Below are 64,554 nucleotides of genomic sequence, written 5' to 3' on the forward strand. Positions count from 1 at the left end.
ATCAGCGTGTTATCAGGTCCTGGCTCTGCCACTCTCTGCGTGGCACTTCTCGGAGTCTGTTTCCTCCTCAGTAAAACGGAGTGAAATTGGTATTGGCCTCACATGACTGTCGTGAAAGATTCAGTGAGCCCTGTACAACTTTTCAGGTGTTTAGCACCGAGCTAGGCAGGAAGAAAATGCAGAGTAAACGTCAGCTATTACATTATGTATTATTTTATTCGTTATTATATTTCGTTTCGGCATCCCCTCTCCATGGGCTACTGTGATGGGATTTGGCACTTTTTAGAGAGCAGAGGGATGCGCAAGATGGCTTTGGGGAGCCCTCCCTTCCAAGAATTCCAGGACCATCCGTCCCCTTCCTCAGCCCCCCTCAACCCTCGCAGTGTCTGTATTCTCTCAGAAGTTAGTTTCCATCCTTGCACCCCAGGTGCCCTGGCTCCCTGCCTGTGGTCCCCACTGGTTGGATGCTGTTGCTATAGCAACAGCATTTTAAGAGCCTTCGGCCCCCTGTCTGAGGCGACAGGCATGGATGGAGGGAGGTGGGCTTATCAAATGCCTCCTGTATCCTCAGGCCCGTCTGGACTGCAAGGCAGGAGAGTGGAATGCAAGAAACAGAGCTAGCCTGGGGTGGGGGGCCAGCTCAGACCCCAGCCCCAAGTGTTGCCCAGCAGCACCCCACCTCGCTGTGTCACATGGGAAACACCTGAGCGGTTGATTATAAATGCAGATTCCAGCCATGCCCTGGCCCCAAGGGCCTGATTTTAATTATCTGGGCGGGACCCCCTAGGAGGCTGCCTTTGATCAGCTCTGCTCGTGGTCCTGAGGCAGGCAGGCCACAGACCACACTTGCCAAAATCTTAAGTCCTAGAAGATTCCTGAAAGCCAACTTGGGCACTGAGGTTTGTGTTGCTTTCCCTGCTGAGCTGTCTCTGGAAAAACTCGCCTTGTCCTCCACACCAGTCCCGCCTCCCTCTCCTTCCACAGATGAGCTAAGGGCCCCACCCTCTGTCTGGAGCCAGGAAAATTCCAGGGCCGGGCTGCCAGGGGCCACCTTGGTAACGTACCGGAGGTGGAGACAGGGGTTCACAGTTTCTCAGCATCAGGACATTCCGGGGAGGTGCTAGCAGGGGTTACTCTGGGCCATGTGAAAGGCCGGCTGTCTTCTAGATACTCTGAGAGCAGAGGTGCGAAGGCCTCCCCACCTTGACCCCCTGCTTCACGGGGATGTGGCTCCCCACTCTCACCCAGTCCCAACACCAGCAGAACCCCATGACGCTGTGCCTAAAGAGCGTCCTGGGGTCGCGGGAGTGGGCCCCATAGAGTCTGAGAAGACATGTGGGGAGGGGAAGCAGGTTCTCTCTGGAGGGCCAGGACAAGTGGGGTTCCTGGAAGGTGAGACAGAGGGCCCTCGCCGGTGGGAGGAGCAGAGCAGAGAGTGCATTCTTACTCCTTTGGGGTGCACTAACTGGCTCCTAGGAGATGATTCTCTTCGCGGAGGCCAACGGCCTAGAGAATAAACAGCCGGCTGTGCAGGGATTTGCCTGACAACAACACACCCTTTATTCCCTTTCCAGACTCCCCTCTACTCCTCCACCGGAGGATCCTGAGTTCACCGCCAGATAAACAGGCACTGGAATCCGTGTCTCAGATAAGAAGCCACTCCCGAGTCCCCCCGCTCGTGACAAGGGTGCCCCGTGGGCCCCCCGGGGAAGCTTGTGTACCCCTGAACTCCAGGTGGTTGCCTCTGAGACTTCTGGAAGGGTCTGTACCAATTACACTTTCCACGACAGGACCGGGGGTTATGCAGTCGGTCCCGGGGTCCCGGGCTCTACTGTGTCCTGCCCTGCCCTCCACACTCCCTACTTCTATGTGAGTCGGGTCTTCCTGGAGTTTCCTGGAGCTCAGAGCGGGTTCAGGCTCCTGCCCTCTCCTGGTGACACATACAGCAAGTGTCAGGAGCCACGTCCAGAGGGGCTCAGCCAGGGCTCCAGAACTGCCTCTTGTCGCTGGGCCCCTCCCCAGCCACCCCCTGGAGCCTGGTGTGAGTGGTGGGGGTCCTAGCTAGAGAGATGCAGGGGACTTGTCTGGGGTGAGTCCTCCAGAGACGTCTGTGAGTCTGTCCCCTCTGAGGAGAAGCTGCCTCCAGCGGGGTGGGGGGGTGTGACTCTGCCTGGGGAGTCACTGCCAGGAGACGAGAGGGGCAAGGAGAGGCTCCGAGGCAGGATCAAAGGGCTCCCGGGGACCTTTGCCTTCATCAGCCTCTACAGCCTGGCCAGCTTCCTGGGCCAGAAGGCCTTCCTGGAAACTTCCATTCTGCCCCTCTCGGGGGGCCCGAGGCCAATAGGAATTTGGCGGTCGATCCAGGCCCAGGGAGTCCCGGAGGGGTCCCCTGGAAGCGACCGCTGCATTCAGACCCCGACCCTCGGCCGCCGCCTTTCTTAGTTCTGGGTGTGCCGAGTGGGCGGCGGGCCCCGCTGGGCACGGACAGTGGGCCAGTGCCCTCTTCAGGAGGGTCTGGATCTCCTCGTGTCTCACCCGGGCCTCCTCCCACAGGGCCTGGCCGGGGCCCTCCTGGCTCAGAGAGGCCACCTGCAGCCCCATGGCCATGAGCTTCTCGGCAGGGAACTCGGATGCCAGTCGCCGCAGGTAGCGGTGGAGGAGGCGCTGGTCTCCGGGGCTGGCCCTTTGGGTCTTGCCCAGCCTGAGCTGCCTCATCAGGTCCTGACAGTCCACGTGAAACCAGGTTATCTGGGGGCGAGAAGAGAGGGATGTGGGGTTCAGGCTGGGAGCGGGGCCGTGGGGCTCCATGAGGACGGGATGTGCATCTCCGAGCAGAAAACACCGACTGCCGGGTTGAATTCTTAAGACGTTGCCAAGTCGATGCCCCGGCCTCCTCTGTGGGGTCATGAGAGTCTCTGCCACCAGCCAAGGCCACGGTTTCGCTCTCGCCCCTGAGGTCAACACACCTGCGACCAGCAAACAGCCCCCGGCCCCCTGGGGATCCTCAGGCATGACCTGGGGGCCAGCCAAGCCTCACCCCTCTCGGGGGGGGGGGGGGCGATCCAGAGCGGGGCATCCGGCTCCTCGGGTTGTCCTAACGACTGCATTCACCCCTCACGACTGGCGCAGAGGGAGGCGTCAGGTGTCGCACTGATGTTTATGGAGCACCTCCGGCTGGCCAGGCTCTGTGCATCTCACGCGCGATCCCACTGAACCGCACCCCGCAGCCCGTTTTACGGAGGACGAATCCGAGGCTCAGAGACAGGAAATCACTTGCCCCGGGTCACACTGCAGTTCAGTGTGGGATCTGAACTCAGATGTATCCAGTCTTTGACAGAGTATCTTGCAAGCACCTCCCTGCCCGGGCGACATCGGCCCAGGCAGGGCTGCGTCCCCGAGCAGTCGCTGGAGAGACCATCAGCCAACCCGGCCCGGGGGGAGGGGGGGGGGGCTCCTCCCTCAGCCCGGCCTCTGCCCCACTGTGGGATTCTGCGTGTCCCTATTTCACCCACAAAATGTCTACAGGCTGCAAAGGAGCCAACACGTTTCCCAGCAGCTCGTGAAAAACATAATCTTTCTCTCCATTAATTTAGAACCGACAGCGAGCTGTTAGCTGTGGGGATTGGAGAACCGTTTTCTCCAAGGAAACCATCTTTCCGCGGATTAAGGGAACTTGTCTTTAGATAAATGGCTTCATATTCGCGGAAGCACACGGAGCTCATGGCTGGGAAAGGGCTCCATAAATCTCTGTTAGCGGCGCGATTGTGTTATTATTATTTAGTGCCAAAGCCTCCGCACGCGCGCTCTCTGCCCGGGGCTGGGCCCAGCACAGGGCTGTCCTGTCTGTCTGTCTGTCTGGCACTTGATCTTCCAGGCTGAGCTGGACAGGGATGGGGGCAGCCTGCTGAACCCTTCGTTGTGCGGATGAAGATCCGGGGCCGGAGAGGAACCGGGTCAAACAGCGAGAGGGCCACGCGCAGTGGGATTCAAGGTCAGGGTGCCACCTCCCGTAGGATTCCCAGGCCTGGGTGGGGCTCTATCTTCCCACATGCCCCCAACCTTCCTGCTCCCTCCTCCCTCTTCCTCCATCCACTTGGTCACCGACAACAGACAAGCAGGTGAGGAGGCAACAGGAAAATTCCAGATCACGGTGAGCACCGTGAAGTGAGAAAAACAGGGGGGGACGAGAGGGAATGGGGGCCAGGAGGGGCCTCGGCGGGGAGGGGACATGTGAGCTGAGCACTGAAGAAAGTTAAGAAACCAGCCGGTCTTAAGGAAAAGCGTTCCCAACTGAGGGAAGGGCAAGTGAGAAGGCCCAGAGGTGCAGCAAGTGTGTTTTAAGGGGCTGAGATCAGCCGGAATCAGCACGTGAGGAGAGAAGGGGCCAGCTGCCCTTGACGCACGGGGCATTGCTACCACTCCTACTGCTGCTAATGATAATAATATTGGCGTTTATAATAATCATCCCAAATTTGAGTAAAGTCTGGGGTGGTTACTTACATTGAGTTTAATTCTCTCACTACCCAGCAAGAGCCAGATGATCTGCGTTTGAATCTCAGCTCGGCCATTTCCCAGCTGTGTGACCCTGGATGAGTTATTTGACCTCTCTGTGTTTCCTTGTGTGTGACTTGGGCATAATAATAGCACCTGCCTCAGAGGATGGGTGTGGCAATAAAATGACATGTGAAATGACAGACAGGGCCTGCCACATAGTAAGAGCTACAGAAGCCTTGGTTATTATTACTATTTTGATCGTTATTATTGACGAGGAGCTGAGGCCCAGGGCAGTGAAGACCATGGCTGCGGTCACACAGCCTTGGGGGGGCAGGAGCCGCCCCTGGCTCTAAGCCTCAGGTTCTGCCACTGCCTGGCTCTCTTCTGTCAGCTGGGAGCGGGATCCCCTGGCTGCCACCGTCCATATCCCTTGCCCGCTGCGCCTCAGAGGCAGAGAAAATGACCTGTCCTCCCAGCGCCCCAGGGGGACTTGAGCAGAGTCCCTCTCGCTTCCCCTCTGAAGCATCCTGACTTCTCCATCCTTTGTGTGCTGAGCCAGCCTGACAGCTGGGAGGCTGGGGTCAGGCTCTTCCCCTGCTCTGTCCTCAGGGGCGAGTCTGGGGATGCTGGGCCTGGACCGGAGCTGTGGGTTCTTGTCCCATCCAGGGTACAGCTCTCCCAGGCTGCTGCTGGTCCCCCTAGGCCTCAGTGCCCCCAGGAGAAAAGTGAGAGATTTGCTCAAATGGATTGGGGGGTGGGGTCTTAAGTCAAATCCTGCTTGACCATCGGCCCTCTGGGGAACCTTGTGCAAGGCACATTCCTCAGTTTCCTCATCTGCAGAATGGAAACAATGTTCGTGCCCCTCCCCCATAAAGATATGGTGAGATTAGGGGAGCCTGGCTGGTTCAGTCAGTAGGGCATGTGACTCCTGATCTCAGGGTTGTGAGTTTGAGTTCCACAGTGGGCATAGAGCCTACTTAAAAAAAAAAAAAGAATTGAAAAAAAGAGAAAGATATGGTGAGATCAAATCAGATAAGGTTTGTGAAGCACTTAGAAGAGTGTCCAACAGGGAGTTCACAGTCACGAATTCGGGCTACTCTCATAATAATCCTATCATCATCACACCTGATTGAACATGGGAACCTGTTACCATCCACACCCCCACCTTTGGAGAAGAACACAGAGCAGGAACGCATCTGTGTTCAAATTCCAGCTCTTCTTTTCTGCAGCTGTGTGGCCTTGGGCAAGGCCCTTCTCTTCTTAGGGCCTCAGCATCCTCATCTGTAAAATGGGACCACTCTGCCTTGCCACACTGGATTGCCCAGAGACGACGGATGCAAAGCAGCAGAGTTCGTCTTGCCTCCGACCCCAGCACTGCCCCCGATCCCCTCCCCCGGAGGAGCCCTGTCTTTTCCTCCCCACTGCTGGCCAAACTCTGGGCTCCTGGCCAGGACTAAGGCCTCTGTTCTGGGGGTGCTCAGAAAAGACTCCGGGCCCACCCTCCGCCAACTGTCCCCTCCTTCCCCAGCTCCCACCCACTGTGTAAGGCAAGGCGAGGCATGGAAAAGAGCACTACGATGGTGCCACGGGCTTCCCGTGTGACACTGGCTAAGTGTCAGTCCTTCTCTGATCCTGTTTCCCCAACTCTGCAACGGAAGTTTCTTAGGCTGGTCTGACCGCCTGAAGTTGTCTGCGGAGAGCTATGCGTAGAGAGGAAGTCTATGGCTTTGACTGGATTCTCGGAAATACCAGGTCCCCTTCCCCTAATCCCAATGTTTAAGAGGCAGATGATATCTGAGTGTCCTTTGAGAGCTGACTTCGAGGCTGCTGGGAGGCTGCCTGGTGTAATGGGACAAGCTGGGGTCCGAGATCGGCTGGGACTGACTTAAGGGGGTCACCTATCCTCTCCAACCTTGCTTCTCTTCTGGAAAATGCAGGTAACAATAGAATGAATCCTCCAGAGAGCCTCGTGCTGTGTGTGGGCTGCTCCCTGCCCCCTCCCCCCTCACTTCCCAGCTGGACGGGGCGGGGAGGGTCTGTGCGGGCGGCCACAGGCTCACCTTCTTGCAGAAGTGGTATAGACGGAGCAGGGTCTCCAGGTCCGTGCGCTGCCGCTCGGCCGCCATGTAGAAGTGGGTCAGCTTGGCCTGGAAGGCCCGCTGGGTGGAGGTGAAGGCCACCAGTTCCGGGAGCTCTGCTCCTCCGGCCGCAGCTCCCAGCTGAGCTGCCTGCTTGGACAGCTCCAGGCCCCGGCGGTACTGGGCCTGAGCGGGAGAGGAGAGGTGTCCATTCGGGTGCCATCTTAGCTGAGGCCTCCCTCAGAGGCCAGGAACCTCTGCCGCCCCACTGCTGAGTTGTCGGGCTTCCCAGACCTCTGTTGTGTCATCTACAAAATGGGCACCGGGCCTCCGCCTCAGCAGTTCACTTGCCTAGCTGGGACTCTGCTCGCTGTCACCTCCTTCGGGGAAACTTCCCTGACCCAGGGTCTGGGTTAGGGACTCCTGCCATGTGTCCCCACATTTCTCCCTTTCTGTTTCCTGTTTTTCTGGCACCCCAGCCCCCACTGGCCTGGGAGCTCCCTGAGGGCTGAATCACCCATGTCCTAGGCTCCCGTACGTCAAGGGTGCAAATTCCTTGCCCCTGACCTGTGAGGCTGACTTAATAGGTCTCTGGTGGGACCCTGGAGTCTGCATTTTATAAAATCTCCCAGGGATTCTGAGATAGGTCTTCGTTTGGATGTGGTGATCCAGGAAGGCTTCCTGGAGGAGACAGCATCTAAGCGGAACCCTTTCCGATCCATGCTGGTCTCCTCACTGTCTCTGGACGTTTCTTTGCACTCTCCCCCCTGCACACCTTTGCCCTAGCAGTGCCCCCCACCCCCGCCCCCCACGGCCCTCTCCATTTGCTCGGATCCTGCTCCTCAGTCTTTAGGAACGCACTGCGGCCTGGAGAAAGAAGTCCTCAAACTCCGCGTGGGCTTTCTCCACAGTCTCCAAGCTTCTGTCTTTGGGCGTCAGCATTTGCAGGCACCGGCTCCCCTCCTGCTCCATCCAGTTGCTGACCTGGGGCAGGGGAGGGAAGTGCGGACATGAGGGGTGCCTGGGAGACGTCCCTCGGCCAGCTCCCCGCTCCCTGGGAAGTGGGGATCGTGTCCTCACTGATTCAGTGGCGGGGCCTGCGCCCGTTGGCCTGGACCGAGACCCTCCCGGTTCTGGGCAGAAGGGACAGTTTGGGGAGGGTGGGTGCATTGTCATGTTCTTCAAGTAGCTGAAGGGGACAGGACTCTCCGAGTGGGACCCCAGGGGGCACCTGGCCCGGCCAGTGCCATGCACGAAGTAGGCCGTCCGTGCGCGCTTGTCTGAATGAAGTCTCACGGTGGCAAATTTGAGCTTACCCTAACCACTCAGCGCTGCTAATCAGAAAAGAGGCAGCCTGCAGAGTAATGAGCTCCTCATCCCCGGGGCTATGCAAACAGGAAATGCTGCCTTCTGTAGAGCAAGGTGCGTGGGCCCGCTGTGAACTAACTCACTGTGCGAACTGGGCAAGTCGCGTCCCCTTTCTGGGCCTTAGTTTATCCAGTGGCAAAATGGGGTAGGCGTGAGGATTCGATGAGGGACAGAGGGGATAAAATGGCCCTCGAACCCAGGAGCAGAAGTCCCCTTCTTACCCTGGGATGCCTTAAAGAGTATGTACTCACTCCCTTTACCCTCGAAAAGCCCATTCGTGGCAGGCACTCATATTATCCCCCCATCTGACAGATGAGGAGACTGAGGCAATGAATAGTTAAATAACTTGTCTGGGGTCCGGGTCAGTGCTGGAGCCAGGACTAGAACCCAGGCCGTCCGTGTGCCCCCCAGCCCCCAGCATGAAGGGCTGCACTGTTTCTAGACGCCGGCAGTCGGGTGAGGTGATGCCGGGGGTGGGCTCCAACATCAGATTCCCAGGTGTGTGACCACAGGCAGGTGACGCAATGTCTTCCGGCCTCAGTTTCCTCATCGATGAGTGGGAGCGATCCTAGCATCTTCCCCCATCCCTGGTAGGCGGTAAGGTTGGAAAATCATTGTATACGCAAAGGCTCTGGCCCGGGGCTCGGCAGGATGAGAACAGCTTTCGGGGTTATGTCTTCACCCGCGCGGCACTTCTGTAGTGCCGTGTCATACGCTGCGTCACAGGCCGCCCGCCTGGCTCTTGAAGAACGGCCAGCTTCGTGTCCTTACACCAGAGCAGAGTGCCTGGCTGGGGCAGGGCCTGGAGCAGGGCCTTCCCCCACCCAGAGGCCAGCCTCCCCTTTCACCTGGTGGATGGCAGCCTCCAGGCGGCCGAGGCGGACGCGGAGCTCCAGCGCCCCCAGGAGGTGGTTAGAGGCAGTGACCAGGACATGCAGCTGTTCATCCACGAGGCCGTACCAGGCGACAGCTTCGGCCAGATGGCTCCTGGGAGGTGGAAGAGGGTGCAAGAGGGCCCAAGATGCCCTCCCCACCAGTACGCCTGCCCCCCCCCCCAGCCCCCACCAGTTCCGTGGCTCCAGCCTGGGTATTCCAGCTGCCGACTTGCTGGGTGACCTTGGGCAGGTCCCTATACCTCTCTGGGTCTCAGACTCGGCCTTTCCTGGGACGGAGAAGGCCAGAGGACACAGTGGGAAACCGAAAGACCCTCCCCTTCCCTGGGAGATGCCCTGGGAATCCGAGTTGGACAGATCTGGGTTCAAATCTCAACACCCACCCTAAGCCAACTGAGTCAGGCTCTGAGTGCAGCCTGGACATTAGCACTTTCTAAAGCTTCTTAGATGGTTTCAGGGGGGCAGCAAGGGCTGAGAACCAGCCCTCACACTTTCAAAACTCTTGACGGTATCTGGCACCCACTGTTAGTGCTTATTATTCCTAATGTCATGATGGTGAGTGGCTGTAACCCGCCTTTCCACCACAGCCTCCATTTTACAGATGAGAAAACTGAGGTCCAGAGAGAGGAACTGACTCTCACGCATCGCATTCTGAATTGGAATCCAGTCTACAGCTTTTTTTGCACATAATTTAAAAAAAATAGTCAAAGCCCGCAAGACATAAATGAAAGGGAGCAGACGGGAGTCTGGCACGGCGACACTCCGGTGAGGGGAGGACTCTCCGGAATCCCACCCCACCCTCCTCTGCCCTACAGGGTCTTATTTCAGATGGAAAAGGGAAAAAAGGACACGGAAGGAAAGCCTGCCATCTTTGCTCTGGGCCTCCCCCATCTGACTGCAGCTTCCCGCAGATCACTGCCTCTCCAGGAAGGGGTGAAGGCCCAGGGTCGATGCATGGAAAATGCCAGCCAGCCTGGCAGACACCGGGAGGAAGGGGTGGGCAGGCGGGAGCTGCAGGGACCCCTCTGCAGAACAAGCGCCGCGGCTCATGTGGGACCACACCGCCCCCTGGTGGAGCTGCTGGTGGCCAACAGTCTGGGGAGGCCTATGGCCGACAGGGACAGTGAGGCGGGGTCACGCTGGGAAAGACAGTGCCGGGCTGCGTGACAAGCACCAGGACCCACTTCAGTGCGAATCTGTCCGTGGACGCAGCTCAGGGCGGTGTGTTCGAGATTCTGGGCCAGGCTGCCTGGGTTAAGTCCTGACCCCCACACATCTCAGCTGTGTGACCCTGGGAAAGTCACTTAACCTCTCTCCGAGCCTCAGACCCCTCCACTGTAAAATGAGGATAAGACAAGACTCCACCTAGTGGGAATTAGACATGTTAATATTTGCAAAGCCCTTAGCACAAGGCTATGCTCGTACTAAGCGCTATTTAGGTGTTAGTTAAATAAACAAGTTGTTCTTGGAAGCTTAGGCGAACTTAGTAATTGTGTTTGTTCTAACGGAGACAAAATATCTCCAATTACTGACTGATTTAATTACTGATTGGCACCCCCGCCCCTAACTTAAGAAAACCCGTAATTTCCAGGAATGTGTATTTGTTTTGTTTTGTTTTGTGGCTCTGAGACCATGGCCACGGCTGACGGTTCTCTCCGCCAGGCTGAGAAGCCCACCAGGGAAGGCTGGGTGGTGCAGGGGTTACTGCTCAGATGTCCTGGCTCATCTATCATTTCGCTGAGCCTCGGTTACCCATCAGCAAAATGAGGACGATGTGGCCCTCACAAGGTTCTTTTGAGGAATCAACGAGATGGACCCTTGAAGGGATTCAGCCCAGTGTCTTAGAAAGTCAGAGAAAGTGCTTGAGGGTGACTGGAAACGAGCAGGAGCTGTCCTCTGATGCCCACTTTGGGCTGAAGATGGCCGGGGCTGAAGGAGGGGCAGCAGAGAAGGGACCTTACCAAAGCCTCAGCCCAGGATACGGACCCTGCAAATGCCCCCATGCTGGACATCCTTAGGGCCCACCCTATGCGCTCCCAGCTCCCAGGCCAGTGGACAAAGCTTGGGGAGGAAAAACCTGGCTGTTCATACCTGACATCAGGGTTGAAGTCCAGCCTACTGGCTTCCTGCCGTAGCCTGGCCAGAGTGGCTCCCCCTTCCCGCTGGAGGCCCAGCAGCCCTGGGTCCCTCAGCACGGTCTCCATCAGCTCCTTGGACTTGCTCAGACACCTGGAGGCTTCCTGCCAGTGTAGGGAGGTGGCCTGAGGCCCCATCCCCACTCTCCTTCTACAGCCTTCCAGGGCTCCCCACACCCAGATCATGCCTGACTCCCCCAGTTCGGCATTCAAGGTCCTGCATCAAGTCTATCCTTTCTATCGCCAAAACATCTCCTCGAGCCACGCCTCCTCTTGTCACCATGGCAACCTCACGGGAGCAACCCCCACCAATCCAGGGTCTACACCTCTTGTTAGGACACTCACCCCTGCCTCTTCACTGGTTTCCCTGCTGCTCTCTGGCTCCCCCTGCAGTCTGTTCCCCACATGGCAGCTGGCAGGATCTCAAAGCGGCAATGTGTTCGCCCTGCTGCTTAAAATTCTCCAGGGCTTTTCCTGCTGGCTTAGAGTCGAATCCCAACCCAAGTCCTTGATACAACCTCTTCTGGTTTCTTCTCTTCTAGTTCTTCTCTTCTCTTGCCCCGCTCCCACCGCTCTGTTCTACATTGGCCTCCATGCTATTCTCGAACATACCAGAACAACCCCACCTCAGCACCCTGGTATGTATTTGTTCTCCAGGTGGAGCAGTCCCCCTCTGTTCCCATGGCCAGCTCCTTCTCATCTTCAACCGAAATGCCATCTCTTTAGGGAGGCCCTCCCTCCTTCCCCATTGTTCTCAATCTTATTTTCATGGCATTTGGCACAATTTGGAACTACGCACCCGTTTCTTTGCTCATTTTCTTAATGACTACTCCTACCTCTGCACCCTAAACCCTATGAGGGCAGGGACAGGACAGTGTGCCCCAGGCTGGGTCTCCAGGATATGACATATAGTGAGTGTCCAGTAAATATTAGTCAAGTGAGCGGATAAAAAAAAAACGGGATGATGACGCCCACCCCGGCTGCCCCCCTCCCTGAGCCCTTGGTCCACGGAATCTGGGGTATAGTGAGGCTTCCCCACCCCATGCTCCTGGCTCACCTGCACCCCTCCAGGGAGGTCGCTCTTCTCAAACTGCTTGATGGAAGCCTTTAGCAAGGAGGAGACCTGGTGCAGCTCAGCAAGGAAGGGGTCCAGCTTCTGCACGATGGAAAGCCAGAGTGGGAGTGTCAGCCCGGGCCAGTGAGGCCACCTGCCCACTCCAGGAGGACACAGGGAGGGCATTAGGCAGTGGTTCTCAGACTTCAGCTGCATCAGAATCACCTGGAGGTCTGGAGAAAATCCGGACTGCTGAGCCCCACTCCCGAGTCCCCGGTTTCATTCCTTTTGGGTGGGGCCCGAGAATGTGCACCTAACAAGTTCCCAAGTGATGCTGATGCTGCTGGTCCAGGGACCATACTTTGGGAACCACTGGTGCTGGGAATGAAAGAAGGAGGAGAAAGAAGGCCCCCAAGGGGATCCTTTGGGGAAGGGGAAGGAGCAGATGGGGGAGGGCAGAGTTAGGGGGCGTCTTCTGCTGGGTCCCACTTCGGCCCAGCTTCCCCGCCGACTAGCTGTGAGACCTTGGGCCAATCGCCTAACCTCTTTGTGCCTCGGCATGCTCCTCTGTAAAATGGGATCGCAGTCGTTCCTACCTTAGGGGCTAGCGTGAGGGTGAAACGTGTGCATTTGTGTGAGGTGCTCAGTGTATCCGATTAGCCAACATCATTATCAGTTTCACATTCTGGGTCTACAGGTTAGATGTCATTTCGAGGGAAGGTTTTAAAGTGAAAATACAGTTCAGAGGCCACTGGATTCACCAGAGGGGAACTGGGGGGGGGGGGGGGCGCCTGTGGGATGAGTAGGAAAGGAGACCACTCAATATATACCCTTTAGTACCATTTGAAGTTTTCACATACTGCCTGTTCAAAAACAGACACATGATAAGCGGGAGAGCACCGGGGCCAAAAACAAATAAACAAAGCACCGCATTAGATTGTTAGTGGAGACGCGTGGTTCTCCCTGGGCGGGGGAGGGGTGATTTCGATCCCCAGGGGACAACAGGCAATGTCTGGAGATGTTTTTGCTTGTCATCATTTGTGAGGTGCTCCTGTCAGAGTGGGTAGTGGCCAGGGACGGTGCTAAGCACGCTGCAGTGCACAAGATCGCTCCCAACAACAAAGAAGCAGCCAGTCCCAAACATGACTGGGGCCGAAGGTGAGCAGCCCTGGTCTAGGGAAAGTCCAGGGCAGCACTTACGGGCACTGCTTTCTGTGCGAGTTAAGCCAGGAATCTTTTGTGTGTTCTTGTGCCAGCCACCCCCGTCCTGTGTGTCCTCATGTACTAAAGTGGGCATGAAATGCCCCCTCCAGGGTTGTGCGGAGACGAGCCTGAGATCATAGGGAGAAGGAGTTTCCTTATTCCCTCCCGCTTTCAGGAGGGAACGAGTCTGCCTCCCTCACCAGACCCTGAGCTCTCCGAGCTGTGTGGGTCCACAGAACGAATGTCCGTCAATTTCATTGGCACTTAGCATAGACACAGCTCTTAGCATGCGCCCGACACTCTTCTAAGCTCTTCGCCCACATGAACTCAAACCTCACAACGGCCCCCTCGAGAGGTACTGCCATTACCGCCCATTTTGTAGTGGAGGAAAAGGGCTCAGAGAAGCTATGTGACTTACCCAAGGTCACACAGCAGAGCTGGGACTGGAACCCAGGCAGTCTGGGTGCAGAGCTTGAGCTCCTCGTTACTGGACTCTGCACCCTCATCATAAATGTATGTTGGATGACTGTCTCTGGACCTGACGGGGTCACTAGATCCAGGGGGCAGGAGAGTGAAGGGAGGAAGAGAAGGAGTTAGGGTGGGCGGTAAAGGCTTTGAGGGTAGGCACCTGGAAGAATTGCACCCACTCGCTGTGGCAGTAGGGGAAGGGGCCTTCCAGGGCTGTGGGCAGCTGCCCGGGGTCCACGTAGTGGCTGAGAGCTCTCAGTGAGGTCACCACCTCTACCTGCAGATGAAAGAAGACAGTCAAGATGACCAAGGGGCTCAGCGTGGCCACACCTGTTTGAGAAGGGCCTGCCAGATCCCTGCCCCAACACCACTCCATCTGCCACAGGTAAGGCTGGCCCTGGCGTTAAGAGTTGCTTTTCCGGGCAAGGATCTTCTCTGGAAAGTCTGACAAATCAAAATTCAGAATGAGCCCCTGGCTAAGGAATGGTAAGTAAACAGCACTCCTACTGCCCCTTCCCCAGCACGTGCCCGAGGCAGACATCATTAATCAATCACCACACTGACTCCCTCTAAGCTCTTTCCCAACACAGATCTCCAGGAAATCACACAAATGGATGAAAGCTGACCCTGGTCACGTAACTTCTTTGTTGTAATCCTTGTTCTGTTCTCCAGTGACCCACCAAGGTGCCGTCTCCTTCTTGGGGCTGAGAAAGGTCACCAAATCCTGACCATATCCTCTAAGACATGGAGGAGGGACGAGGTGGCTGCTTCTCCCAGACAGTGAAGTTGGAGGTTTATGCTAGGAACAGCTCCAGATACCTAAGCTTGGGATTGGGCAGATTCTGTTTGTTTGGGCCCATCTGTTATCCTCGGTACTCAAAGTGTGGTCCACGGACCAGCAGCATCAACATCACCTAGGAGCATGTTAGAGATGCAGGATCCCAGGCCCCATCCAGGGCTACTTCATTAGAACCAGCACTCTGACAAGGTCCCCAAGGGATTCATTGGCACATAAACCCTTAAAAAGCACAGAGCTTCTGGGATTGCCAGAGAGCGAGCACTAGATGATTGATTTGGCCACACCTGCCACGGCAGCAGGGCTGACAATTGTAACGCCCAGCCTCCACTAGGTCACTCCAGGCGGGTCCCAGCTGGTGAATTCTGCACCCCGGCTCAGCTCAGCCTCCCCCTCACCTGGACGTCAGGCAATGTTTCCAGCTGGAGGGCAGCCTCCTTCTCTCCCAGGTAGAACACAGCACGGATGGAGGCTGGGGCCAGGGCCTGTCAGAGAGAACCGTTTCAGAGGTGCTCTGTCTAGACCTTCACTGAGCCCCCTGCTAAGACTCAGGCAAACAGCTGGGGCCGGGGGCGGGGGGGGGGGGGGGGCTCGGCTGGGACGTTTATGTGGTATGTTTGGAAGATGAATGGTTGGAAGTCAGTAGAGCACCAGGTCCAAGCCGAGTTGCAAGCTTCCTAGATGACCAGTCCCCTCTGAGCCTCAGTTTCCCCATCTATAAAGTGAGGAGGGGAAGGAAGAGGAGGGGATCAGACCATAAAGTAAGTGTATGCCAACCTTCCACTTTCTCGCTGCCTAAGCCAGCAACTTACGAACCTCTTCCTTGCTCCTCTGTTCATGAGGCTCATGGGACCTAAGTCTAAGCCCATCGGGGTGGCCACAGAGATCGGTTGGTGGATGAACACCTGAGCTAAGGAGACAGAAAGAAACCTCCTGGGACCTCTGGGAAGCGAATCTCTCACTCTTTCCTACTGGGTGGGCTTCAATGAAAAACCATGGGAAGTGAGAACCAGACTGCCACCAGGGCGGGAAGCCTGGCTGAGAATAGCGCCCTCCCAGGAGAACTCGGCCGGAAATGGAGACAGGAACCAGGTCTTGGTGACAATATCTGAGCCCCTGAATCCAGGCATTTAACTTCTGGATTATCAAGTCACGTGGACCAATGAGCTCACTCTGTCTTCAAGACTGGGCTGGGGTTTCTGTATCTGCAACGAAGAGTTCCTGCCTGGGGTTTCCGGTCCCAGGTCTGTGCCCCTTGGGGCCCCTGAATGCCAGAAGTCCCCTAGAGCTCCCAAGCTCCTTGCTAGGCTGAGGCTGTCCGCCTCCCACTCACCTGGGTGGCCTGCAGGGCACTGACCAGACCAGGGTGTGGAGGCTGTTTCCTGGAATCAATCATAACCGCCAGCCCCTTGGTTTTATCTTCAGGCCTGTGGGTGGTAAACGGAATCGGCAGTCTTGCTGGATGGATGGGACTTTCTTGGGGGAAGGACCTCGTGGAAGGGGAGGGGGCTGGCTGCCAGAAGCCTTGATTTACTGGTGAGCTCTTCATCTCGCAAGACGATTGCCCATGGCCACCCCACTCCAGGAAGCCCTCCGTGATCTTTCTCTAGGCAGAGTCCATTGCTTCTTCTTTGGTGTTCCCACAATACCTCACACAGCCCTCTCTCACACCCTAACAATCATAAGCTATCAGCCACCATCCCAGTTGCGGTGGGTGAGTCGCCCAGCATTTACCCCACCCCCTTCCCATGGGCAGAATTCTGGTTTCGTTCAAGAATCCAATTCCCTCCATAGAACAGGTCCCCCAGGCGCTGGTTTCTGATTGGTTGAGGCCGAGCGTAGCGAGCCAATTCCTCTGGCCAATGGTTGCTTTACATAGGGGTCATGTGACGTGTTTCTGTCCAATGAGGAGTGAGGGGACGTTTGCCGGGGGACTTCTGGGAAAGACCGGCTCTCCTTGAAGAGGCTCTTACTAAGAGCTCTAAAGCAGAGACCAAGAGAAATAAATTTCCTCATGAGTAAAGACATTTCGAATTGGAACTTGTTACTTGCAGCCGAAACGCTGTCACTGGTTCACTCTGTACTTGTCAGCGATTACGTTAGGATTTCCCAAACTGGCTCAATGGTCAGGAGTTGTTAAAAATATCGATTCCTCACCTCCGCCCCTACCCCGAGCCCCCAGACGTCTGGCCCAGCACGTACAGGGTGGGGCAGGGCGTCTGTGTGGTTCCAAGTGCCCTTGGCCATCCTGATGATCAGGCAGGTTGGGAAAATAACCCCCAGTGCCTTCCAGCCTTATGTCCAGCCAGTTCATAGATAAAACCAGAGATCGCCAGTGTGGAGGTGGGGTTTCGGCACTGCCGTAGTATCTGGTCACCCCGGTAAGTTGTTTCATCTTGCCGAGAGCCAATTTTCCCATCTGTAAATGGGGAGAATGGTAGTTTCGGCCCTGCGGGGCTGCGGTGAGGACCGATGAATTCATGAGCGTAAGGCACTCAGTGACTGCTGTAGAGTAAGAGGAATATAAATGTCTTCCGTTGCTATTCCCCTAGAAGGGAAACTGAGGCACACAGCAGCAACGTAGCAGACAGTGAGAAGAGATGAAGCCCCTGTGTTCATGTCCCACACCTCACCTGCCTCTGGCTGTGTTCGTGCTGGGAGAGCGGTCTGTTTCCACACCTGCCTTGCCACCAGCCTGGAGGCCCCTGGAGGGCAGCGGCAGATGTGAGGAGTCAGAGGCTCTGGCATGTCCCAGTGTGAAGCTGGGCCCAGTACCCCACAGTTTACACTGGCCATCGGAGTCCACTTGGTGTTTCCTTTTGATCGGGTGAGTCTCAGAGGGGGAGGTTACCGCCCCAAGGTCACACGGCAAGTTGGTGGGATTCCAGGGCTCTGTTTACCACACTGGCCACTTCTCAGCACGGAAGAGGGGGTCCCATCTCCCCCCTCAGGCCAGAAAAGCCACACCACTTTGGAGAAGAGGAAGAAAAATCTCAATGGCCAGCAGGTGGCAGTGATAGCTCCCATGAGATGGAGCACGGGGAGAAGGTTCCAAAGGGTTCCACGAGTCCCTCCACCCCCTACCCCTAGCTGCACAACCTCTAGATTGGGTTGGGGTCTATCGCCACGGTCCTGAGCAGACACCACTTCTGAGACCCTCCTAGCCGGGGGCTGGAACTCGCAAGGAAAAATGGTGACTTTCCCCAGCCGGTCCAATGTGACGTCTGAACGGTGGGGGAGGAGAGGTATTAGCATCAGCCTGGATCGCCCATTACTCACAACTTCTTTCTTTCACTCTCTTACTCATCCACGCATACACACCCATTCGCCCCTTATTTGTTCAATATTATTTATGATTATCACCTGCCAGCTCAGTTATGACCTCTTCGGAGATGCCCTCCTTGATTTATTTCCCAATTGAAATTAGTCACCCACCCTTCCCACTCTACAACCGTGGTTCTCCAAATGGGTCCCTGGCCAAGCAGCATGAGTAGAATCAGGACATTTGTTAGAAATGCAAATTCTCAGGCCCAAGACCTAGCGGCTCAGAAACTTGGGGTGTGAGCCGGTGATGTGTTTTTAACAGCGCTCAGGGTGACTCATGCATGCTCGGGTTTGCGAGCCACTGATCTACACCATCCCCCCGTTTTCTTCACCACACAGACCCCCCTGAGCGCTTCTTTTCCATGCTGTTTCTTGCACTCCATCCACCTCCCCATCAACCTGGGAACCCCCTGATGGCAGGGACTAAGTTTGTCCTGCTTTACCCCACCCCCCTGTCACCCCAGCATCTGGCTTGGGACTGGCTCTGGGAACAGAAGTTCCTGGGGTCTCTCCCTTCAGTCCCCGGTCCTGGGCTCTGGGCCAAGAAATTGACGGGGGACAGAGCGACCAGCTGGCCCGACCCCTTACCTGGGGACAGTGCACAGGTAGGAGAGCAGCTTGGTGACTTCCGAGGCCGTGCACCACGGTGCCTCCCAGGCCCCCTCGGTGGTTGACACCAGAAGCAGGCGCCTCCCGGCCCTGTCCCGACCACCTGGAGGAGAGAGGACACACGTGAGCAGCGAGAACTTTGGTGGAGCCCTCACTCCAGGAATCTGCTCTGGGGCCTCCGGGTCTCTCCACCTGGGATACCCTTTCTCTCGTCCCCCATGAAGTCTGACCTCTTAGTCAGCCTTTAAGACCCAGCTTGAATGCCACTTCATCAGAAAATCTGTCCCTGAATGCCCCCTGCCCCCCGCATGCAGAATTAGCCTCCCCCTCTGTGGACCCTGCACAGGCCACCCTGGGAGGCACAGCTCGCGGAACAGACTGCAGCCACGTGGATGGGTTCAAGTCTCAGCTCTGCACTGACTCACTGTGTCCTTGGGCTCGTCAATGTGCCTCTGAGCCTGTTTCCCCATCTGCTAAATGGGGAGAATAAAATGCTGAGCTTATTAGGTGATTTCGAGGACTAAAGGAGACAGCTCCTGAGAAGGATGCTGAGCCGAGGGCTCGGTGACAGCAGTTGTTATAAGGATCATCATCCTGTCCTCGTCTCTGCCCCCCGCATGGTTGGTATGCAGCCACGGCCGCCAGCTCACTATTTACTGTTGCAGACTTTTACCCACGGCTTGTCCACAGACTATTTCCTGTTCCGGGAATCGGGGCTGTGTGACCCACTCTCCCCACGGGGGTTGAGGGTCCAGGGTCCGGGGAATCAGCACGGCCCGGTCGCACCGGGGCGAGGGAGAAGGACGATGGGAATAAGAGGCTCAGACCCGTGGAAACGGGGCCTGTCTCACACTCAGGGCTCAGAGCCCTGCCCCCCCCCCCCCAGAGTCGCCTCACACAGAACTTTCCTGCACTGGTCACCCCCACTCCACGTGGGCACAGCCCTCTACAGTGTGTAAGTGTGTAAGACCCTTTGTGGCTCGTGAAGTCTCAGACATAGACTTAACTACCTTCACAAGTGCTGTCATACACGGGGTGCAGACCTCGAACTTTGCACCCCAAACTTTGAGGGGTGCCTCTCAAACTTCCATGTGCCTGAGGATCCTGCTAGAACGCAGAGTCTGACTCACCGGGCCTGGGAGTCTGCATCTCTCCGTAGCTCCAAGGAAATGCCGACATAGTTGGTCCCCAGACCACACTTTGAGTAGCAGAGGGCTCAAGTACTCGGAACATTACCCACGGGGACACGGCTATCTGTTCATGTGTCTGGTCCCCCACGAAGCCCTGCCTGGGGTAGGGCCTGCACACCACCAGGGCTAACTGAGCACCCAGATGCTGGCTGGGTCTACTTGAGCCATGGGCAGCTGTCCCCCAATCTGCTTAAGATTCTCTCCCTCCCTCTCCCTCTGCTCCTCGCCGGCTTGAGCTCTCTCTCTCTCTCTCGCTCAAGTGAAAAAAAAAAAAAATGCTGGGGTGCCTGGGTGGCTCAGTCAGTTAAGCATCCGACTCTTGATTTCAGCTCGGGTTGTGATCTCATGGTTCATGAGTTTGAGCCCCGTGTTGGGCTCTATGCTGACAGTGCAGAGCCTGCTTCGGAGCCTCTGTCTCCTCCTTTCTGCCCCTCTCCTGCTCGTGCGCTCGCTCTCTCTCTCTCTCTCTCTCTCTCTCTCAAAAATAAATAAACGTTAAGAAAAAACTGTTTCACTTTTCTGCAGCATTATTCACTCCCAGTTCGGGGGGAAATGGTACGTGATCTAACTGGCAAGCAATTTAGAGCATTTTTTTCTAATACTGAAACACATACGAATGTATTCTTAAGTCGCATACAAAATGGACAGAAATTTTAAAGACGGAAAAGATTTCAAAGATATGTGCAGAGCAACTGAGAGCTGGGGGTGAGGTCTCAACCCCTGGGACCCTGTTCACTTTCTTCTGCATCCGGGGTTTCTCTGCAACAACTCTGAGAAGCCCTCTCCAAAGGCCTGGGCCTGCGGTCGGCAGAGTTATGGCTCCAGAGATGCCCACGTCCTAATCCCACAGCCTGTGAGTAACGCCAGCTTACCGGACAAAGAGACTCTGCAGATATGATTAAAGCAGGACCTCCAGTTGGAAGATTAGCCTGGGTCATGCACTCTAGTCACATACTCTAATCTAATCATGGGATCCTTAAAAGCCGAACACCTTCCCTGGCTTCAGGCGGTCAGAGAAAGGTAGGAAGACAGATGGGTAATGTACCAGCACATCTTATGCTGGTGTGACTGGTCCGGGAGAGAAGAGGAAGGTGAACACGTAGGGAGGAGAGAAGAATCTTGCTGGAGGGATGTCTCTAAGTAGGTGAGTAGCAGCGGAGCACCGGCGAGGGCTCACCTGTTCTAGAACGCTGGCTGTGCAGAGGCCAAAAGGTAGCTACGTGGGGCAGCAGGAGTTTGTAGCCTCTTTTGGGTTGCTTCTCCTTGATCATTGAGAGATAGAGGAAGGTTCTGGGCTGAGAGGAAAGCTGAGGGAGGCAGTGGGGAAGGTCAGAGAAGTGGAGTGCAAAGTCATCGATGAGGCCGGTGGGGGAATTCACTTAGGACTCGGGAGGTGAGGGGATCCACAGCACCACAGGGCCCCATGGCCGGTCAGCGGTCACTAGTCTGGCGGGCCACCGGTCAGCACTCTTGTGTGAATCCCCGGCTTTGTCCAGCTATGAGGGTGCGGGTCGGGAACAGGCAGGGAGCTGGACTTAATGGAGGGCCGGGATGTATCCAGGGAAGCTGGCAGGTGGCAGGGAGAGGCTAGGGGCCTGTGAGCGAAAGGGAGAGATTGTAATGAGCCTGGGATCTACGCTGGGAAGGAGTGAGCACAGGGTGGAGGTGAGGAGGGACAATGAGAAGGCGGTCGGACCGACAGGTTGAGGGCCTGGGGGACCAAAAGATGGTTAAAATTGGGCCGGTGGGGGAGCAGGGAAGAGGGGCAGTATGGTGTAATTACAGAGGTGGCTGTGGCACGAGTCGCTGGGGGAGCGAGGACAAGATCACCGAAGACGAGGGGGTCAGGGGAGGAACTGGAAGGAGCATCTACATGGAAAATATTCATTCACTCAGCATATGCCTTTTGAGCACCTACTATGTACCAGACCCTGCTCCAGGCACTTGGGACCCATTAGTGTATGTTGCAAGTCCCAAAATTACAACAAGAGTCATTGTGGAAAGAGTGACGGTGAGCCAGGTCCTGTCTGCTGCTTCTCCTTTTACGCAAGGAGGAGCCTGAGGCTCAGAGAGGGCAAGTGACTCTTCCAAGGTCACACAGGAAGCTGACAGATCTGAAATTAGAATGGTCTCCCACCTCCCAGAGCAGGGCCCTTCGATGGATAAAATCTGAGCGCTTGGAACGTGACAGCCCTAAAAGGACGGTGAGATCCTTTGTGTGCAATTAATATGGGGAAAAAACAGCATGAGCTTCAACAAAGATGACCAGGAAGAAGACAGACAGTGCTCCCCTAGGAGCTTCGAAAAGACACAGCACTGTCCCGGATCCTGCAGAGATGCCGAAGTCTATAAGGTAAAATAGAATTTCAAGACAGTAGGTCCCAAAGACCACTGTGGTCTCTCTTAACCCCAGGCATTTGCACATCCTGCTCCTTTTGTCTGGAACACTGTTCCCACCCCTTCACCTGGATAACACCTACTCATACCACAGGACTGAGCTCTATATTGCTTCCTCCTTCCTCCCTGACCTCTCCTCCACCCCAAGCCTGGGCCACGGTGCACATCTGTCCTCCCACAGAGCCCTGTACTGCCCCACAGCTGCGATATGTTTACACGGGGTTGTAATAACCTGCTGTAAAAACCTGTCGAATTTTCTCTACCACTAGAATATAGCCTTCTTGAGAGCAGAGCCCACATCAGACGTGTTCCCTGCTGAGTCCTCAGTGCTAAGCCCAGAGCCTAGCTGTACACGGCAGGTACTAAAAAAATATTTATTGCAAAGATGCATAAATATTAAACAGGAGTGATAACACCGTCTGTATTGGATGCGGGTAACACCCCACTCCGATCCCTTTGCCAGACCAGACTACCCATCCCCCAGAGGCGGTTGGCCGTTGGCTGTACTGGCTCACAGATGTTCCCTTCTCTGGAGAATTGCCCCCAACTGAACTGGATCATGGGCTCAGGCAGCATTCATGCATCCTGGATCATGCACCCCCATCCCAGGATCAGCCTGGGGTGATGACCAACGGACCCAAGCCTACAAAAGCCCAGCCCCCTACACCTTAAAATGGAACCGGCTCCGTGGTATGAGTTGATGCTCCTCATGGGGTCAGGCCACATCCTTGCTTAGCTCCTCCCCTGCCCTGTCCTGCTTCGCTCACTCCCCTTCTCCTGAGAGCAACCTTCCACAAATCGTTTTCCCAAGGAGCTCTGTCTCAGGCCCTGCTTCTACGGAACTGACCTAAGACACCTGGCTGCCTCACTGAAAGTAGGATGGATGGCTGGATGGATGGATGGACGGGTATCTAGAAATTGCTTCATAGAATCCAACTCCTTCGCTGGAAAAATGAAGAACCTGAGTCTCAGAGAGGCTTGGCCCCGAACACAAGCCTCTAGGACTTTCCCTGTCTCTTCCACACCCACCAGCACCAGGATGCTCAGAGGCCACCCTAGCCCCCCCCCACCGCCCCCCCACCAGCACCCTCCCCTTCACCTCCAGCTGCCCTGCGACCCCCGAGACCTGGCAGGCAAGCCATCCTCGACTGGAGGATCTCCACACTCAGGGCCCCAATCCTAGGCTCAGGCCCTGGGGGCTCCTCATCCAGAGGGACTTCTGGGAAGCCGGCCTTTTCCCCAGTCCGTGGGCCTGAGTCAGCAGCCGGGCCAGATGTTTCGGTCTGAGTCTTTCCAGCTGGGGATGAACGACAACAAAGAAAAGGGTATTAATCCTCTGGGTTTTCCCAAAGGAAATGTCTTCTCTTTCACCTTCTGACTGATGATGAAGCTTCCGGCTGTTGATCTCCTACTGGGTGGCCGGCGTTGTGCTAAGCTCCTTACCTCTGGCGTGTCTTTGAACCTCAAAATGACTCTGGGAGGCAGGTGAGGCCCCCACTGCACAGAGAAGGAGCCCTTGATCAAGGTCACCCAGACCCAGCTGGGTGCGGACTCAGGCCGACTCAACCCAAGCCAGTTCCAGACCCATGAGACCTCAAGCCTCTCGACATGCCACCTGTGCACCAAATCCCCGAGACTGAGCCAGTTCAGAGGGGCTCCGTCCCTGGCGACCGGCGCCACCTTGTCGCCTGGTCACATCCAGAGAACAGCACCCCCGTCCGGCTGAGCGAGCGGACACCTTACCTTTCCCCACGCGCTTGGCTCGGTTGGTCGTGGGAGACGAGGGTGAACGCAAAACTTTCCAGGGCCTGTCGGGCTGGAGGGAGGCTTTCTCTGGGGGCCCAGGGGCTTGCCTCTGCCCTTTCAAGAGGGAGAATCTGAGCCCAGAAGTAGGGGATGTAGAAGAGGAGGTATTCTGACTGGGGCCAGTCTCAGGCTTGGGAAGTCTCCCGTGCCCCTGTGTGGCCCTCTCTTCCAACTTGGTTTCAGGGGCTGGAGCTGCAGGAGGGGAAGCCGAGCACAGGTGCAGGGAGGACGCTCGTTCTGGTGCAGGCCTGAGTTGCGCCATGTTTTCTGGGCTTCCCAGAGGTTCCTGCATCTTGGAGGAACCACCTGCCTCAAGGCCAGAGGCACAGGGCGGTGGCTCCTCAAGGGCGTGGAGGTAGGGCTCCTGGGGCCGGGGTTCTGAGTCCTGGGTGGATGTGTTAACTTTATAGTTGACCTTTCTCCTCGAGCCCAACCTGCAGGGCTCCTCTTCTGAGCTTGCTGGCTTCTCACAAGCCCATTTTTCCAAGGAAGGTCCCCCCCTGGCCCCTGAGAGGGGCGGCATCCTTTGAGAGAGAAGGATTTCCTTAGTTCTGGATGGTTCCTCCAGTGCCCCCAAAGGACACCCACTGGACGTCTCCACTTCCCTACTGGGAGGCCCTCCTCTGCTCTCCAGGAGGGCCACATAGTCTCCTTCTAAGTCCTGGCTGGCCACATCGTCCATCCTAAAGGCCACCTCCCCCGGCCTGGCTTGTTCCACCTTGATGAGTCCTGGGTACTTGTTCCCATATGTCCTGCCCTTACCCTTGGCCAAGCTCCGGGCAAGCAGTCCCTGGCTGCCTGAGGGCCTGGGCTGATGAGGCTCTGGAGGGCTGCTCAAATCGAGGGCCTCTAACTCGAGGGACCCCCAGGCCCGGGAGAGGACGTTCACTGCTTGGGGTCTGTCATCCACAAACTCTGGGCTGGCTATCTTGGTCCAGGGCACAGGGGCAATCCCATCTTCGGAAGCTACCAGGCAGTTGTGCAGAGGGCTTCCGTCAAAGTCACTGTTGATGGCCTCCAGCCACGTTTGGGTGAAGAGTGTAGGGTAGGATGACGCGGGAACAGGCTTTGCGTCCACCGTGCGGAGGTCCAAGGAGAGGCACTTGACCATGATGCAGACGGACTGCTCCTCCTGGGGCTCCACTTGGAGGTAGAAGTCTCCCTGGCGCAATAAGAGGGGGTTGAGGGGGGCCAGGTGCACCACGACCTCATCTCGCAGGCACAGTGGCCAGCCCTCATGCAGGAAGAGGCAGTGTGAGTACGGGGCCTGTGGACAGAAGGGCGATGTCAGAGAGCCCCGCCCTGAAAGACCTTGCCCCTGCCCGCGGGTCTGCTCCCTTCCCTCTCCCAGATGGACTCGAGCAGGTCGGGCAAGAGAGGTGCCTGGCCTCTAAGAGGCACAGCACCTAAGGACAGCCCGTCTCTTGCAAGTCACACAAACCTGAGAGTGGGTGCCTTCTCTTGCCTCGCCCTAGTCCCGGCCGTGACCTTGAAAACGCTTGCTAGCCTACTAGCCCAAGGGAGAAAAGCTCTGCGTGGCAGGCACCCATTAGCAGGTGCCTTTCCCATGAAGACCGTTCTGCTCGGGTCACAGTCCCTTCTCCCCACCTATTTGAAACCTCTCTCAACCTCGCTCAAGTCTGAGCCCTCCATTTTGGAGCCAGAAGACGTGCGTTCCAAGGTCTGAATCACTACTTTGTACAGATGATATAACTGCTTCCAGCCTCAATTTTCCTATCTGCAAATAGGAATAACAATATGTATCATATGATTGGGTTGGCAGGAGGATTAAGTGAGATTATATGTGTGTGTGTGTGTGTGTGTGTGTGTGTGTGTGTATGCCTGGCATACACTACTTAAGTGGATGTTCAACAAACATTAATTTCTTCTCCTCTCGACATTTGCCCTTTGAAAGATTGTGGGAGTTTTCAATTAAAAAATAAAACCGTCTGGGGGCGCCTGGGTGGCTCAGTCGGTTAAGCGTCCAACTTCAGCTCAGGTCATGATCTCATGGTTGATGAGCTCGAGCCCTGCGTCAGGCTCCGTGCTGACAGCTCAGAGCCTGGAGCCTGTTTCGGATTCTGTGTCTCCTTCTCTCTCTGCCCCTCCCCTGCTATGTTCTGTCTCTTTCTGTCTTAAAAATAAATAAAAACATTAAAAAATTAAAAAAATAATAATAAAACAGTCTAAGGGCACCTGGGTGGCTCAGTCGGTGAAGCGTCCAACTCTCAATTTTGGCTCAGGTCATGATCTCATGGGTTGGTGGGTTCAAGTCCCACATCGGGCTCTGTGCTGACAGCTCAGAGCCTGGAGCCTGCCTCGGATTCTGTGTCTCCCTCCTTCTCTGCTCCTCCCCCCCTTGGTCTCTCCCTCTCTCTCAAAAGTAAATTAAAAAATTTTTAGAAAATAAATAAAATAAAATAAAACAGTCCAGGGGCGCCCCGGGTGGCTCAGTCAGTGAAGCGTCCAACTGTTCATTTTGGCTCAGGTTGTGATCTCACAGTTCGTGAGATTGAGCCCCGTGTCAGGCTCTGTGCTGACAGCCCGGAGCTTGCTTGGGATTCTGTCTCTCCCTTGCCCTCTGCTCCTCCCCTACTCAAACAAAACTTGAAAAAAAAAAAAATAACACGGTCACTTACTGCATTTATACCATTCTATAATTTTTTTTAATGTTCTTTTCAAGAAAGAGAGATAGAGACAGAGCGTGCAAGTAGGGGAGGGGCAGAGAGAGAGGGGGACAGAGAATCCAAAGTGGGCTTTGCAATAACAGCAGAGAGCCAGATGCTGGGCTCAAACCCACGAACCGTGAGATCGTGACCTGAGCCAAAGTCAGACGCTTAACTGGCTGAGCCACCCAGGCGCTCCACACCCCCCCCCCCCCATTCTCTAATTTTTAGGCAAAGAGATTACAGAGAGGTCAAAACGATACTGAGAGAAAGGTCAGGAAATCTGACCCTGCCACTAACTTGCTGGATGACCGTGAAACAAATCATTCCATTATTCTGGGCCTGAATGTGTATTGTTTCCTGGTTTATGATCTACTTACTTCCTTGTTTATGTCCCTTTCCTGGGCAACAACGTGGCAGGTGAGGCGAAACTGAAAAAAAGCTTTGTTTACACAGAAGGTGCCAGCAATTCTCTGTAGAGACACGGCAGGGCATCCAGGAGCCCTTCTGAACACAACCATCCCTCTTGGTGGGACCGCTCCACTGGGTGGTGCGGGACCCGCGTCCAGCAGTGACCCCACGTGGCAACAACAGCCCCGCCAGACTGACAACAGGTCTCTCGCTACCTGGCTTTTGGAAAAGGGTCGGATTCCTGCGGATTGAGAAGAACCCGGATAATCTTATGTAATCTGGATGTGTCGGGGCGGGGAGACCTCCACACGACGACGCTGACGTTCCCGCTAATGAAGCAGGTGCTTCCTGGGACTATGAACTGGGGGAAATATCAAGAACCGAGTGTATTTGTACCCCAAGTTGATACGCCAGTTCACGTCAGTGACACTGTAAGTTCAGCTGCCTCGGGGAAACTTCACATCCATCGACCCCATGAGTCCGTGAGTTCCTCCACCACTTTCCTTTAGTGCTCTGTTGTTGACAACGTGCTGTCCCTCACCGTCTCATTGAACGAGGCCGGACAACCCGGCCGTAGTTTGCAAACGGCAACGCACCATAGAGATGATGGTTATGATCATCTTATCTGAACGTCGCAGTAACTCAGTGGGGCAGGGAGTTCAGGCATCACTGTCCTCACTTTAGAGACGAGGAAACGGAGGCTCAGGGGGCGTGAGGCTCGGACACCTGTGTCTGTCCCTAATCCCCACGGGACTTCATCTGAGGGTGCTGGCTGCCTCTGGGTGCTGGCGGTTACAAGGACAGACTGAAGCTGACGCATTACTTCCAAGGGAGAGAGGCAAGAGTGTGATAGTAAACGGCCAACAGCTACTAAGCACTCACTGCCCGCCACGCTCCTTGCTAAGCTGCGCGCATCATCTCTGTGAGGTACGGGCTGTGTTATTAACATTCCCACTTTCCCATTAAGGAAAGTGAAGCTCAGACAGGCGACACGGACCCCCCCCCCCCCCAGCTCCACAGTGACGGAGGCTGGATTTGAACCTGGGGCACCTGACTCCTGAAACCAAAGTATTGCTCCCACCCCTGGCTCGGAGGTGATAGGGAGTCACCTATAATTATAATTAAAGTCGCCTGTCGTTGAAAATAGAGAAATTAAAACGTTGTGACCCTTGTTCCCGGGAGAAACAGGGAAGGAGATCGTGCAAATGCAGTTTTAATGACCAGAAAAGGGAAGCGGGAGTTTCTAAAGCTTGCCACGGGGAAGGCGTCAGGAGGGGAAGGACGTACGGGAAATAGTGTCGGGGTGGATATGTGGGAGTCGGCAGCACAAGCTCGGTGAGTCTTCCCTCTGCAGTAACCATGACCGTACGTCACTGTTTCTCTGTATCAGGAACCATCCTGAGCACGTGAGATGAATGGCCTCCATCTCCTTCCAGGTCCCACATCTCTGGTTCTGGCTCCAAAACCCGAGCTTTTAGCTACTGCCACATTCCATTTCTATCTACCACTGCAATGATGCACACAGCCTCTGCTCTTACTTTTTGTGCCTGATGTATGGTGTCCCTGACGCACATCAGCCAGCAGGACCTTTTCGGACCCTCTTAGTGATTCCTGAGGCTGGAGCCGCAGGGGACCGAGCAATCCCGTGAAGGGTGTACACAAGTTCCTGGGTGTGGTCTCCAACAGCCTGTCCCCACCCTTACAACAGTCACCACGTCTGGCCATAGATGTAGGGGTATGATTCAAGCCTGGCCAATCCTGCTATCCCATTTCTCTGGCTGCAGTGATTGGCCCAGGGATGGACATAGAACCCAAGCCTGGCCAATCAGGATCCTTCCTTGCAACTTTTCTATCTGCTGTTGTTGGGGAAAAGTTCTTTCTCCTCCCCAGGACAAGATTTGAACCCAGAGCTGCCCTGGGCTCCAGGTGTGTGGAGACAGCCTATAAGAATGATGTTGGCAAGGGCCGCCTGGGTGACTCAGTTAAGCGTCTGACTTCGGCTCAGGTCATGATCTCGCAGTTCGTGGGTTCGAGCCCCGCGTCGGACTCTGTGCTGACAGCTCGGAGCCTGGAGCCTGCTTCGGATTCTGTGTCTCCCCCTCTCTCTGCCCCTCCCCTGCTTGTATGCTGTCTCTCTCTCTTCCTCTAAAAAATAAATAATAAACATTAAAAAAAAAAAAAAGAATGATGTTGGCAAGCAAGGAGAAGCAGAGACAAGAGACAGAAACCCCTTAAGGCATTTGATTGGTGCATCAACTCCGGGCTGAGACCGATTACCTTGTCCCGGTCTGAGTAAAGAACGGGTTATTTGCAGCCAATGAGCCCTACCTAAAACACTTTTCTTTCCACTTTGCCTTAGAGAGGCCTCCCTGAGATCTGGGTTCAAAGGGGTCTGCTGGGAAGAAAGTGAGTCCTGAGGCCTCAAGGGCTCCAGGAAAGATCTGGAACATTCTCTATTTCCACTGAAGCTGAGCCGCTTCGGCCAAGGCAGCCTGGTGTTGCCCACAATGCCAGCCCCAGGGCAGGCTCCGAGGGGCCATCACGCAGGGATGTCTTTTATCCAGGACTTCCTCCTGGATAAAAGCATAGGCGTGATGGGCTCCTAGATGCCAGAGAGCAGAGGGTCAAATGAACCTCCCGTTCCACTGGGGGGCTGAAGTCTCCCTTGGGCGAGCAGTGGTACCCGGAGAACCACCCCGTGTCCTCAGTTCCTGCTCTGAGACAAGACACGCACCGACCCGCTTCCTTCTCTGCTCAGCACCAGCCCCGCGGTTCTGGGAGAGCGTGTCCCCCGGCCCCACTGTCCCTTCCAACTTACACAGGCTGCTTCACGCACTTGCTCACACAGGCGCTTGGCAGGAATGAGGAAATCCAGGAGGAAGCTCAGCCCATCCCCCTGGAAGTCAGAATCCAGGAGACGGAATACCTGCCCCAGGATGGTGGGTGCTGTGGCCTCAAAAGGGGGATAGAGGCCCGCCAGGGCGTGCTGAATGGCTGTGTCCAGGGATGGGGGGTCCTGTAGGGGATAGGAGGAGAGTGTGAAAAGTGACAGTGGCAGCAATAATAAGGGTAGTGGCCACTTGCCATGGCCTTCTGGGCCCCATATGACCAAGGCCCCTGACCTCCCCTGCACCCCTCAATCATGCCCTCCAGCCACACTGGCCTTCTTTCCTGTTCCTCAAACACAGCGGGCACCGTTCCACCTCAGGGCCTTTGCACCGGCTGCTCCCCCTGCCTAGAATACTCTTCCTCGAGACATCCTCACTCCCTCACCTCCTGCAGGTCTTTGCTCAAATGTCACCCACAGGCTCAAGGCCGAGTGGAGGAAGAGTAAGGGGGATTCAGGTCAGGGGCCGAAGGAAAGGGGAGCTCAGCGTCCATAAGTCCCACCACCTGACAGATCTGCAGACCTTGTCTGAAGCCGAGCGGTCAGTGAAGCCCAACCTGTAGTCGACACGCAGGTGCGTCAGCATGCGGGTGCGTGAGTGATAATAAATAATTGTTGCTTTTTACCACTGAGTGTCGGGGTGGTTTGTTACACAGCGGTAACTGATGAATGGAAGTTACTGTAGCTGCCTCGTGAGTTCCTATATCCAGACTCACATAACCAGGTGCCTCCTGGATGCCTCCCCTAGATGTCCATCGGGCACAGATCATCAACACGTCAAACCCAACTCAATACCTCCCTAAACCTACCCTTCCCCCATGTCCCTACCTCAGTGATGGCCCCACGGTCCACTCAGACTCCCAGAACTCTGCTCATCATCCCGCCCCTCCTCTTGCCTCCTCTATTCACACACAATCCTCAGCCATGTCCTCCTATACCTGTCTCACCTCCAGAGTTCACCAACTTGCCCACTCAACCCTGTTGCCCTGTGCCCGCCCTGACTCAGGCCTCTGGCTCTCCCACTCAATCCCCTCCTCATTGCCGTCCAATCTCTAGGCTGCCTCACTTCCAACCATGCTAGACCAGGACCCCACAGTGACTTCCTCAAATGCAAAGCTGATCACGGATGTAACATGCTCAAAACCCTCAAAGGCTCCCTCCCCACGGCCTTCAGGAAAGCACTGGCCTCCAGGCATTCAGGTCCCCTGTGATCTTGGCATCCCATACTCAGCCTCCCCACCCCCTCCCCGCCCAGCCTCTCTGCCTCTCTCATGCTTCAGCCACGGTACATCCTCTCACTCACCTCTGGGCCTTTGCACATGCTGTACCTTCCTCCTGGGATGCCTTCCACTTCCACTCCCTCTCCACCTGGCTAACTCCCTCTCACCCGTCAAGATTTGGGTCAGCCCTCATCTGTTCCATGGGATTTTCTCTGACTTCCTTCTCCCACACCACCCGAGTCAGGCGCCCCCTTTCCTGGGCTTCGATGGTGCCCCTATCATAGCAGTTTCCACCCTGATTGTCATCCCCCTCAAGGACTCTAGACTCTCTGAGGACGGGAAAGGTAAGCCGAATAATGCCCCCCGCAAAGGCGCCCGTGACCTAATCTCCAAAACCTGTCCATATGCTACCTCACAAGGCAAAGAGGAATTGAAGCTTCAGATAAAATAATCATTGCCAATCAACTGGCCTTAAAATAGGGACGGTTTCCTGGATTTTCCAGGTGGGCCCCACGCAATCGCAAGGGTCCTCCAAAGCGGGAGAGGTACCCGAGAGGTGAGCGTCAGGGGGGAATGTGATGGAAGAAGGGTCCGAGAGATGTGATGTCTCTGGCTTTAAAAACAGAGGACGGGCCAAGGAATGCAGGCTGCCCCTAGATGCTGGCCCTCCTTTGGAGTCTCCTGGAAAGAATGCAGCTTGCCGACCCTCAATTTAAGCCCAGCGAGCCTCGCGTTGGACTTCTGATCTACAGAACCGCGAGGCAATAACTGTGTGTTGCTTTAAGCTACCAAGTCTGTGACCACCCTCAGCAGCGACAGAAACTACCAGAGCAGGCACTGGCTCCTCTTCATCTGGGGTCTCCCGTTCCTGGCACGGGGCCTGGGCCAACCTAGGGGCTGAGTCGATGTTGTGGGAGGACAAACAAAATGTCCCTCTCTGAACCACAATGTTTTCCATCTGTAAAAACAGCTTGGACAAGACCAGAGGCTTCTGACCAAGTGTAATAGAACCCATGGGTTAAGGTTTTCAACTCTTAAAAAGCCTAATGGAAGCCAGGCTGGGTGGCCCAGACACATTGCAAGCTCTGGGTCCATCTGTCACGGAGGGATGTAAGGGAAGCTGAGAACAAATAAGATTCCCGCGCAAAGGAGCTTATTTAAGACAGAAAAATCACTTTTTTTTTTTTTTTTTTTTTACAAATGAGGTCCCTTGAATCGGGGAGATTAAACAGGGACTTTGAGGAGGAGGAACATGGCACTACTCTACCTCAGTAAGAGTCCAATGCCAGGAGGCTGTAAAACAGGGACGCTAGCCCATGGCGTTTGGACAAATGTCCCTGTCACCGTTCTGTCCCCAGCACCCACACAGCGTAGGGCCCCCATTACTCTCTGCAGGAGGAATGAATGAATGTCTGCAACCCCCATTCTGAAGGAAGGAGGGTCTTGCCCCCGACGTGGCAGAAACCCAACGGGGATGATGTATTGCAGGCAGGCACTTGATGACAAAACTGCGCGTGCCCAGGAAGGGCTATTTTCACGCTGAGGGGCCAGGTAATGGGGGAGGGGGACGTCTTCGGTTTGGCAGAGTAAGGAAAGGCTCCTCTGGTCTGGCGACCTCTCCTAATGCTCTTCCCCTCCAAAGCAAGGCCAAACCCTAATAGTTACCCCCTCACCCACGCAATCATGAGGACGGCAGTGGGAATGGGGAACCAGAGTTAGAGGACCCCGTCTGACATCGGTGAACACACACACACACTAAGTCAGGTAAGCCCGGCCACATGCCCTCCCACTCCACCCAGCCTCTCTCGGGGCACTCCCTTTCCTGGGTTCCCCTTCACTGTGCCGCCTTGAGTAGATGCCTTCCCTCTCTGGGCCTCTTTTCTCCTGTGCACATTGCATTGGGCTAGGTTTGTTTCATCTTGGTTTTGGAAATTTAATCATTCACTGGCATCGTCATGAATTTTAGCATATCCAATGAGAACAAATAAATTTTCTAAATGAACTTCTAGGACATGTGGTCACCTCCTGAAGGCTCATTAAGGTTCTCTTTGCGTTAGAAAGGTGGTAATGGTAAAGACATCTTATCGTGAGAGGGGGGTTTTCGCTGGGGGTCCTCAGAAGATCAGAGGGAAGTTCAAAGAGACCGAGGCTCCCAGCACATGGTCCCCCGCGTTATTTCGCTCCAGTCCGTGACAGCGTGTGGCCCAACCATGGCCTGCATACCAACCTCTGGGCAACAGCAAACTAAACCATCTCTGCCATGACATGCCTCAGTTTCCCCACCTGTAAACGGGGATTCTAGAATTATCCTATCTTGCTCTGATGATTGTTCTGCAGATGCCGGGGCGATGACGGATGTAGGGGTCCCACGAAAAGGAAAAGGTACGACCACCTGTTTTTTATTTTTACTGCTCCTGTCACACCAGCCTAGAGTCCCCGCCTCTGTGTGAAGACAAGGCCCCCTCTTGATCCCTTCCTGAACCCACTACCGTTACCCCAAGAATAACAACAGCTTCCAAGCACCTGCTGGGCACCAGGCCCTGTGCTCACATTCTCTTGCTTCCCCACATGATCGGACTGGAGCAGGGAAGGAACATCCCACTTTGCAGATAAAGAAGCCAAAGCTGATCTTGTCCAAGGTCGCAGAGAGGAGGGGAAAGACAGAGCCAGCATCCAACGCAGCCTTGGGCAGTCCGGTGCGCTCTCTTCCCCTGCCCCCAGTGCCTTGCCTGTCTTGGGACCACGAGCAGCCACCAGCCTTTGGGGCGGCCTTCCCAGCTGCCTGTCTTCCAGTGTTTCAAGCGGGGCCTAAAGAAGCTGTTTACTTCTCGCACACTAAAGCGCACAGATGGGACGCCTTTGGCTTTCGCAAATTGGCTCACTGGCCACACGCTGTAACCGTTTAAGGGGCAGCCAGTAAAAAACAAGAATGCTCCAAGTTAATGGGGCTCCAAGCTCTTGGCCAGAGCTTTACCTGCTACGGGCCCGCACCCCAGGGCGTCATAAGCTGTCCAAGTATGGGATAACGAGCCCAGGAGCCTGCACGAAGGAAAGCTGGCCACTCTCCCCTCAGAATCAATCGGGCAGCCCTGCCCGGGACCGCAGGAACCCAAACACCGTTGGCCAGACGCGGGCCCCTCAAAATGATTTCCGTGAAACTTAATCGATGTGTTTCCATTCCTTCCCAGTGAGTGTAGCCAGGCTGGGCCTTTAACTGTTCCTCGGCAGAAGCCAGCGTGAAGCTGGAAAGGGAGAAGGTGAAACAAGCCAGAGCCGTCTGTCCTCAGCCCTCCAGCCCCTCCCAGGCAGGAGACAAGGAGTCCCCTCTGGGGGGGGGGGGGCCCTCAGAACTATGTGTGACGTGCAGGGGCCTTCTGGGTGGACTCGGGGAACCTGGTATGGAGCTCAAGGCCACATAGAAAAGTGTCTGTCCCCATTGGTTCCCTCTGGGTATGAGAGGAGCAGGGAGGAAAGGGGTTTCTAGAATTCTGTGTCAGCCTCTTGCAATGAGCCTCAATTATTATTTTACAGGAAAATAAACAAGGTCGATGCATCTTTACCTACGTGCCTATCCCTGTGACCACTACCCAGGTCAACGCACAGGATCTCACCAGCCCAGAAAACGGCTCCCTCCCCGGCATGGCCCTCACCCCGAAGGTAACTAACTACTCTTCCGACTGTTGGGAGTTTTTAAAAGAAAAATTCCCATGCAGTGTGATCTCCGTTGCGTAAAAACGCGTGTAAGCCAAGAGGCCATGAAATAAAGTGTTAACTGTTAGTCACCCCTGAGCGCTGTGAGGGGCAGGGGCCTCGTAAGGCACCGTTTTAATTTTCTTCATAGTTTGCTGGATTTTCCGAACGTTCTGTAACCAGCCTGGGTAGCTTTTATAATCAAGGGGGAAAAATAAAAGTGCGATCGCGTGTGTTTTTAAGGCCTGTTCCCTTTTTAAATGGTCTCACCAGATGTTGTTAGCTGGGCTTTCTGAGATGTGTGCTGAACTCTTCTTAAAGGCCCAGATTTACCCATCTACTGCAAGATTCAAAGCTTTTTCGCATCACTTAGCATCAGCACCTCCTAGCTTGGGAAGACAGAAGGCTGGGAAAAGCTGAGGCAGGCGGTGTCCCAGGGCTGCTGTCATCCCCTACTGTCCTCTGTGGCGGAAACATCTAGGGAAGGTGACATTCCACCCCTGATTCACGGGGTGACCATGGTCTCAATTTCCCCATCTGTAAAATGGGGGCATTGGGCTTATCTATCTCTAAGGGTCCTTCCAGTCGGGGCCATTCTAGAATTCAAGCTGTGATCGGACTCCAGAAGGTCTGGAGCTGGGACGTGGTTTCTAAATGGGACCCACGTAATCCTCAGTTGGTGGGAAAGTTCGAAAAGAACCTTCTCCATCTCTGTACTCAGCCCAGGAAGAGTCTACACCACCAGCCACAGACACAAATGCCCACAGGGGACCGACAGGTGACAGGGAAGACAGAAGTAGGCCAAGTGTGAGAAAATCACCCCTCCGGTCCCTCGGTGAGTGGCCCTTCACAGTCAACCTCCATGTCCGGGAAGCAGTAGGGAGCCATGGGGCTGGGACACATGCCCCACCTCATCAGCTCCTGCCCAGCCTTGCCTTGGCCCAGCGTTGCCGGATCTGCTGATATTTTAGTAAAGCCTCCCAATGTTTTAAAGCTTAGCCAAGCCAAATACGTCTGTGAGTCAGCTACAGCCCAGTGGGTATCAGCTTCTGGCCGCCAGGCTCAACGATCGGGGACTCTGCCCTTGAACTTCTCCAGGCTGGAGGTCCCAAAACCAGGGTTCTGCTGCCCTGGGTGCCAGGAAGTGGTTGATCATGTCCAACTAAAACTTCTCCTGCTTTAAATCCCTTGTATTTGTGTGTGGGTGGAGGTAGGGGTGAGAATTGGCTCCTCATTAAAAAAAAAAAACAACAAAAAAAAACTTTCAGAAACTGGAAAAACAGCCCAGATGCAGTGAACTGAGAAGCAAGTAGGTGTTAGAAGACCCACATTCAGAAATCCGGTTCTGCCATGTGTCGTCTTGTGGGTAACCTTGAGCAAGTCCCTTCACCTGTCTGGGGCTTAGTGTTGTGTTTGTTCTTTTCGCTCCCCGTCCCCTTGGCCTTTGCTTTGGGGCTCACCGTCTGCCACCCAGAAAACATAATGATAATAGCACTTATAACTAGAGCTGCTTACTGAGCAAGCTTCTGTATCAGGTTTTATCCTAAGCGTTTTCCATTCTCTTATTAACGTTAATTTTTTTTAATGTTTATTTCTTTTGAGACAGAGCCACACAGACTGAGAGCGGAGGAGGGGCAGAGAGAGAGGGAGACACAGAATCCCAAGCAGGCTCCGGGCTCCGAGCTGTCAGCACGGAGCCCGACTCGGGGCTTGAACTCACGGACCGTGAGAGCATGACCTGAGCCGAAGTCGGATGCTTCACCGACTGAGCCACGCAGGCGCCCCTTTTATTAACATTATTTGATTTCCTCTTCCCAATAATTCTGTGGGATATGTATTATTATTCCCATTCCATAGGGTAAGAAACTGAGCCCAAGGCTCTCTACCACCAGCAAATGGTAGAGTTGGGGTATCGACACGCGAACATCACCACCAGCTCCTCTGCCCCTTCCCCTGCTCCCTCCCACCAGGCCAGGCTCTCCTTTGGCCACTACGATGGCCTTTTAACACAAGACCCGGTTGTGACCCTCACTGCTCAACAGTCTTGAGTGGCTCCCCACCGTCTTAACAACTCAGCCTGCCAATAGCGGCCATCGGTCTACACCAGCCCACCTTTCCCGCTTCTCCTAACACACCTGACACCCTGGCCCGGGGTTTCCCAGTCACCCGCGCGCCTCGCACAGGAGTTTTGCTTGTGGTTTACGTACCCCAATTTATTTTACTTGATATGGACTGTTGCTTACTTCACGTTTGTCTTTTCGGCCAATTTGTTTCCGACTTAAATCCACTGATTTTTATTTATTATCACGTGTTTGCGCTGCTTAAATTACCTTCCTAACACTAAGCCGAAAAATTGTAGAACGATAAATGTGTAGCCAAAGTCTCCCCCTCCCCCCTCCCCCCTCCCCCCGCCCTGGGACCCATGGCAGGTGCCCCACTTTGAAAGCACTGCCTGGGACCCATGGCAGGTGCCCCACTTTGAAAGCACTGCCTGAACTCGCGTTGCGTCCCTCCCTGGATCGGGTGAGCTCCTTCCCACCCTTCATTTTTTTTTTTTTCCAACGTTTTTTATTTATTTTTGGGACAGAGAGAGACAGAGCATGAACGGGGGAGGGGCAGAGAGAGAGGGAGACACAGAATCGGAAACAGGCTCCAGGCTCCGAGCCATCAGCCCAGAGCCTGACGCGGGGCTCGAACTCACGGACCGCGAGATCGTGACCTGGCTGAAGTCGGACGCTTAACCGACTGCGCCACCCAGGCGCCCCGTCCTTCCCACCCTTCAGAGACCCACACAACCCGCATCTCTCTTTTTTGACACTTACGCTACTAGGCAAAGAGAGGAACTCCCGCCGCCCATCACCCAGCCTGGAAATCTCAGTGAGTGGGCACTGTAACCCCAGGCCAGGGCCCAGGGCTTCGTCTTCTCTCATTCGGGTCCTTACACAGGGCGCGGCACCTCGGGGGATCGCCATGAGGTAAGTACTTTGGCAATGTTGAATGAATTCAATTGGATTCGACCGGCTTTTCTCAAAGCTTGGGATAGGACGGCAAGTAACCACAAGATGAGTTGGGGAGGACGTGAACTCTATGTGAAACCACAGAAACAAAGTTACCCCAACTCTCATCCAGTCCTCACGGTAACACCAAAGAGACGGTCTCAGTTCGGTGCCGGTATATCTTAAAATACCTCCCAGACACTGAGCGATTATTCCTTTTAACAAAAAGAAAGCAGCCCCCTGGCTTGGAATCATCCACAGCCGACCTCTTCCGGCCAGAATTGACGGATACAAATTCGCCTTCATGGCATACATTTTTATAGTGACTTTGTATTGATGACAATGGATACAGATTTTTCATGGTCTTGATATAAAATGTCTTGTTTAAATATATCTTTACGTTTATAAAGTAAGCCGATTCAGAGAGAAATAGTAAGCAAACAATAAGTAGTAGATTGTGTTATTTCTTTATAATACCTTATCCAGTAAGAGAAGATGCAAAAAATTTCGTGATGATACTAATATTTCGGGAACATGAACCTGGACAAGCCCGAAGCCCCTCTGCCATAAGGTGCTCTGACACTGGGCTGCTTCAGAACACTACACAGCCTTTAATCAAATCGTCCCATGAAAAGGACGACTGTGATGGGGCCACGAAGGAAAGATACATGGCATGCTAGAGTGGGACTTGCCTGAGGACACGATATTGGGGTGGAGATTTATAGGAGGGATAAGAATTCTTTAGGTGAAGGGGTGACACCCAGCAGGCACGGCATATGCAAAGGCCCTGTGGCGGGAGGGAGCTTGAAACATACGAGGCTCTGAACCAATGTCAGAGCAGCTGAAGTACAGAGATGAGAGCAGAGAGGTAGGTGGGGGGTGGGAGAAAAATCTGTCCGTCATTCCTATTCAGGAAGGAGTTGCTAAACCTTTTCAAGGAGCCCCCCCAAGGCCTGACTCTTGATCTGAGAGTCTGGCGTTCAGCAAGGAATTTCTGGATTTTAAAAAAGTAATCACAGAGTTAGGTCCAAAACTAGGTAAAGCTTAGCAAACACTGCTTGGTGCAGGTGTGGCTCTGGGGTGGCCGTGACAGCTGAATGCACGTTCAGAATTCAGGCTATCCTACCTCCTGCTTTCTGGTTGGGTGACCTTGGGCAGTCACGGAAGCTCCCAGAGCTTCAGGTCCCCATCTGTGGGGGTGGAGATACCAGCAGGTGTATTCTTAGAGCTGGTGTGAGCTACGCGAGCTCCTGCACACAAATCCCACAGCACAGGACCTTGCCTGTGGTGAGAGGTGAATACCCATTAGCGTATGAAGGTTACCGTCAAACAGCTCCAAGAGCGATGTGTGAATCCACCTGTCCTGCGGGCGTGTGGATTTAGCAGCCTGGTTTTGCAACAGGTCTGTGGCACGCACGCCGGTGTGTGCCCATATTTCAGCGGTAGAGAGAGCAGGTAGGTAAGGCTTGTGTGTGCGAGAGGGCGCGTGGGTTCGGCCACGTAAGTCAGTGGCACGCGTTTTGGTGTGCTCAGCCTGGGTGCACACATGTCTCTAAATAGAAGTCTGCGTGTGAACGTGCACCCAGTGAAAGTCCACACCAATCTGACACGCTCGATCACAGCTAAGAGGTTAAAGCCTTGGCCTGTCTTCAGAGCACTTTTCCAAATCCCCACGGCTCCCATGAATCCGCCCCGGGGCTCCGGGGCCTGTTCGGGGCGGGGCTGGGATTCCCTGAAAACAGACTTTTCTTTCATCCCCTGTTCCCAGATACTGGCATGCGTGAGGTGCACACACACACACACACACACACACACCTCCCAGAGCATCCCAACCTTATCGAGGTGCCAGCTGAGGAAGCCGCAGTGTGGAGGTATTGCCCTCCCCCTGCCCTCCTCCTAGGCCTACCTCCCCACCCGATTCCCATGGGGCCACCTCATGTCAGGACTATGTGCACATCTGACTTTCCTGCCCTGACTCTCAAGTGGCAAGAGCACCCCAAATTTTGGTGAGCAGCTCCCTCCTCTCCCCTGGGCACCCTTAACCCACCTTGCCCAGCTCTGTGGGACTGGGAAGGGCCTTTAACCCCCCTCTCCATCCAAACCCTGTGTGGGGACACTGGGCATACCCGACCTTCCACCCCAAGTCTAAAATGCAACAGCCCCCCCCCTGTTTCGTCCAAGGCCCAAGGGCTGGAGTTCAGCTCTGATCTGTGCCTGCGATGGGGCGACATCAGAAGTTCCCAAGTCATCCAATCTTATCCATCCACTTCGCGCCTCGATCGACGGGGCCCAGAGAGGAGAGAGGACGTGGCCAGAAGGGGGGTACCCGGCACCGCCAGCCCACCTCCCTCCCAACCGCCCCCCCCTCCGCCCCGCCCCGCCCCGGGACCAGTTAACACGGACCGGTGGTGAGGTGCTGAGGGTCATAGTATAAAAGGTCGGGGTCTGCCCTGACACCCCCACCAAAAGGGGACAGCGCCAGGTGGTCCAGGCCTTGGCAGGCGTTACCATGATGACGGGCTTCTCCTGTAGCCGGTGCCGGGTCAGTCGGTCCGCGGGTCCGTCTATCCGGTGCGCAGCCCCAGCCCCCACCTAGCCCTGGAGCGAGCGGAGCGGGCTGGCCGGGAGGGGAAGGGGAGGCCGGGGACCCAGGGAGAGAGCCAGAGAGAGGCGGCGGGCCAGAGGAGACTGGCGGCAGGGCGAGGCGAGCGGGGGCCGCCGGCGGCCGCAGGGGCGGGTCGGAGCGCTGCTCCCCGCGTGGGACGGGGCGGCGCGACGGCAGCCCTTTTGTGCCGGCGCCTCGCCCGCGCCCCGCCCGCCGCGCGGGATGACAGGCAGGCGCCCCCCTCCCGGCCAGGGCCTCGGCTGCCAAGAGGAGCTGGGCTGCCCGCCGCCTTTCTGACCGCTCCCCTGCTCCCCTCTGTCCTCGCAACCCCTCAGCTCCCGCTTCACAGACGGGCCAGGCCCCCCGCCGGGTGAGGCGCGCACAGACCTGGGCATCAGCCCTGGGTTCGAGGCTCCTCCTCCTCTACTTCCCAGTTGGGCGATTTGGGCAAGTCACGAAGTGTGGTAAGCCTCAGTTTCCTCATCTGTAACATGGGGGTGATGCTGCTGGCAATAGTATGATGATGGTGATAGTATCTGCCTCTTAGGGTTGGTGGCGAGGAGTAGGCGTCTGTCCCAACGTCCTTCCCCTGTGAAGCCCATGTTGCACACCATCAAGATGGCTCAATTCAAGACTTAGAGGTGACAGTGGCTATTGGCGAGTTCTGGGCTTCCTTCTCCTAGAAAATGACAGCTTTGTGACCTTGGTCAAGCCATTGTTCCTCCGCTTTGGAGGGAGACTAGAAACTAAATGATTTCTGGTTGGCTGATCTGGGATTCATCCATATATTGACCAAACAGGGTCCAAGCCCTGAGCCAGAATAAGTCAGAGTCTCTGCCCTCAGGTAATGTATACCTGTTGGTTGGACAAGGAAACAGAGAAACAGGAAAAAATAATAATTGAGTGTGGTAGCTACCGAGGCAAAGGCAAATATTGGCTCTGGGAACTGTAGGGGACCATCCTGGAGCTGGTGGTCTAGGAAGGGACAGAGAAGCCGAGATCTGAAAGAGGGTAAGGAATTAGGTGAAGAGTGGAGGTAGGGTTGGGGGAAAGAAACAGAGTTCCGGGCAGAAAGAACAGCATGTGCAAAGGCCCTGAATACCATTAAGCTTCAGCCCAGAGAATCCCCCGATAGTCTGTATTAAGCAATCAAACAATCATCTCCAACCTTCAGGAACCAGTCTGCTTTTGGTAACACTGCCCCAGACATGAACTTGGGAGAGAACAGCCCTGTTGACGTCAGGTGCAGAATTTACTGGGAATTGGAGGGATCACAGCTTGGAGGGACCAGAGTCCCAGCTTTGCAGGGAGACAGATTTGACATGACATCTACATCTAGTGTTCTGGGGTCGCAGGCAACAGAGACTGACTCTGAGTTAGTTTATCAAGAAACAATGGATTAGCAGAATTTCGGGAGCTCACAGAACCAATGAAAAGGCTAAGGACCCGCCCTCTGGAAAGCACAGGAACCAAATGAGATGCGCCGGGGGTCTCATTGTGGGAATGAATTGCAAACCCTTGAAGACTGATGGCATTGCAACAAGACAGAAAAACACGCCAAAGGAGAACCTTCTCTGTGTCAAGTACTTCTCTACGTGTGTAACATTTATGAAGTCGATTCTATTACGGTCCTTATTTTACAGATGAAAAAACCAGGGCACAGAAAGGTTATGTAGCTTGCCCAGTGTGGGGTAGGTCCTAACCGTGGAGCCTGGAATTGAACGAGGCTGTCCATTCCCAGAAATCGTGTTGCTAGCCACCTTCCTGCGCTACCTGAATGAATCCCAAGCCGCGTGCCGCTCCCTGGCAGATTCAGAGACTTAACGGAGAGATTCTAATCGAACCGTGTGCGCAAGGTCCCCTAACACTGAACATAATCGGGAAGAGCTGGTCACCTAAAGGGAACTTAGGCTGCGTGAGAAGGTGGGATTGGATCTGAAACGGCTGATAAGTATCAGTACTCATAACAGTCCAGCCCTTGGGCCCCTCAACATCCTTGCACCTCTGTTCCCATCCACACTCTTCCAAAAATACTCCCTGTTGACCTGGTGCTGTTCCGCACGCAGCCAAAAATGTGCACACACCTACCTACAGCCTTGTATGGCTTGGCTCTGTTCTGGGTGTGACCTCAAGGAAGTTCACCCTTCTGAGCGTCAGATCCATCCTTCGTAAGACAGAGAGCATGTAACTTCCGTCCTCACGAAACCATGCTGGACATCAAACGAGCTAATGATTGTAAAGCGCTTTGCTCTGTCTCTGGTACCCAGCAGAATCAATACAGAACCCGGAAAAATGGTGTTTTTATGTTAGGGGCCAATGGTTGTGAAATCAGTCTCCAGCTACACAGGCTTGACTATTGGATTGGATTTGGTGTATTTCTCAGGGACTTTCCAGAGGACTTTCCAAGGACTGTTCAAAGTATTTCCTCTCTCTTTGGCAAACGATTCACTGAATACTGCTCCGCTTGCTATGCCAGATTCAGAGAAATAATGAAAGCCATCACTGGTCTTACACATGCTGGTGTGGCACATAAGGGGAAGCGCTGTACAAATGGGTCTCTGCTACTGATTCGCTGGGTAGCTTTGCACAGATCCTTCCTCTCTGGGGACCACAATTTCCTCCGCGTAAAATGGAGGCTCTCATCGTTTCCTCATGAGGCTCTTGGGAGAATCCAACGAGATAATGATTGCAAGAGCTGAACTCGGTGCCCGGCATATAGTAGGTCCTCAGCAAATGCCAGTTGTCCCTATGATTCTGAGATTCCCCAGGGCCGGGTGCCGGGACACCTCACCCGGAGACGGTCTCACTTGGGGGAAGAGAGTTGCCTACTTCAGAATTCATTCATTTTCAATACATATTTATCTGTTCCTTCCATAAGAATAGCAAATACTTGGCACACATTTGCACGCTTCACCCCTTCCCTACCCATGGTAGACATCATTGACTAATCATGGAACTTCCTGCAGAACTTAGAAGCAGCCTCGGAACGCCCCTCAACACAGAGCCCAAGCAGCCACTACCAATCAATGTGAGTTGGCATTAAGACAATGCTTATTTGTTATTTACGGTCCCTGATGTATAAGGAAGATTAACACTGCAAACAGCACAGGCTCTGGAGGCAGAAGGCTTGGGTTTGACTCCTGTGTGAAAATGCCCTGTAGACCGTTATTAGAGTGAGTAGGGACTGAGGCACCGTATCAGCCATGGAGTGTCCCACTTAGACATCCCTTCAAGAAGGATCCTCTAGCGGGAAGTTCCATGAGTCGTGGATTCTTCTAGGATACAGGCTTCTGGGGTAGCGTCCGGCTAAGCACAGTGTGCACATGTCTGCCTGATGTGGGCTCTCTTACGAACAATCTTTGTGCCAGAGGTCCCCCCCGGGCTGGCTGAGACTTTCTCAGCGCTGTCCCACAGTCTGACATTCTTTCTCCGCCGTCCTTCTCTCGTCCCCTCTTCCTTTCGCAGATGCCAAGACTGTGGCACGGTCTGCAGGCTCTCCCGGGCTCTTCCTGCCCCCAGCTCCCCTTCATCCTCAGAGGCATCACCCCCAACAAATTGCCTGCCCTTCTAACTCTGTCTCTGGCATCTGTTGCAGACGATGCGGTTCACACAGCGCTGAGCTGCCTGAGTCTGGGTTACCAGGGAGTGCGCTCCTCTCCGGGATGCTGGGACTAAGGGGAGGCACAGAGATTATTGTCAGGGCCGGAAGCAAAGACCCAGAACGGGGAAGCTGACGAGTAGAGAAACAACCTATGGCCCGCCCTCGGTGAAATTGGCCTTGCCCATATCTTGGTTGTAAATGACAGAAGTTCAACTCAGCCTAATTTAAAAAAAAAAAGGGAATTTAGGGTCTTCAAAGTGAGAACGGGTGCCAGATATCTGCCATCATTCTTCTGGTAGTTTCACTCCTGTCCAATGGAAGATGGCTGATAGGAACTCCAGGCCTACAGGATCTCAACTCAGCACCCCTGGCACCAGCCCCACCCCCTGCCACATCTATATACTAATCCTAAAGAAGAGACCCTGATTGGCCTTGTCTGGGCCCCACGGCTATTCCTAAGCCAATCACCATGGTCAGGGGAGCGAGGATATTCTGCTTCATTGGAATAGATTCTATGCCCACCCCTGCGTGAGAGCACATGATGGTACCTCTGTTAGGACTGCACGGTGTGGGGAGACGTTCCTCAAAGAAATGAGAAGGAGGGGGATGGAAACACAGGTTAAGCCAACAAAAGCTTGGGGGATCATTGCCCGGTTCGTAAACAGTGGGAAGAGAAAAGACGGAAAAGACTTGGTGTTATCCCTCAAGGACCTTCTCTTCTTGGAGGTGAAAGTGTGATGTTTAAATGAGCTTCCTGATACCAGGTCTTAGACTGTTGCTAACATTGCTTCCTGGTAGGGGAGCCCATGATATATATCCAGGGCCCTGAATTCAAGTCCCTGCCCACCCACTAACTCACTCCCTGGGGGTTCATGGCGGGTTACTTAAATCATCCAAATCTCAGTTTTCTCAGCTGTGCCACGGAGCCAAGAATCTCTGCTTTGCTTCCGTCCCCTGTGTGCTGTGAGGCAGTAGTCATGAGCACTGGCCGTGTCCTACAAGAGGCAGAGATGCATTTATTGATCACCCCCTGTATGCCAGGGACAGTGTGCTGAGTGCTGGGAGTAGCAGGGTGGACGTGGCAGACGGGCCCTGCCCTCGTGCAGTTCACAGGGCAGTAGGGGATCGTGTCGTAATAACGAAGCATCATACAGATTGTGGTATGGAAAGCCACATATCAAAGGGACCCAATAGATTCTAAGGGTCTTGGAGGGCTCCTCTGAAAACTTAAGCTGATATCTGAAGACAGAAAAGAATAAACTAGTGAAAGAAGTCAGGGAAGAGCATTCCGGTCAGAAGGAACAGCATGTGCAAAAGCCCTGGGGCAGGAGAACGGTTGGAGGCACAAAAGAGGCACAGTGGGAGGGACAGGAACACAAGAAGAGGTGGGGGAGGTTTTTCTCCTTAGGGCCCCCGAAAAGCCATGGGAGGGAACAAAGAAGAGAGTAATGTGATCAGGCTTTTTTCCCCAAAAGATTCCTCTAGCTGCTTGGGGGTGGGGGGTGGGGCAGAGGCTGCCAGGACACCCACCAGCAAGGGGTTGACACGAAGAGCTGGAGAAAGGCAGAGCTCTAAGGACAGTGGAAACCAAGAGCCAAGACCCCAGGGCAGGGATCACCGAGGGCCACCCCACTCCCCCAGCCCATCCTTTAGCCCCCACCCCTCTGGGCTTGCACCCCAGCCCCCCAGGTCTCTCTTTGCCTCCCAGTCCAGCCCTTTTCTTATTATTGTAGGACAGACTCCATCCATGACTCATCCAGGACTTGGATTTCTTGTTCCAGCCCCCTCCCCCTCCCCAGCTACTTAGAGCTCCTTGAGCCCCTCACCATCTAGGAAGGCAGCCAAGAGCCCCTCCAGCTGGGGGGAAGTCCGGGGAGGAAGGAGCTGGGGCTCTGCCAGCTCAGGCGCCACCCACGCTTTCCTGCCTCTGATTTTGTTCATCTTCCCTCCTGCGGGGGGATTCCCCGTCTGCATCTGCATCACCCCCCCACCCCGGGACCACCTCCTTTGGGAAGCTCTTCCCCATGCGCTACCCTTGATTGCGCCCCCTCTGCTCAACAACCCCGTCCCTCCAGGAAGCCCTCAGGAGCCCTCTTCAAGGGGAGGGAGGCAGGGGAGTACAAAGATGTCACTGGGGACACAAATACGGTAGCAGTCTTCAGGAGGAAACCAGCAACACCCCCAGGAGAAGGGTCAGAGGAGGCTGAGGGAGAGACATTTGCACCTGGGCTGGGAAGAAAGAGGAGAAGGCCTTCCGGGCCAAGGACACAGTTTGTGTTTGTGAGTCGTTTCTGTAATGTGCGAAAGGGGCCCCCATGCATTTTTTTAATGAAGGAACGTCTTTTTTTTTTTAAATGTTTTTATTTATTTTTGAGACAGAGAGAGACAGAGCGTGAGCAGGGCAGGGGCAGAGAGAGAGGGAGACACAGCATCCGAAGCAGGCTCCAGGCTCCGAGCGGTCGGCACAGAGCCCGACGCGGGGCTCGAACCCACGGACCGTGAGATCATGACCTGAGCCGAAGTCGGACGCTCAACCGACGGAGCCACCCAGGCGCCCCTTAATGAAGGAAGGTTTGAGGAGAACATGGAGAAGGTCAGGAGAGCTGCATCCGTTTGCAAAGGTGGCGATGTATGGGCCAAACCAGGCAAACACGGGGTTCAAAACGAAAACACCCAGAGCGGAACTAGTTGTCAACATCTAACAGCAGGGAGGCTTTACCTAACCCGGGCAGCAGCCTCTCCCTTCATGCACTTCGGGTGCCTGGTATCCTCCTGGCTCACTTCACTCACTGACACTTCCTCAGTCACCTTCTGGACCCTGTAGACATTCGAGTTTGCGCCCCTGGTCTGGACGAGATGCTTCCCAAGGCCCTGAACCACGCAAGCTGCTAACGGCACCAGGCACACAGCAGGTGATCGGTAAATGCTGGCCCGCTGGTTGGATAGGGTGATTCTCAACCGTGTCCACAAATATCTTCGCACTCCTGCCTTCCCCAGGTGGGGCCCCCTTCATTGTGGGCTGGATTTAGACACCCACCTGGCAAGAATCAAAACCGTGGAGGAAGTGATGGCACGGGACTGGCGGGAGTAGGTCGTAAGAGACAGGCGGCTTCCGTGTTGTTGGGACGCTCGAGTGACTCTGCAGAAACACCCACGTGGCGGGAACCGAAGCCTCCGGCCGGCGGTCGGTACCAACCTGCTGGCCGTGGGAACGGGCCGCACGTGGACCCTCCAACCCAGGATGGGTGGGGGGGGGATAGATAGAATGAATGGATAAAGAGTGTGTTAGGTAGGGACAGAGAGTCTACTGGGAAAGCAAGAGGGGGGTCAGATCCTGGAAAGCCAAAAGGAATTTGTAATCCGGGACTGCCACAGTCATATCTAAGTTTTAGGTGGGCCATTCGGGCAGAAAGGTAGGGGACGATGGAATTGACGAGCCTTGGGGCCGAGAGCCAAGCAAGTGGCTGTGTCAGTCATTCTGGGGAGACGGGCTGCCTCGTGTCTCCAGACTCAGCTTCCCCCAGCAGCAGCCTGACTCTATCCTTTGCACCCCGTGTTTCTGGCCCTGTCATTCCCCAGCCCCGACTGGCCCTCTGGGCTGTGGAGGAGGTCAAGACTTGAGCACTTCTCGGAGAGCAAGTCACCCTCCTCACTGAGTCTTCTTTGTGCGGAGGAAGCAGTTACCCCCTTGGCTCAATCTTCTGTGGGGACCCCGTTGGCCCCCGGCATTATGGGGAGCCACAGCCACCAGCCCCTCATGGCTTAGGTCAACCCTGAGATCCAGTCCATTGGGATTATTTGAAATAGCCCAGCATGTGTCCCAAGGAAACGTATCTACAAATGAGCCTGACACGTAGGAAAAGCTTTAATACTCATCCACCCGCGCTGAAATGCCATTTCTTGTCTATCAAGTTGGCAAAGGCTCAAAAGCTTGACAACACATGCTGGCGAGGCTTTGAGCAAACAGGCACCTTCACACATCACTGGTAGGCACGCTCACTGGTAGAAGGGAATTTGATGATACCTCACAGAATGACAAACGCTGTACCCTACGACCCAGGATTTTTATTTCCAGAACTTATCCTGAAGATATAATCCCACAAATACCAAACAACAACAACAACAACAACAACAACAACAACAAAACCTCGTGCACAACTTTATTCACAGAGGCATTATCTGTAATAGCAAAATATTGGAATAGCCATATCCATGTATAGGAAACGGGGTGAATGAACTATGATACCAAGCAAGGAATATCACACAGTCATGTAAGCAGGCAGGAAGGTCTCTGTGAACCTATATGGTGATTTACAGCACATATGGTTAAGCAAAACCAAAGACAAAAGCAAAGTATAAAAGACTGTATACGGTGTGTTATTTTCCATGTAAGAAAAAGTTTTTAAAAACCATGTATTTGTGCTATGTGTGTGCTTACTTATTTAACTATGCAAAAATGTATCCAGGAAGGATAAATCAGAAATGTATTGAGAACCGTTACTCATAAGGAGCTGGTGGTAACACCGTGGAGAAGAAAGAGGTGGCAGTGAGATGTTTCTGAATATATTTGTATAATACAATCTTGACGTTTTAACAATGTAAACACTTTACATTTTCAAAAATTAAATGAAGATATGAAAACCCAAACTCTAAACTTGAAAACAAAGAGAAAACATGAGCTTAACCATATGTCGAGTAAATAGTATAGCCACACAAAGAAAAGAATTCATTCAAGTAACTTTTGGCCAAGTAACTGAGTCCTGACCCCTTAGTGGGATAGACTTTATGGATAAAGAGAACAACAAAGAAATCCGAAACTTTAGGGGCGCCTGGGTGGCTCAGTCTATTTAAACATCCAACTCTTGACCTTGGCTCAGATCATGATCTCATGGTTCATGAGTTGGAGACCTGTGTAGGGCTCTGCACTGTCAGCATGGAGCCTTCTTGGGATTCTGTCTCTCCTTCTCTCTGCCCTTCCCCAACCTCAAAATAAATGGATAAACTTAAAAAAAAAGGTAAAAAGAAATCCTGAACTTTAATATGTAGGAGTTGGCAGAGTATCAGTGTTATAATTCTGAAGCTACTGTGTGTGTTGAAGAAATGAGCAAATATGTTGACCTGGGAACCCAAGCCCTCATTATGGGAAAAGGAAATTAAAAATATGGAATGGAGGAAAGATCTGTGGCTCTGAGTTTTAACTGGAGACGTCAGTATGAGATCATGCTTTTTTTAACGTTTATTTATTTGTGTGAGAGAGAGAGAACGTGAGCAGGGGAGGGGCAGAGAGAGAGAGAGAGAGACAGAGACAGAGACAGAGACAGAATCCAAAGCAGGCTCCAAGTTCTGAGCTGTCAGCACAGAGCCCGATGCTGGTCTGAAACTCACAAACTGCGAGATCATGACCTGAGCCGAAGTCAGACGCTTAACCGACTGAGCCACCCAGGCGCCCCTATCTCATGCTTTAAAAGACACGCACAGGGATTAAGAATCTGACTCTTGATTTCAGCTCGGGTCATGATCTCATGGTCGTGAGATAGAGCCCCACCTGGAGCTCTGTACTGGGCATAGAATCTGCTTAAGATTCTCTCTTTCTCCCTCTACCATTTGTGCTCTCTCTCTCTCTCCCTCTCTCAAACAAACAAACAAACAAACAAACAAAAAACATACCATTAACCCCCCCCCCCCCACACACACACACACACACTCCCTAGTTCTGCCCACTGACAGGACTAGGAAATTGCAATACCCTCATAGCAATTAGCACACCCAGTGCCCAGATCTTGGTTCCTAAATACCAATCCCCACTAAATAAAACCCACATCTTTAAAGAAGAGACCGATCCCAGGATAGAACAGGGAAAGTACAAGGTGAACCTGGGAGAGCTCACATCGGAAAGCAAGGAAGCACTCAAGAATGGTGAGGCCAAGTGAAAGGGTCCAACTTAAAGGGCTTCCACTAACCAAAGTTTGGACCATTTGACCATCAAAAGAAGAATGATGTGGTTTCTCACTGTTGGAGTGAGAGCTTACAGATAAGCAGGGATGGTGTGAGCTTACAGACAAGCAGCTAGTAGGTTAGAGCCAGAGATGATACAAACTCATGCTTAGTTTAGTATAGATAAAGATGAAGGGAGATTGATAGATACGTATAGAAAATTACAGATATGTGTGTATACAGAACTCAGTATATACACATATATTTGCTTGCTCTATTAACTGAAGGAGCTTACAAGCTAATGAAACCCCAGCAGCAACAAGCATACGTAGCACCCACATCTTGGTTTCTAATATCATTCTCCGATAAAAGAAACCAGAGGGGGAAATCGCTGATTCTAGGACTGAGGTAGGAAATACACAGTGAGCCTGGAAAACGTAAGGAAGTGCTAAAAAAACAGACAAAACCCACAATGATGGAAGTATGGCACAAAGACCCAGGAACTCACTGGAAGGGCTCCTAATGACCAAAGCTGGGACGATCTGAGCAAGAAAAAAAACTGGAAGCATTACATGGATATGAATAAATGGGAGAGAATAGACAAATCTCCCATGCACAAGAATTCCAAAGAATTTATGCAGATACTTAGCCCTTGAGGAGATGGAGAAGAACTCCCCAGTCCTAAAGTGAACCGTACTTGGTGACTTCCTCCCAAAGAGCATGTATGGAAAGGAGGGAAAGACAGCTTTACAGGGTATAAACCTGACCAGGGGATCAAGGTCAACATCAACACTGATGAGTCATGTTGATAGTTGATACTCCTGATATGCTGTAAGAACGGGGTAATTAAGTTACAGACTGTCTCAGGCACCCTCCATTCTGACCCTACCTGCCTTGCAAAGAGGCCCAGAGACGGCAACAGTCTTCTCCAAGGCCACACAGCATGTCCATGGCAGAGTCAGGATAAGAATATACCATTCTGACCCCTAGCCCAGGGATCTACCCCAAAATCTGAGTGTTGGGAATGGCAGGGACCAGACAGGCCACTTTAAAGCATCACCAGAGCTGGCACAGAGAAGGCAAGGGGGGCTCGGAGGGTTAGTGGACTGTCCCCACATCACCTTGGAGTGTCAGAGCTGCCAAAAAAGAGGAAGTGGGGCTCCCCAAGCCACAACTGCCTCCAAGGCCACACCTTAGCCTGATTTACCCCCATCCCTGGGAGTCCCAGCAGTGCTGTCTCCTCCCCCAAAGTGCTAGTTCCCTCTGAATCCTTTCTCATGGCGGTGGCCCCTTCCCTCTGTGGCCCCACTCCAGGGATCTGGGGCCGCCCAAGGATGCCCTGGGCCTCTTCCTGGGGTGAAGGGGTCTGGACAGTGTGAAAAAACTGGGCAGATGGTGCTGTGGGGACGGCAACGGGGAGGGGGCAGGGTCATCCTGCCCGAGAACTTAGCTCGTCATGAAAGAGCTAAATTGTCTTGTGCAGCTGTGCTGGTCTTTCTCCCCCTTTCAGTCTCACAGCCCTGATAGGAGAGGGGACAGCCGCCTTCTTTGTGCCCACACCCTCGTACCTCCACCCCCAGCCCTCCAGGGGCCATCAGGCGCCACCGTCCCCTTCTGGTTTCTTGTCAAAGCGGCATCTCAGGTCTGCAGGGCAAGACGGGGTCTGGAAAGCCATGGTGTCTAAGCCGTTGCCACATCAGAGTGGCCCTTGAGGGGCGCTTCATGCAGATATCCCCCCCTTCACTAGGATCAGAACCCCCAGGGCTAGGACCAGAAACTGTATTTTTAATAAACACAGCTGGTTGGTGAGACATTTGGTTACACGGAGGAGAAAAACTAGGGTCCAGAGAGGGACACAGCCTTGCTCAGGGTTACAGAGCAAGTTTTATGGCTAGATCCAGGCTCATTCATTCATTGATTTACTGTATGCCAGACCCTATTCAGGCACTGAGTTTGGGCACACTGAACAAAGCAGACAAAATGTTCACCCTCGCGGACCTTACATCCCGGTACGAGAGGCAAACCCACAGGGCTGGAGTGGTTGCTATCTCTGGGGGCAAAGGAGGCCCAGGATGGCATCAGGTTCCTGGTGGGATGCCACTCATGATGGAGGCGTACCCGGATGAGCCAGACTGATGAAAAGGTGCCTTTGGATAGGAACTCTGGGTTCGAGCCTCGTGGGGGATGTCCCTGACCAGGAGGATGACGAACTGGGGGCTCCCGGGAGATCTGAGCTGGAAAGGGGGCTGGGGAGCTGGCAGCACAATGAGGGATGGGGGAGACCCTTGACCCCCTGGTGGTTTGAGTTGGCTCATGATTGTTGAGTGGGAAGGGAAGGGAGCCCGGGATGGAGCCTCAGGAAGCCCCAGGGCTTAAGGGGTGGAATAAAAGCCCCCACGAAGCCAGATCAGGAGTTGTCCGGGCCCCCAGGAGAGTGAGGAGAGAGCTGGGTGAAGGCACGGATGCTCCAGGCGGAGAGAGAGGCAGGCAGTGTTCAGGCTGCTCAAAGACCCATTCAATCGAGGGCTAAAATCCGTGGTGGGAACTTGGCCGGGCGTTGAGCCGAACGACAGTGCTCTCGGTGCACTGATGTGGAGCTGTCTCCAAGGTCATGTTCCTTATATGTTGCTGGGTAGCAAATGGCTCCTCAACTCGGCAGCTTAAAGCAACAAGGAGCGTTGACTGTTGCCCAGTTTTCTGCAGATGAGGCACTCAGGAATGGCGTAGTCGCACTGTTGCGGCTCAGAGTCTCTCATGAGGCCGTTGGCCAGGGCTGCGGTCACCCGAAGGCTTGACTGGGGCTGGCAGACCCGCTTCCGAGGCCGCTGGTCCTCACGGCTGCTGGCTGGTGCTGGCTGTTGGCAGGAGGCCTCAGTTCCTCATCCCGCGGGCGCTGCCTGAGTGGCCTCACAACATGGCGGCTGGCTTTCCCCAGAGCCAGTGACCTGAGAGTGTGGAAACCACCGTGTCTTATGGCCTAACCTCGGAAGTCACACCTTGTTATTTCCTCCATGTCACAGTCCTATTCGGTGTGGGAGGGCACTCTACACGGAGGCAGGGGTCCCCGGGGGCCACCGTGGAGGCCAGCCTCCACAACGAAGACAGTAAGAACACCGTATGTTTGGTGCACAGTGGTTTGTGGAAGTCTTTAGAAGGTCACCCATCTACCTAAGCACACGGTGCCTGTTTCAGTGAACACCTCTGAGAGGAGATGCTCTTTGTGGCTTGTCCCTTTGAATCTTACAGGTTCCTCCCCGTCTAAGAAATATATTAAAAAATAATAATAATTACCAGGTGACCAACAGGAGTGTCCATTGAGTTTAGAAAAAGGCCTTTCACTCCCTCCCACATCAAATATTTTTACTGAGTTCCTGCTGTATGCCAAGCATTGTTATTGGCACCAGAAACACTGGAGTGAGCAGAGCGAGGTCCCTGCTGTCACCATCTAGATCAGTCTGTAGGGCTGCCGTAACCAAGTGCTATAGACCGGATAGTTTAAACGACAAAAACTTACTTTCTCCCCGTTCTGGAAGCTAAGAGTCTGAAATCAAGGTGGCGGCAGGGAGGAAATGGAATGGTTTGTTCTAGATCTCTCTCGTTGGCTTGTGATTGGCCACCTTCATGTTCGCGCGACGTGTTCCTGTGAATACGCGGGCTCAAATTTCCACTTTTTATGAGGACACCAGTCATAGTGGATGAGGGCCCACTGTAACGACCTCATTTTGACTTCATCACCTCTGTAAAGACCGTATCTCGAAAGAAGGACACATTCTGTGGTCCTGGAAGTCAGGACAACAGCATAGGAATCCAGCAGCAGGGCTAGGGGAGGGGGGAGGACACACAATTCAACAGGGTGAGGGAGACAGACAAGAAACACAACACCTCTGGGGGATGAGGGGTGTAACGGAAAGAGAGAAAGCAGGGCGCAGGGGTGAGTTGGCCAAGGGAAAGGTGTTGCTCTCATCTATGGGATGGGAGGTTCCAGCGGCTGAGTGGAGAGGGTGGCCTGAGGGCAAGAAGCAGAAGTCAGGCCCCCCCCCCCCGGAGACAAATGGGGCTTTGAGGAGGTTTGGCCAAGGAGAGGAGGAGGAAGGGGTGGCAGGAGGGAGGCATGGGATCAAAGAGAAGTTTTATCTGATTTTCTGATGGAGAATTTTGTGAGCTGAGAAGACAAAAAAATTCAGAAAAGGCAAGAGCCTCTTCTGGGAGCTGAGAAGAAGGGAGGGAGGCAGAGGGGGAAGAGGCAGGTGTGTGTACCTGAGCATCGGAAGAGAGAGAAAGGAGGAGAAGGAGGCCACTTGTTGAGGGTGGAAGTACCAGAGGTGGGAGGCTGGGGGGAGCAGACAGCCCCAGGGTTTGACTGCAGGACACAGGAAGTTGGGGGTGGGGGGGTGTTGTATGCTCAGTTCCCAGGCTTCCCTCCCAACCCCACCAACACCCCCCCCCCCCCGCGGCCTCTGGCTCCGCCCCCCCCCCATTTCCTCTCTGTGTCCCCCAGGACCCTGTGACGACCGGCTATGAGACTCTCCCTCCCCACCCGATGTCAACTCTGATCAATGGATGCTGTGTTCTCCCTGGCTCGCCTCCACGCGTCCCCCAGTCACAGGGACTCACAGGGACCATGGTCAAGGCAGTCTCCATCTGGCCGAAGGGAAGTTCTGCCTCCACATCTCTGACAGTATTTGAGACTCTTAAGAAGCTGTGTTTTGTCTTTTCACATCCATTGGACTCTGCCCCACCTTCTGGAAACCCTCCGTTGACCCCACGGCTCACAGAACAGAATCCAAGTTCTTCAGAGGAGTTAGTCTCCAAGTCTCTGCATGGCTTGACTTCTGCAGTACTTGAACAGGAATCTTTTTATTTTGAAATAATTTTAGGCTTGCAGAACAGTTGCAAAGACAGTATAAAGAATTCCGATTTATCCTTCACCTCAATTCTCCTAATGATAACGTCTTGCACAATCATAGCACGTTTGTCAAAACTAAGAAGTTAATGTTGGTACAATGATGTGTTGCTTTTACAGGAAATAAAAATGATTATGGATTTTTTTCATTTTTATTGTGGAACGTACCACAGAAAGAAAGGTGTGTGTGTGCAGTTTGGAGAATAATGACAAATGTTCCTTCTTTTATGAAATTTCTGTTCACGTTTTTTTGTTCATTTTCTGTTGTGTTATTTATTAGTCTCTTTGATTCATAGATGTTGTTTATATATTATGGATGCTACTCTTTGTCTAGTAATGAGAGTTGCAAACATCTTACTACAGATCGTGAACTGGCCTTTTTATTCTTTTAATGGGGTTTTTGATGAATGGAAGTTTTCAACTTGAAGGTGGCCAAACTTACCAAATATTTCCTTTATGGTTTAAATTTTTGGAATAATATGTTTAAAAGCTTTCCTCAAGGACCTATCTGTAAGGAGGCTGTCCCATATTTCATTCTAAAGCTGTAAGTTTCACCGTTTACATTTAAATCCTTAATCCATCTGGTATAGATTTTTAGTGTATGGCGTGAGTTAGGGGATCACTTCCATTTTCTTCCGTCTGAATAGCCAATTGTTCCGGCACTGTTTATTTGACAGGCCATCTTTTCTTCCCAGATTGGCAACGCAGGTTGGGCTGAATATCAGCTGCTCGTCTATGCAAGAGAAAGAAAAATATGAAAGAAAAAGTGAAATGAAATCAACTGGCCTGTGACTCTTAATGTCGGCAAGTCCACATCTAGGAATTTATCCTAAAGAAATAACCGTCAATGTGAAACAATACTTAGTTGTAGGATGTTGTTTGTAAGAACCGAAAAATAAAAACCATCTACTTGTCTGTCCAACAAGAGGGGATTGTTTAAATACATTTTTGTGTATCCATACAACGGTATGTTGTGCAGTAACCCAAAAAGATGTGGTGGGTTTTAACGCGGTAACACGGACGTACTGAAAACAGCAGGTGGTAGGACCACATATATAGTATAATCCTCTTTGTGTACTCCAGAAGATGTCCATACACACATTACAAAGAAGAAAGGATTTACAGTAAGCTGTTAGTTTTTCCTCTGTATTATTTGAATCATTATAACAATATGAAAAAAACACAAATAAAGGGCCCCTGGGTGGCTCAGTCGGTTAAGCGTCCGACTTTGGCTCAGGTCATGATCTCATGGTTCGTGGGTTTGAGCCCTGCATCGGGCTCTGTGCTGACAGCTCAGAGACTAAAGCCCGTCTCAGATTCTGTGTCTCCCTCTCTCTCTAACCCTCCCTTGCTTGTGCTCTGTCTCTCTTTCTCTCAAAAACAAATAAACATTTTTAAAAATTTAAAAATTAAAAAAAACCCACAAATAAATGCAATTCGTTTTTTTTACAAATTCCCCCCCAAAATGTGGTGTGTGTTTAGGCTCATACCATAGGATCTGGCAATCCCAACCTAAGGAATTTCCAAAAGAGTAAAAAAGCATAAGTTTACACCAAAGCCTGCACATGAATGTTTACAGCAGCTCTAATCATAATCACCCAAAGCCGGAAACAACCCAGATTCTTCACCTGGGGAATGGATAAACAAACTGTGGTATATCCATACAGTGGATTATTACTCAGCTGTAAAAAGAAACACTGCTGATAGATTGTAGCTCCATGGTTAACCTCAGTGCACTATGTGAAGGGACAGAAGCCAGACTCAAAGGCTGCATACTCTGTGATCCCTTTTATATGACTTTCCGGAACAGGCAAATTTCTGGGAAAAGAAAACACCAGGGGTTGCCGGGGGCTGGGGAGTTGGGCGGGGCTGACTACACAGGGGTACAGGGAACTTGTCGGGGATGAAGGCGATTGGCGTTGATTATGGTGGTGATCACACGGCCGTGAGTCGGCTCAAAACCGAGACCTAAACGCTAGAAAGGGTGGCTCTTCCTGTAGGCGAATGACGCCTCAATAACAAAATGCAAACTGTAAGACGTGCCGCATGTTGTAAATGAAATGAGCCAGCAACGTGAGAGCTAAAAAAACACCTGCTGTGCGAGAACAATTCAATGAGATGGAATTAACATCCACAGTATCGTCAGATGAATATCCATGTCCTACAACTGTAAAATGAGCTTCCGTGTGTGTGTGTGTGTGTGTGTGTGTGTGTGCACATATGCACACACTGGTAGAAAGTCAAACTGCCAGATAAGCATCCTAAACGGTGTCCAGGAGTCTCTCTGAGCGCAGGGGTTACAGCTCATCTTTATTTTCTTTTGCTCCTGTGTTTGCTCATTTTCCCACGATGAGCACACTTTGTCCCGGCTCTTTGGAGCCGCTGGAGTCCAGGGCTGGCTTGGGGACGCTGGGAGGAGACGGCCACTCTGCAGCTGGGAAAACAGCAGCCCCCGAATGAACCCTGAGTCTCGTCCTGTCAATGTTTATTTTTCCTCCCTGGGCAGACAAGGACGGGGACTGGAAAGAGGGACAGAAATTCAGACTCAGAAGTCTCGTTCAGGGCAGCCTGCCCCTCAGAGCCAGCTCACCTCTCCCTCGCTCCCCAGGCTCTTGTAGATAACTGTTAAGGTCAAGAGGGTGGCCTCTGGCGCCCGCCAGATCAACTCCCACTTCGTTACTTACCGCTGTGTGTCCCTGGGCCAGTTACCTAACTTCTCTGTGCCTCCATATCTTCCCCGGTAACACGGGGATAAACATGGTGTGGACAACGTCAGGATGTTGTGTGTGCATATGTGCGTGTGTGCACGTACAAATAGCTTAGAAGGATACCTGGCTCATTTAAGTGTCAGTAATGTTTAGAAGGATTGTTGCATCGGGCGCCTGGGAGGCTCAGTCGGTCAAGCTTCCGACTTCGGCTCAGGTCATGATCTCACAGTTTGTGGGTTTGAGCCCCACGTCAGGCTCTGTGCTGACAGCTCAGAGCCTGGAGCCTCCAGATTCGGTGTCGCCCTCTCTCTCTGCCCCTCCCTCGCTCACACTCTCTCTCTCTCTCTCTCAAATAAATAATGAACATTAAAAAATTTAAAAAATAAAGGGATTGTTGTAGGAATCTAGCCGATAGATGCATGAGCCTACTGGCCCCATCCCAGGGCATGTGGCCGTCTCAGGGTCACAGACCCGACATCCCCCGGATGAATTTAAAACGGCTCAAGGTCTTCATGGTGATTTAGAGCATCCTGAAGGGAATACGCGCAGTCTTACAGAAACACTTTCTAATCTTTCCGTCTCTTCAGCCAGCCGCTTCCCTCGCCGCTGTCTCTGCCATCTCTCTGGGGGTCCTCCTGCTCCAAATTCCCTTGGTTCAGCCAACAGGCACGTACTGAGCACCTACTGGGTGCCAGGAGCCATACTTAGGATAAATCAGGAAACAGGTAAGAATCTTCGTTGTTCACATGTAGATTCCAGATCTGTCCCCAGAGGGGACCCTAGAACCTAGAACCTTGGTCCTTCCCCACCCTCTTCATCCAGAACTCCAGAAAACCCTGCAGCCCCCTCCTCAGGTGGCAGGGGACAGAAGAAGCTGAGTCGGCGAAGCCAGACTCTTTTCAGCAGGCAGGGCTTGAGCAGAGACTGAGTACCTCCAGCCATCAACAACAGTGTCCCATTACGCGTGCAGAGCGCCGGCTCTGGCCCAGCAAGGGTGGCCCCAGTTTCCAGCAGTCACCTCATCCCCAGTTGGACTGGCAGCAACTTGCGGGCAGAGCCCCAAAGTTGTTCACCCTTTGAGGAATGCATACCACAGGACAAGGGGCACAGTAGGCTCTTGATGGCCGGCAGGGCTCTCTAGGGCGCCCCATGGACTGATCTCTCTTGGAGCCCATGGATGGCCCACGTCAGAACCCACTGATGTGCTGGGAGACGTGTGGTGGCGGGGGAAGGGAGGCGCTCACTGGCCCAGCCAGGGTTTCCTCTGGGCGACATCACAGAGCTCTGTCTCCGTCAACACCCACCTAGCTACCTCCCCGGCCACTGAGCCCTCAGTGCGTCAACGTCATGGGGCAGGAAGAGGGCGCGGTGGGAGGAGGCCAGGGTGTGGACTTCTCCTCAGCCCCACCCCCTAGTCTCCTTAGAGCCACGCGTGCGTGCTCTTGTACACAGCACAGACGCGGGTGTCGTTCCTAACTGCAAACAACAGAGAGCAACTGTGGCTAATCGGAGCAGAAAAGGAATTGCGCCAAGGATAAGAGTTTGACTTGTGGAATCATAGGAAGTTCTCCAGGCCTCTACCGCGAAGGCAGAGTGAACTTCTTAAAAATTAATTGAGCGGCTCAGGCGGCCACTGTGTGCGTTTGCGTCGAGTTCGTGTCCCATAAATGTTACCCCATAACGAAAGCACATCTCTGTTCCAAGTCCTTCCATGGTCCCAACTGTCACCAAGGAAGCCTTGGCCTCTAGGCTGTGGGTACGCGCAGTGGGCACGGGGATAGAGGCTCTGACTTCTTTCCAAGGGTCTGCAAACCCACGTGGCCATGAAGCATTGTCTGGGGGGCTGGCACACGTCCTCAAGTCAGGGGGAAGAAACACTCACCCCACCTGCCTCTCTGATCTCTAGCCCTTCCCCGACCCCTAGGAATTTGGAATTACTGCTCCTATCAGCTGGATTTAGGACACCGCTAGGCCTTGGTGTCCTAGCCTCTGTGGCTGGAGGCCCAGGGTCCCTTTCTCTGTTCTTCAAACTGTGCGACTGGTTAGTAATCGCAAACTCTCTCCCTGTCTCCCCCTCCAGCCAAGCCAGCCATCCTTGGGATTCCTCCCCCCACGCAGCACAGAGGCCAGCCCAAGGCCGGGACGAGAAGGGCTAGGCAGGGGGGAGAGGCCCGTCCCACTGCCTTCTGGCTCCTGCCCAGCCCAGCCACTGGCCACCGGCCCAGATGACAATGAATCAATACTTTGTTTCTGAACAGGACGGTCTCTGGGTTCAGCTCCCAGGTGTAGTGAGGGCCGGGGGTGGGGGGTGGGGAGGTTGGGGAGGGGGGCAGGGAACGGGCAGGGCAACTTTTGGGCATTCAGAGGTCCCTTCGCCAAACCATCAAATATCATCAAACATGCCCCCGGCTCCTCATGTCAAATGCCTGCAAAGGGGAGGCCAGAAAAATGCAAATTCATTTAAAAGAGTTGCTAAATTTGCGGTGGTTTTCCTCGGCCCACCAGCTGCAAATCTAGCTACGGGTCGTGGGCCGACCTTCGTACTTGAAAAACTTGGGTGGTCCCTGGTCCCCAAGAACAAGACCACGGCCTGGCCCCACGGCCCTCCCCCAGCACCTTCCCCCTTGCAGTCCACACTGCAGCCCCTGGGGATCTTCACCCTCCGTGCCTTGACTCAAGCTGTTCCCTCCACCTGGTCTGCCACCCCACGACCTGGCAGGAGGTCCTCTGTCCCCTCATTCAGAAGCCCTCAACATCCCTTTGCCACCTCTCAGCTGTGTGGCCCTGGGCAAGCTGGTTCACTGTTCTGAGCCTCAAGCTTCTCATCTGTGAAATGGAGCCAAGGAGACCTACTTTCAGGGATGGGGGAGGATTAAAAGGGAACGTTAGCCAAAGGCTTGGCTTCATTCCTGGCATGGTTTAAGCCCTCCAAAGATGGAGGCTGCTCTTATGGACGGGGACCCTGGAGTCCAGAGAGGCAGGGCCACGTAGAGGCAAAGCCAAAGCCAGGCCCTTGTCCGTCACTGGCTTCCTCTCATCCCCGCCTGTCTGTGTCCCCGGCCCCGTGCTCTTATCACCCTGGGTAGGGCCAGGCAGGGATCATTTGCTCTTTCCCAGCAACAGTTCTCCTTGGGACCACCACCCTCGGCCCCCAGGGCTGGCTGAGCACAGGCACCGATTTCCGCATGTGGCCGAGGGGACTTGGCTTTGGCTGTTGGAGGCCCTTGGCCATTTGGCAACCGCATGTTGCCTTACTTCCTGTGACCCTCCCTCGGGCTGGAAGAGGCCCAGACTGCCAGAGCCCGTGTCGTAACAGAGGTGAAGCTGTTCGGAGAGAAAGAAGTGAGAGCCACGCTCTGTCCCTGCCGTCCCCTGGGAGGGCGACTCACCTCTTTGCAGTAACCGACCTCTGTGCAGGGCCAGCGCCTTCAGTCTCAGAGGCCGGCTTTCCGCCAACACCACACTCGGGTGGGCTGGCTGGCACTCCAGGGCCAAGGTCGCCTCCTTCTGGAAGCCTTGGGGGATCGTCAGGTCAGGCTGCGCTTGGGCTTCTCAGGCTCCAAACACGCATCGTCTGGAATTCATGCTCCGGGTTCTGACCCTGCTTTCATTTGTTCACCATTAAATATATCTTGTGATCTACTCTGGGCTTTGCAGCAATTGCAACCACAACAACAACAGCGGCAACAATAATAATAATAATACCATAAGGAAGATCTGCCCACACCTCCCCGACCAGAGAACCCCAAAGGGCCCGTTTATGAGACAGAGGCTCAGAAGGAGGCACTTCCTTAGTATAACAAGGTCGGGGAGACACCCTCTCAAGGGGTCATCCACACAGTGCAGCGTCTGATTGCCTTGTACATAGTGCACGTTGAGGTCAGACCTCCACGAAGGACTCTCGCTTGAGGATAAAGTGGGGACCACGGGGGAACGCGGGGTTCAGCAAGGTTAGGCTACCAGCCGAAACTCACACAGCGGGCAGGTGGCGAGCTGGGATGTGGGCCCAGGTCTGTAAGGTTCCCAGCCCACACTCTCGACTGCTGTGTGGCAACCGGCCACTGCTCACAGCACCAGGGGGCTCCCCGAGGCGATGCGAGCCACGGACTCCTCTCTCTTGCACACGTCAAGCCCAGACCCAAGGCTCAAGAGGACGGAGAGCTCAGTCTGTAGCGCCCCTGCCATGTTTTCCTGGCGGTTTCAGGACGCTCCAGCCAGCCAGTGACTGAACTAAGACTACGTACCGAGCGCCTTCTCCGCGCAGACTGATTCACACATGAGCTCGGCCCTCAGAACACATCGCATGACTGGCGCTTCTCCCCATCTTTCAATAAGGAACCTGAATTTCGGAAGGGATTCTGTGATCAGGGTCGCACAGAGAGTGGGGTAGCCTGGTGGGCACGACGGACCCACCTGCTCTAAACCCGATGCGCTTGCCTCTGGGAAAAGTCAGCTTCCCAAGGACCACAGAGTAGAAAGATGGACAAAACCAGCCCCTGAATTAACTATCTTGGACCCACCCCACCTTGGAATTCCTGTAGGGATGCTGTATTTTCCTTATGCTTGCAGCAATGGTGAGTCGGGACAGGAGGAGAGAGTTTGAGAGGACGGTGGACAAATTCTAATCCTTACATACAGCTACACGTGTATTAAAATTCACAGATCGGAAAGAAACTATAGGAGGTAAGCATGGCATAATGTGAAGATTTTATAAACCTGGGTAGTGTATTCCTATCTACATGTTTGGAATATTTTACAATAATGATAAGACCCAACAAAGAGGAGGAAGAGGAGGAAGAGGAGCAGAGGAAGAGGAGACACTGGAAGAAGCTTGCTTAGCTGCAATGGCTGGAGCCGCTGCAGCCATCTTATAGCCATGAAAGAAGCCAGGGTGAAGGTAGATCTGAGACGCCAGGATGACAGACAGAGAGGTGGAGAGATGACAAATGTCTGCTAGCTGCTGAATCAGCATAAACCTGCCTGTCTCTTTGGAGTTCTCTGAGATAATGTGCCTGTTGTGGAAGCCAATGTCAACTGGGGATTTCTGTGACTCGGTAGAGAGTCAGATGGGAAGCAGTGAGGCACCTCCGTGGCCAGTGGCAGCACTGAAAAGGATTTGGCTGGGCGTGAGCCATCAGAGCGAAGTGGTGGTGGAGGGGTGGCTTGTGCAGAAACTCGCCAGTTGGCTTTAAGATTTCGTTTTGGTGGCAATGTAAGTCACAGTCACGTGAATTCCATCATAACGCTCCTTTCCTGCCTGACACCCTCACAGATGCAACATCTGCCTGGGCCCAGGGGACTCGGGAATTTGGGGGAAGTGAGAGCTGCAAGTGTTCAAATCTGTATGAGATCATTTTTTTTTCAAAATCTAAGTTTTTGACAAATCATCAGTCTAGGTGTCTCGGCTGCTGCTCAGCGCTCTCTTCCTTGTACAGACACAGGCATCTGACTCTGGGGGGCCAAGAAGGTAGAGCCAGGGTGAGGGCCCAGGGTGACAAGTCCTCCTGGCAATGGCTCCAAGTAAGCGGAAGAAGTCTTCTCTCCGTGAAAGGCGGTGTGACCTTGCCAGGGACATGATCGCTCAGTTTCCTCATCTCCAAAATGGAGAATAATCACCCCTCCCTCTCATCCCTCCCTCGAGGGCTGTTTTTAGGCTTGGAGATAATATATGCAAAGCGTCTGGCACATAGTAGATGCCAGGGGTGGCCACCGTTTTTTATTCTTAAGCAAGCCAGAAGGATTCTTGTTGTGGATGGGGGCAGGAAGGGAGAGCCTTTTAGCAACAGGCAAAGAGAAGGAAAAACAAAACAAAACAAAAACAAAAAACCTCGGGTCTCACATCCTCCCGGCTCGGCGGGCGTCATTAGACTTTCATAAAATTAGAGGAGACGAGGAGGAGACGAGGAGACGGGGCACCAGGGGGCTGATGGGGACCCAGCAGGAGAGAAGCTGGCCTCCCCCTCAGCAGCCCCGCCCCTCCTCTCATCACCATGGAGACTGAACCGGCTGCCCGGTGGGGTTCCCGCCCACCCAGGGCCTGAGGCTGCGGCAAAGGGAGGGGCAGGGGCGAAGAAGACGGAGACCTGTCTGGAAAGCTGGGGTGGGGGTGTGGGGAGTGGCTACACCTCCCCCACCTCCCCACCCCCTGCAGGCGCTCAAGGACTCAGGCTGATGTGGGATATGCCTGACAACCTGCATTTGAGTCCCAGCTCTGCCAGCAGCTAGCTGTGTGACTGGGGGAAGAACACTTCCCCTGTCCAAGCCTCAGGTTCCACATCTGTCAAAGGAAGGGGGAAAAAGGAGCAAAAAAAAGCTTGGTGCGGAACACTGTGGGGCGTGGAAGCAAAATGACATATGGTGCGCGTAGAAGCATATTTAGTGCCGGGGGGGGGGGGGGGGGGACATTCACTACGTACCGTTCATTGGAAAAAGGGAACTTGACAAAACTGACCAGTGTGGGGGTGCCTGGGTGGCTCAGTCGGTCGAGTGCCCGACTTCGGCTCGGGTCACGATCTCGCGGTCCGTGAGTTCGAGCCCCGCGTCGGGCTCTGTGCTGACAGCTCGGAGCCTGGAGCCTGCTTGGGATTCTGTGTCTCCCTCTGTCTCTGCCCCTCCCCCGCTCATGCGGTCTCTCAAAAATAAGCATTAAGGGCGCCTGGGTGGCGCAGTCGGTTAAGCGTCCGACTTCAGCTCAGGTCACGATCTCGTGGTCCGTGAGTTCGAGCCCCGCGTCAGGCTCTGGGCTGACGGCTCGGAGCCTGGAGCCTGTTTCCGATTCTGTGTCTCCCTCTCTCTCTCTGCCCCTCCCCCATTCATGCTCTGTCTCTCTCTGTCCCAAAAATAAATAAAAAACGTTGAAAAAAAAATTAAAAATAAGCATTAAAAAACAGGCATACAATTTTGTGTGACCATTATGCCTCAAAAGGATGGGGGTGGGGGGAAGGAAAATATCATGAATCCTGATGTTCCTACCCCATAGCTTCAAGAAAGTTTGTAGGTGGAGGGATTTGGGCGGGGGCTCAGAGAAGGGGGTGGAGATACTTAGGGAGGGGATGATCCCCAGAGCCAAAAGTCTCATCCTATTATACACACGCGTGCACACACACACACACACACAC

The 64,554-nt window shown here is 53.9% G+C and overlaps 1 protein-coding gene across 2 annotated transcripts; it reads right to left on the bottom strand.

Moving 5' to 3' along the window:
* Window positions 1-215: 215 nt before the first annotated feature.
* Window positions 216-40,521, bottom strand: KIAA1755 (KIAA1755 ortholog). 2 transcript variants are annotated; one of them, XR_009605588.3, is made up of 15 exons: window positions 40,194-40,521; window positions 29,711-29,908; window positions 23,753-25,082; window positions 23,136-23,306; window positions 18,402-18,525; window positions 15,823-15,916; window positions 14,888-14,974; window positions 13,854-13,970; window positions 12,026-12,124; window positions 10,925-11,073; window positions 8,789-8,927; window positions 7,434-7,556; window positions 6,555-6,758; window positions 4,959-5,198; window positions 2,639-2,748 (listed from the first exon to the last, which is right to left on the bottom strand). XR_009605588.3 is itself a non-coding variant. In XM_060617422.3 (14 exons), exons 1-14 carry the CDS (start codon window positions 40,194-40,196, stop codon window positions 2,179-2,181), a joined length of 3,408 nt encoding a protein of 1,135 aa, XP_060473405.1. In that variant the 5' UTR covers window positions 40,197-40,516; the 3' UTR covers window positions 216-2,178. The 2 variants fall into 2 exon arrangements, 1 of the variants encoding a protein (XP_060473405.1); XM_060617422.3 differs by lacking the exon at window positions 4,959-5,198 and having other exon boundaries at window positions 216-2,748; window positions 40,194-40,516.
* Between the last annotated feature and the right edge of the window lie 24,033 nt (window positions 40,522-64,554).

Source organism: Panthera onca, chromosome A3 (assembly GCF_046562875.1).
Source record: "Panthera onca isolate mPanOnc1 chromosome A3, mPanOnc1 haplotype 2, whole genome shotgun sequence".
NCBI classification, from domain to species: domain Eukaryota; kingdom Metazoa; phylum Chordata; class Mammalia; order Carnivora; family Felidae; genus Panthera; species Panthera onca.

Excerpts from the sequence above, each read along its gene's own strand:
- KIAA1755 (XM_060617422.3), bottom strand. Across the intron at positions 18,526-23,135 it reads GAGGATGGCTTGCCTGCCAG|GTGGTCGGGACAGGGCCGGG; the intron begins GTCTCGGGGGTC and ends TCTCTCCTCCAG. Across the intron at positions 12,125-13,853 it reads AGTGGGTGCAATTCTTCCAG|AAGCTGGACCCCTTCCTTGC; the intron begins GTGCCTACCCTC and ends TCCATCGTGCAG.